The 72,089-nt window shown below is 32.1% G+C and overlaps 1 protein-coding gene across 1 annotated transcript; it reads right to left on the bottom strand.

Moving 5' to 3' along the window:
* Nucleotides 1–42,956: 42,956 nt before the first annotated feature.
* LOC125066961 (toll-like receptor 6) lies at nucleotides 42,957–47,517 on the bottom strand. The gene has a single exon (XM_047675298.1). The coding sequence runs from the start codon at nucleotides 47,112–47,114 to the stop codon at nucleotides 43,260–43,262; it is 3,855 nt and encodes a 1,284-aa protein (XP_047531254.1). The 5' UTR covers nucleotides 47,115–47,517; the 3' UTR covers nucleotides 42,957–43,259.
* Between the last annotated feature and the right edge of the window lie 24,572 nt (nucleotides 47,518–72,089).

Genomic DNA, 72,089 nt, shown 5'->3' with positions numbered 1-72,089 from the left:
ATTTTTATTACACGGAAGCATAAACATCGTGCATAATCTAATGCGTCATAAAAATCTGTAAATAACGTCTATATTTCATCTCTCTAGGGCGAGTCTATAAATTACTGAAGTTGACAAAATGATTTTTAATGTCTCTCCATCCTTTCACGCGTGAGACTGACGCTATTTCCAAAGCTCATTTGGGAGCAAATGCTTTAAAGAATTCATTTAATTTAAGGACTCGTTTTTTCATCGCAGGTCCATCATCAATCTGTTCTTCTTGGCCACTACTTATTTCCTTGTCATTTCTTTCGTCCTGCTCATAAAGGATCTCGGAGAGGGTAACAAATAGAAAATGTATTATCTATTTTGTCTTTACCGTGACAATAATTAATGACTGGATTTAAACGCTTCCTCACGCCCGTGACATTAACATAAATAGAATGATCTTCGTTCACTCGTTTCAGCCCCTTTGATTCCGTTATTTTTAGCTTAGCGGGCTTAACTTTTGTATATTAATTTGTTAGCCGTACACGCTGTGTATCCATTACTTTGATGTTTTGTGTTAAGAGGTGTCTGGTGATTTTCAGCTTAGCAGTTGCTATTAAGTTTATTGGACAGTGTTTGAAGGGGATTTAAATTGGTAACCCCTAATATGTAACAATTACTACCTTTTAGAATTTAATTCGTGATTAGACAAATTACTATAATAATATCTAATATACATCGATTGCAACTTTAGAAAAAAAGTCGTTTCTTAGTTTTTGAAGCAGATATCTAAGGACATGAAATTAGTAATTAATATACAATTGACAGGACCGCTTGCAACCAGCAAACAAAGACAATGTCGGAACAAATTCATTGGTGTCAACGAGGATAATAAAGCAAGCGATTAATGCAAATAGCTCCCGACTGTGCCGTAACAAAGAAACAATGGTTACCCGAAGTTATGAACCAGACACGTGCTAACCATTGCGCATAAAATATTGTCCGTATCAGACGTAATATACTATCTGTTTTTATTTCTCCGTAATTAAATATGAACTGTTTTAAATTATAATATTAGCACCATAATATTCAGTTTCTGAAAGTTTTTCTATCATACTTATGTTTATATTTAGATTTGGTTTGTTAACAATTAACATTCAAGTGAAGTAATTTTCTTATTTATATTTAAGTAAAGATAATAAATTTAAAAATTATTTCAAACTAACTTAGTAATATTAAAGATGCGAATATTTGGATACATGGATGTTTGTTAGAAAATAATGTCAGAACGGCTGAACGGATCTGAATGAAATTTGACACAGGGGTGTCTAAATATCACATTGGTTAATTTTTATTCCAGAAAAATATCCCAATAACTGCAGAATCTCCCCCGCATCCTCAAACGCGAACGAAGCCACGGTCGGTCACCAATATTTTATATTCATAATTATAATTTTAGATAATGTCAAAAATATAGTGCATATACATAAATAATGTGTCGTCTGTACGTCTTCTGTGCACGAGTGCTGTTGATAGTTATCACATTTAATTTGGTAGGTTTATATTTGGTCTACATTGTACGTACTATACATGGAACAGATTCCGCAACAAATTTGATTGGATATTTAATGGAATTAATAAAATTAATTTAGATTATCAAGCTATTGCAGTAATAAGCTATGTGACTATTATATTATACAGCTAAATTGCAATGGTAAACTAATCTTAATTATGATATCATGCAGCGATGTCGTTTATCTCTTAGCGAGCAGATCACATGACGAAAGTTTATTAGCGAATCCTGACTCCACGTTAGACGACTGAGATTTTTATCAGACATTTAAATAGACTAACAAGATTCTCATACTACACAAGAGAGACGTGAATCGAGTTCAAGGTTAAAATTGTGCCGCCATATCTTTTACAAAATCGTCTACAGAGAGCATGTAATAACTTGTATCGTAGTTCCAATTAAATTAACTAAGGATCCATTAAATTGCCTAACATCCATCGAGTTCCGATTAAATTACTTAACATACGTTTAAACATCAAGTAATTGATATATATTTCGTGTGACGCATAAATTTGATTTTCCTCTAATGCTTAAGCTCGGTATGAGAGTAAGAACTGTTTACGATTCTAAGGTCATTGAAAGAATTGGATTAAAATTGTTTGATATTTTACCGTCTGATCGATTAACCGAAAAATCACAAAGTTAGCATATTGAAGAGAAGACTGATAACCGATGGGGAAGAAAGATCCTACAAAGAAGACTGGACTAAAACAGATGGCATAAAGAAGACAATGGAAAACCGTTGGATACCGTTGGTACGGGTCGATGGAAGTGTTGCCAATTGAGGAAAAAATACGTCCTTAAATGCTGATGTATAAAATAATGGAATATTAAATTGGTTATTCTCATTTTCTGATTCTTAATTCAAATTTTAATACACAAATTGTTCGAAATTTAAAATTTGTATCATTTTCGTATACAAAGGCTTATAGTAAGTAATCGGTATTCGATTGTATTGCTATCAATATTATCATATTATGATATCAAGCCTCGAGGTACGCAATCAAATATTAATTTCCAAAAGCGAAAAGGTTTAATATGAAACTCCTTAATGTTATTTATATTGTCTATAAAAACACGATAAAATAATATTAAAAGGTATTAGAGAACATTATAAAAAAATCATTAAATAAAACAGGATTAGTTAACAAGAATATCATTTCGAAGATATTGTTTATTCGTTAATGATTATTGATTTATCTATTTTATGATAGCTATTTCCTAACTACTGATTATCTTGTCGGTTTTCTCGATAAAATAGGTATATTTTTTTTATCTCGCTAGAAAAACGCATTACGCGTTTCTCTTAGGTAAATTAGGTGGTGGGGGGTGGTTTGTGAGACTCATCGGTGCCCAGGACGCCTAGTGCGCCGGAATACATACAATAATCCTGTAAAATCTTATTATATATGTATAATAAATAAATAAATGTAATAAAGACGGGCAAATAAACAAATAAGTTCGATAGTTTGTATAAATAAACTTGTTAATCTCAATGACTACCCACCAGTATGGATTGAATAATTATTTTTACAATATATTGTCAATTTATTTAAGAGATTATAAGCGATATAACTTTACGCTTCCACCCTTAAAAATGGTGCAGTAACAATAAACGTCAGGCCACATTGCATACTAAGAACCCGGCATGGTATTAAAGTGTTACCTGGTCGTTGACCTTATAATTTATTTTGTAAGTTGTTTTTTTGTATTATCATTTTGCTATATATGTACATTGTACGTTTAATCTATAAATATTCTTAAAGAGCAAACTTGCAAGCCACTGCTGTACACTTTTTTTTATAAATATATACGCTAGCGCTTGACTGCTATCACACCTCATGGAAGGTGATGATGCAGCCTAAGGTGGAGCGCGCTATTCACCTATATTGTAGGTGGTGGGAAATACGAGGTCCTGGAAGTAATTCAGCCCTTAGCGGTGTATATCAGAAACGATAAAGCAAATCGATTCGTACCTGTTTTAAGTACCTCAACTATGTACGTACGTGTGCAGATCTTTTCGATGCCTCGTAGTGCTTTGGTAAGAAGGTGAAGGAGGGACTGAATTAAATAGTTCTTGAGCACACTCTCCAAAATATCCTATAAATACAGATAACTTTACGACGATGTTCCAAGCTCAGGAGTTTTGTATTGAGATATTTTGTACACGTTCGTGTAATGTAGAATAAGTAGACACGCGTCAAAGTAGCTTATCAATATAAGAAGAACTATAAGATTAGAATGAATATTAACATAATAGCATTAAAATGCATAATGTAAATTTAAAATAAAGCCTTCTTTATATCTTATATGTTAGTTACTATGTTAATTAGGAAAATGTAAGTATTTCCAAATAAAGGGATTCCATTTCGAAATAATAGGTTTGAACTAAAATATGCAAATTATAAATAATGACATGACGACTGAATTTGATTCATTGATGAATGGAAATCAACTCAAACGAGGAATCATTCGATTGAATTTACATAATGTGAGTCAAATATTCGGGTTGTTGCAGATATTTCATGAGAATCAAAATCAAAATATTCGTTATTCAAGGTTCATAAAAGCATTTTTGAATTGTTTTATTTTAAACAAAACTAGTTTTTAACGGATTTAATCGCGTATATTAATTATTTGTTCGTGGTCACGGGCAGACTGCCCGTGACCACGAACACTGCAAAGTGCTCGAAACGTCGGGATGTTAAAATAAAATAATTAATATACGCGATTAAATCCGTTAAAAACTAGTTTTATTTCAATGTGTACTAATCGCGAAAATCTAAGACAACATTATGTTTTATTTTAATTCACACTGTAAAATTACAATGTTGAATTAAATGTAAAGATAACCCTGAGTACGGAAAGCAGAGCAGACAGAACCGGCAAGATATTCGGTAGTTACTCTTTTCCACAATTCTAATTACACAGTATGGAAATAAACTAAAATTAAACTTACATATACATCCTGTCTAGAAAACAAAGAAATAATAAGTCAATTTTTTTTAGATTATTAATTATATGAATTATTTTAGTGCTGATAACTTTATCAATTTAGCTGTATTTTAAAAACAACGCAAGAAACGTATCAGTATTTTTATCAAAACAACTAACGAATTAAAACTTTGTCATCTTTACTTTCTTCTTTGTTATTATATAGGTAAATAAAAATGGAAAACAACAAATAGATTTATGTTGCATAAAAGAAGCCTAAACTGACCATTGATCGATTTTAAACACTTTCAACCTAAATGTGTGACGCTGTGAAAGTGACAGCACAATTTAAGTACTCTGTCAATTTGTTCCAAAAGAACGTCATTTAATAATTTATTTAGGTACTTATTTTATTACTTCATGCTTATTTTGCAAGCTCTGAGTGGGAATCACATATTATTCATAAATATTCTACCCTTAAGATGCAAATGTTAGATTTGTTGTAATCCAGTTTGAGGAGTCATTGAGGCCAGTGTAAGTAGAGGTACAAGGGACATAACATTACACTTTCCATTGCATGCAATGCGATAGATATTTAAGTATTATATTAAAATATATATTTAGATCATATTTTAACTAACAGTTAACAATATGAACTTCAATTAAATATAAATAATAAAGTTACAATAATCAGGCTCTGTGTGACAATTAAAACGTAAAACACTAATGAAAATAATACATTGTACGATTTATTTATTCATAACAACCTGTTTATAATATAAGAAATGTTAACATCGCTTAGTAAACGACTGACAAGGGGTTGGCTACTTGGAATGAAAAACAAGAGATGAACATTCCATGTACACCAGACACTGTTTATTTTCACTTGATAGCGAAGTTCTGAGGGTGGACTCTTGTGTGGAGTACAATCAAGTATCAAGGAACCGAAAATATTTTAAGGGAGTTTTATTTTCTCATCTATAAGTTAAATATTGTCCAATAAAGAGTTTCTGATTTAATAGGCTTACAGTTTATTTCTAAATAAGAAGCTTAATAAAGATTTTCAGTTTGATTCTCCCAGCGCTAATTGGGTAGCTCCTATTTAAATTTAATTAAATTATTGTTTCGTAAAGTAAAATTCTAATACGATTTTATTTATAATTAATTTTAATTGCGAAGGATTTATATAGAAATTTAATACTGTTAGACTAACTAGAACGTATTCATAATAATTTACACGAACCTCTCTATATTACGGGTACACAGTCTTAGATAAATGTGTAGGTATTTTTTTCCTGCTACGCGAAGTATGATAAATTACTCTATTACTCGGCTGAATGCAAATCTCGGGAATGGGGTCAGACTGGCGAGTATTATTTTTCAGATTCCACTACTACGTACACTATGTGATTGATCTCTTATTGTACCGTGACACTTTTACTATTCGAGGGTATTACAGAAAAAAAAAGATATTTTGAGTGTTACATTGTGCGGTTAGTGTCATTCAGTTTTTGTAGTTCCGGTCGGAGATAAATCGATTATAAGACTTGTTTGGGTCGACGATAAATCATTGCATTCAACTCTTAACAATGGCAAATAGCTCGACATGTCAAGGAACAGTTCAAGAACCACTTAGTTTCGAAGGAACTCGACGAATTGGTATACTATATAATATTCAATGTTCCAATTTCAATTCGAATTTATATATGAAATATTATTTAATTATTTTAAAACAGACATTTTTTTTCTTACAAACCTATCTGAGTACTCATCAGATAATCTACCGCCAAACATCAACTTCGTATTGTTGTGTTCCGATTTGAAGGGTGAGTGAGCCAGTGTAACAACAGGCACAAGGGACATAACATCTTAGTTATCGAGGTTTGTGGCGCAGGGGCGAAGTATGACATGGTTAACATTCCTCACAGCGTCAATGTCTATCGGCTGACCACTTACCTTGTTGGTTTTTTGTTTAAAATTGTAATCTATATTCAATGGAAGACAAAATAGGCCGCAATGTTTATTGCGTAATAATTATTAATAGATATAGCCAATAATTATTAACAAAGATGCTAGTTTTATGGCAATAGGAAATGTATAAAATTTGAAATAACAAAATTCTATCAAGTAAAAAGTAATCGAAAAAAATTGTAAAACTAGGTCGACGGCCGAACTATCAATCATAGTGGCGATCTGTTAGCGAATGATAAACTTTACGAGACCTTGACAGATTTTTGGTTCTGTATATTTATTTTCCCATTCAATTTGTAAATCTGAATGTTTGATCCAGATTTACTGAAGTTAATAAATAAATATCTATATTAAAATGATTTTAAATAATTAAATTAATTCGTAGATAATCGTTAAATATTTACGTCTAAATTAATTAAGTAAATAAATATTGGACAACATCACATACTTTACTCTGATCCCAATGTAAGTAGCTAAGGCACTTGTGTTATGTAAAATCAGACGTAACGACGGTATCACAAACACCCACCCAAGACAACATAGAAAACTAGAATCGAACCCGGGACCTCGGAGTGGCGTACCCATGAAAACCGGTGTACACACTACTCGGCCACGGAGGTCGTCTAAATTATATTATGGAATTGTAATATTGTAAAATGATCCATCATATTTTAATTACGTAATGTAATAACTAAAATCTTTTAATGCTTCGATTAATATTTATATAACACATGTGCTCAGTATTAGGTTAAAAAATTGTATTATTAAGATCATTAATAGTAGCATATGAATAATAAAAATATAATAACGAACACATATTTTTGACGTGCAATAAAAACGAAATTAAAAATCTATAAATATAATAAATTAATTTAAAAATTTAATAAAGAATTTTAATATCAAAACCTTAATTTTAATACGACACAAGTCCATATGTATATACATATATTCTTAATCCTATCTGTATATAAACGATGCATCGGGTAATCTGAACACGTCTATTAAACATTATGGAATACTCCAAGCGTTCTGATAGCATACACGGACGATTCCCCCAGGTTTATTATGGTTTAACTAAATTACAGTTGTATCTAACCAGAAGCGGCCGGACCGTAAGCAATAATCATTACTCGAATCTCATCAGCCTTGAAATATGCTTTATTGTCTCGACTCAGCTCGTTGTCGACTTGTTACGAGTGTTACTATGGAATAAGAATAAAAAAAACCATCAAACTTGTATTATAAAACCTTACGATCGTTTGGTTGGTAAAAAGTTTATATAATTTCTCCGTCCAACTTAAATGGGCATCGTTGCCGCAGGTATAGTTTTTAGTTGTAGCTTTTAAAATGATTTTATTGAGTATGATAGTATAAAATTTTTAATACACAACAAATAATGGACTTCAATTTTTTTTTAATTCAAATGGGATCAATAAAGGCGTGTATTAATGTTTTTCGTTTTTTTAAATAGTATATAATGAGGTAAGAATTTTGTGATTGATGTAGTATTTATTGATTGATTATATTTTACTGCAAGCATTAGACTTGTGCGTTTAATTTAGGTTTATAAATCCATCTCAGTATTGTGGCAATGTGAAATATTGCGAGGCAACTGTTGGATAATATCTAAATCTTCTGCTCAAAAGATGGTCTTAGTTCAGCAGAAGAATATTTATAGAGTACTTCCATAGAACAACTTTTACAGTGACATTAATGGCTAATAAAATTGAGGGATTTTTGCCAGGCCGTCCAGCAGGTATTACTCATTGAATAGTTACTCTACCGTCAAACAACTGTACTGGGTTAAATGTCTCGAATAATACCGTTTATTTTTAATGTATTAAAGGGGAAATATATGGTAGTTTTCACGATTTTTGCCTTTTTATGGTACGAAATTGTATTTCTCACAGAGCCAATTTCAAAATACAGATTGAGCCTAGTTGATGCAACATAAAAGTAAAAAATAAAAAAACCAACTTATATTCCCATATGCTTAATTTATTTTGTGTTATTAATTCACTTCGTGCTCGGCGGTGAAGAGTTCTGCCGCATGTGTATCCGTCAATCCAGATTCTAACATTGTGGAATAAGCTCCAAAACCTTTTCAAAGGGTGATACATAACCCAGCAGAACATTTACGGGCTATTTGAGATAAAACTTGAAAATATGTCTTCTACAAAGATGTTTATTTTAGTATTTACTTGTTTTCTAAGTGCAATAAAATATGAACGAATGTTATCCCTTTATCGTTACGACGATTCAGATTTCTATAGACAAAGTGGATATCAGATAAAGTCCATTGAAAGAATATTTCAATGTGAAAGGAGCCATAACTTTTTAGGGCACCATGAAAATAAGTTTTACGATTGTTACGAATTAATATCTCAAAAATGGCTTTGGACCCTCGTACTTTAACGATAAAGGCGAACAATTACTTTGAATTGCTCGTGATAAATATTACCATGTAGATAGTTTTAAAGTATTTAATAATGAAATGTCTTTATCAAAACAAAAATTAAAATAGTTATATTTTATATTCGATATTAGTGGTTAAAATGCGGAGCTTTAACTGAAAATAGATTTTTTAATCATAACCGTAATAATATTCTTATAGGCCCCAATTAAGCTTTAAAGCTTGTGCTTAAGAGTGGGGAAGACAATAGCCGTAGGGGTCAGGATTGAACCTGCGACTTTTTACATCCCTAATCGGCCTATACACCATTGCGCTATAAACGCTTAAACACTGCGGGCTCCAACCCGACAAGGAAAATTTTATTTTTGTATAAATTGTTTAATATTTTCTATAGTAAGATATATTTAAGTAATCTGCAATTTTGTTTAGTTTATAATTTGAATTTTAACAAGTAAATTATTAATATTTACGAATAAAAAGTTACTTTTTATATTCATTATAGCTCATAAATAACTCCCCTAAATAAACCGCTTAAGCGACGCGGAAAAGCCACGAAAACCATTTTGTTTTTAAATACTCGCAGGCAAAAGGTCTTCTAATTTGTCGACCGGAATTTGACATTATTTTCGTGTTCCATTGTTTGTGTTACAGCGAAGCTAAATAGCGTTTAGATGTCGACTTTTTCGCTTTATTCGAGTCTCTTTAAGTGAATGAATTTAAAAGGGTTAAAACCACAAGCCTTAAGGAATACCTTTTAAGAAAATAGAAGCGGCGGTGGGGTCGAAAAATCGTTACGATAAACATCTTATAACAACTGGAAAAACAGTTTATTTTTACCGCCAGAGAGAGGTTCTTTTAGAAATGTTTAAAGCTTTTATAAAAACGTTTCATTTAAATTAAACGGTATATATGTATATTATTTTGCTTATACGCATAAGTAGAGAGCGACGACAGAGAAGGGGCATTACTTGACGTCATAAAAGGGCATCGTGTCGTTTTCCGTCACGAATTACGAATCGGTCTAATCCCAAGCCATGACAAAATATATGCCACGAAAAACATGGTTCGTTATGTAATTTTATAAGGTTGGAAAAATAACACTTAGCGCTATATTAATCAAAGGCATGAAATACATTCCATTACATAACATTCCATTGTCTTAAATTCTTCGGAGTTGAAATACAATACACTTATAATAAATTGCAGCGACTAAAGAGATCATTAACACGACACACAATAGAATGACTGACGTTTGCATTTGGGTTACGTTTAAAAAATACTCGAATACGACTTTCGTTATTTAACTTGAGGAATATATATGATATAAGGATCATTTTTGTCTGATAAAGGCGACCATACCATAATTTTTTTGAGGTCAGCGCAATGTGTTCTTCTAAACTAAAAGTAAGTAAAGTCTATTCATATCCCACTACTGGATTAAAGCCTTCACAACTTTTGAGAAGAACGCCAGGCTACTGCAATGCAGTTTGCTGGATATACATGCGACAGAACTCTTCTTGGTGGTTTGTACACAAATAATCTACATCAACATACTGTTGTATTGTAACACAGCATTTTACTTGGTGGTACTTGGTACTGTTTGTATCAAGCCCGTCTGGGTAGGCACCACCCTATCATCAAACATCATACCACCAATCAGGAATAGTTAGTATTGTTGTGTTCCGGCTTGTAGTGTGAATTAGTCAGTATAACTAAATAGCATCTAGGTTGCCAAGGTTGGCGGTGCATTGGCGCAATGGTTAATATTTCTTATCAACCGATCTATATTCTCCTACCATACATACGGGTTGCAGAGCAATGTGCTTACGACATAGTTAGATGCATCGTATAAAAACATTCTGTTGTTGGCTCTTCCCACGATGGAGTGTTTCTTATTCACTTTTTATTCGACAGTGCCATATTGAAGTTGAGTGTTAATATATATTTTTACGATTAATAAATACTAAAAATATATTAAAACGCGTTCGAGAATTTAAGCCGATAGGAATGAGGGTCGAATTCCGCAAGCATTTTTTTATATTGAGGGAACATTGAAGCAATCACTTTCATCGATACTATATGTAAAATATTTACAAGAATATGGATTACATTATGAAATTCATCGACTTTATTACATCATTTATATTTGTAACGCCTTTCCTCTGTTACTGTTTTATAATAAATGATAACTAACCTGTTCTATCTTGTGGATTCATAGGCCCTTCGTTTTATTTTTTAATAAAGTTTGTCAGATAACTTTATTAAAAATGATACAGTTGTTAGGGGTAGCGATTAATTTTCGATTAAATTCCATAACCTTTCTCAATAAATAAATGATTTAATACAAATATATCAGATAATCAAATCTGATTAATAGTTCTTAAGTTTAGCGGGATCAACTGTACATTAGCTGCTCTCAAAGAATTCTCACCATATATAACGATTTAAAGTATATCTAAAACAAAGTTATTATTTTGATAAATTAGTGTCAAATTTTGTGTAAACTCCGCAAAGTAATTATAATATCATGCTTCCTGCGTTAAGATATTCGATAGTCGCTTACTTATTATAATCTTGTAAAATGACTTGAATGATTCGAAATTACTTGTAGAGCCTGCTTAAATAAACTCTATTTCAATATTATACATAAATAATGATAAAGAAAATATTTTACGTCTTCGTAAATCCTTATTTATTTCTATAAGATCCTACGCTAATAAAGTAATTTTTGATTTCGGTATACATCAAACACCGTATCTCCTTCACAATTCTTATGCTATGAGTCACGATCATACCGTACGATGTTTTTCTAAGCGCGTCATCTTTTTTATTGTTTAGACATTTATTAAAAAGTGGATTGTGTTTTTTGATGCTGTCTAATAATCGTCAATTTCACCTTTTTTTATTGCCTAAGCATACCTGAGTACCGAGATAATCCACTGGCTTGAGAACGTCAATCTTAATTGAAGATCTCAGGTTCTAAGTTAGGCAAGCACTAAAGAAGCTGCACGTCTTGCTTCACATTACTTGTAACATTAAACTAAGCTACCGAGGCTATAATAATTAAATTAGGATATTAATATAGTGTTATTTAATTGGAAGACTAAATACGAACATTAGTAATTCCATGAAACAGATATTTGCTACATTAAAAAAAAAGACCTTGTTAAGTATCGGCCAATGATCGATCTTCATTTTTTTAATTCGGTTGAAAAATGCAAGCGAAGATAAAATAAAAGTTTTCATATAAGCTTATAATAAACATTAAATAAGACACATGACAAGATGGCGGCTATCTATTATACGTCATAAGCCATTTTTTATTCTATGAATTAGATCGTACTTTGAAAACCTTATAGTATAGTAATGAATTGTATTATTTGATCGCATCGTGATTGGATAACAATTAAAAAATTAAATGTCCCAGTGCGGCTTAGTTTGCATCGTCAGCTCAAGTTGCGTCTATACATGTAGTCTGACGTCACTAATGCCTGGCCTATCTCTGCTAAAATGTGAAGTAGAAAACCACAATGCGTGAGAATTTGGGCAAAATTTTTAAATTACGAATTAATTATAACGATTACATTTATACTAATGTTATAAAGAGGTTATGTTTGTTTGTTTGTATGTGCCTACATACAAACATTACCGCCTGGTAATCTCCGGACGAGCCGTGATGACCCAGTGGTTAGAAATCATGCATCTTAACCGATGATTGCGGGTTTATACCCAGGCAAGCACAACTGAATTTTCATGTGCTTAATTTATATTTATAATTCATCTCGTGCCTGGCGGTGAAGGAAAACATCGTGAGGAAACCTGCATGTGTCTAATTTCAGGTAAATTCTGCCACACGTGTATTCCACCAACCCGCCTGATGGAATATTCTCCTAACCTTCTCCTCAAAGGGAGGGGATACCTTAGCCTAGCAGTGGAAAATTTACAGGCTGCTAATATTGTTGTTGTTGGTAACTAATGATTCAATTCTAAAATTTTTCACTTGTTTGAAAACGACATTATTCTTGAGCTATAAATTATATTAATATCATATTTTTTTCTTCTTCTATTTTTTTTTTCACTTGTGCGTAGCCACGGTGGTTCGCTAGTGATATATAATTTTGATATTAAAAGGAGTTCTGTATTTAATTTCACGAGTTTAAAATAGATATGAAATATTAATGCTTCTTCACTACTAATTCTGACAAAATTATTTTTTACTATAAAATCATATAAAGGTAATTTCCATACCTCACGTTCAAAACAAAAAAGGAACTACTATATTACAACTAATCGTTATTGCTTAGTTGTATTTCTTATATAAATTCCGCAATGTATCTTTAAAATTATAGTCTTCGTTTCATTATAGACGTTGTCTGCAAATTTTACTATATTATTCATGTGTCTGTGTTCACAGTAGGCAGACGAGTTGCGGTACATCAACGGCAGCGCTTAGAGAGTGCTCTTATTACCCGCTCTACGATTTAATTGAGTGCCTCGTTCGTGTTTGTGCGATGTAATGAATGAGATTTTCTTGTATGAATATACAACTCACAATCTCAGCTCAGTAAAGATACTTTGAATATGTAATATGGAATCAAGCGCATCAAGCGCTGATCCTTTTGCTCTGAGAGAATGTAATATAAAGGATTATGAGTTATCTGTGGCTTAACGTGTTACATATCTAGCTGGCTAATTAAAGAAATAAGCTTGATAGATATTACGTTAAGATCAAATGTGTATTTCGTTTGAATTCGAAATATTTAAATTTAAATTTCGAACCATTTCGAAGTTCATATTCTGACTCGACTTGCCATAAATTACGTTTGTTGATGACTAAACAGTGTTCCATAAATCGAACATAACGTGTAATAGTACACAGTCAGCTGTTACTTAGGGATTAGGATATACGGTAGCTATAATTTACCAATTGATCAAAATTGGTTTGACATTGGCTGTAGTACAGCTTATGATGATAGAGAATACAGCATGCTATCTCCGTCGCACTCTATCCGATGAAGTCTTACTACATTTATCTAGGTTAGCACTGTACTATGAGACTTGATGGAAATTGAAAACGATGTTTCCTCGAGCACCGAGTTTGCATTATCTATCGATTCTGAACTTTCGACGAAATATAGTCAAAGTGAATTTTAAGGGACGCCGTGTAGTGTCTGATTAAAATACTTAACAACTTTAGCGAGCGCAGATTTTACGTGCGATGTGTTAGCGAAAGTTGCCTTAATAAGGTGTGAAGTTTGGCTTAACTTGATTGCATCTCCGTTGAAGAGTTGATAGCTCGTTTGGTGCTTATCAAGAATCGGTCCTCTTAATTGTTGCCCGGTGCATGTCGGGCTTTAATTAGTTAAAATGGCCGCTCTCTATCTCAGCGCACATCTTTGATTTTGAATGCAATTACTGTTCTCTTGATAAAATGAATGCATTCAAGACAAGACTCCTGGTAAATTATCGGTTTGCGTGGATATAATTGGGATATTTTTCACAGTTTTATGTTGTTATTTTCGTACTTTATATTTAGTTAAGGATCTTGTATTTATTTATAAAAGTTTTTTTTTTTCATTTAATAGGTAGTATGGTATGGTTCCCAACGCCCATAGATCATACATCTCATCAATGCGCCAACAACCTTGGGGGATAAGATGTTATGTTATTAAGCCTATAGTGGTACTTTACACTGGCGCACTCACTCTTCAAGGCGAAACGCAACAATACTAAGTATTGCTATTGTAAAATAAAAAGCAAATTCCCAATAGGAGGGGCTTAGCATAATTAATTGTCTTTTAAAAAAAATGTAATCAATTTTTTTCTGGTACGTATTAAAAAAATAATAAATTATATATAATTCTCAATTGTTATTGTTATTAGTTATATAGAGTATTAAAATGCAAATTATATATTTTATAATTAAATAAAATGATGTTATATGAACATATTACGTAGGTATGAACCCATTGAAAACATCTAATGTGAGTAATCTTTAGATGTTCAGTGAAACGTACATATGCCTTTATTCTTCGACTCGTGCAGAGAACTGTGAAAAGCTTAAAATTTAATTAATTTTTCACTCTCCGGACTCCTTCAATGAAATCCGAAGCTTAATTGCTAAAATATTTTACAATCTCTTTACAAACGCAACTTAAGGCGCGTTTAATTAGTATCGCGATCAATTTTAATGATGTTAGTTGTAGACTCTTGTAATTGGGTAACGTATGTATGTTTGTTTACATTGTGTAACGTTGCTTAGTAATTCCTTTGTCGTGTCTCCGGGATGTTGGTATAGTACGACACAACTTAGATGTCGACAAAATTTATCACATCCGAATTAAGTGCGTCTTAAAAATCATCAATCTTTCTATTGTTATGCGAAAATGATCTTTATGCAAACGTAATAATTTGTAATGTCAAATTGACGATTAATTGTTTTTTTTTTTAATTGCTTGCTACATTTAAATTGTGTCGTACTATACAATCTGCTTGCCTACCTTCTATTTATGATTCATAATTTATAGTTAGACCCGCCTTTAAACTGATCAAGCTTTTTATGTAGGTGACGATCGAGGAACGTTTTTAACACATAAAAAATGTTATCTATAGCAATGTTATAAAGGGGAAAGGTTTGTTTGTTTGTAACGATTTTAATAATTCTTTCACCATTAGAAAGGTACTTTATTATGATAGACATAAACTGAATACCACGAGTACAAAGCCGCGATCATTTTTTTTTATAAGATATATATTTTCAAAATACCTAAGCACTATAAGGTCGGTCATATAATGTGGACTCAATATATGAAAGTATTTTATATAGAAGGATGTTTGAAGGATCTAACGATCACGCGGTCTTCCAATTCGTTTGGTTATCTGTTTAAAAAGAACGCTTTGGTGCCGTTGTATGACGCATTGAGACCCAATGGAGCTTAATGTCACAAAATGTCGATGAAGGCTCATTTATCTGCTGAACCTGTCACGCAGCGATGAATTGAAAAAACGTAAATAGGGCACATTATACGCATAGCGTTTTTTATATTCCAAAATAATATTAAATTTTAGTACTTTTTGTTTGGTTTGTATAAACTTTGTAGGTATTATAACAAAAGTAATGTATTAGTCAATATGGGCAAATGCTCATTCCACCACGCTGCTTCAATGTAGGTTGGTGAATGAATATGTGTAATAATTTCATTGGACTGCTGGTTTTTTCTACCACTTAGTTGAGATTAATTCATCAAATCAAAAATGTATGAGGAGTTTGAGGTTTTACTGGGATATTATTGGAGTTCAAAAAGGATTGAAAACAACACCTCTGATTAAGATTCATTCAAGGGAAGATACATCTCTGGTTTCTCCAATTAAACTCGGTCACAAAATTTTTTTTTAAATTCTGCTTCGTCAAGAGTTCAGAAAATCAAGAATTGACTACCAATTCATTAAATACAACACCAATTTTATAGAATAAAATTATTTCAAATTTATATTCATAAGCCTTTATAAGCCTGGCCGAACAATTGCACGATAAAAATAAGTTCGATTAATTGCAAAGTAAAGTAAAAAAATCCACCTCTATAGTTAAACTAGTCAATTCGAATCAGAGATCCACTCTGTGCGCATTTATATAAAATTTTATTTTTATTCCCATCTCAGTTCAGCGCCATACTTTACTGGCGCTGTTGAAAATGAACTCATATTTAGTTAGTCGTATCTTCAGGGCGCCTACGATTCTTGCCAAATGGTGTGCTTTAATAAGACCGGCGTTGAACCATTGGCAACGATAATGGCGGCTGCGCCTATAAAGGACGTAATTCTGCATACGTACTTGAATATAGAAACTTTTCGAACTGAGGAAATGAGAGAATATTTCCACATTTATACGATAGCGGAATCGATGGTGTCAAATGGCTTCTTCTTGTTATCTAAATTATCTATTATCTTTTTGTACAGTGAGCCCCTGCACAGAATCACCTATATGATACCAAATGTATGTTTTACGAATTCGCTTTGTGTAGTGTATACTCAGAAAATTATATTACGAAAAATCAACTAGGATTCAACTAGAAAAATCGTTGTATAGGAAATAGGATTTCTAAGATCTTACTTTCGATCTGTCAACTTCCAATACATTTTCTTAGATTTTGCGAAGTAATAAATTGAAAAATGAATCTGTTTCATGTGATTGTTTGATAGTATAATGAAAAAAATATCAGTGTTTTTTTATGACGCACTCGCCTAGGGTGATGTGAAAAGTAAAATGATGAAATTGCTCGCTAAGCCACCAATTAAGCGTTAAGTCGCTCGAAATAGACAACTTCATGCTTTATTATATTTGCAATGTTTATTTTACCAAAAATTTGAATTTTGAATTTTATATTAGTATTTTGAAGCAAAGAAATTATTTCATTGTAATAAATATAATCTAATAAGGTCGAAGAAGTACATAAAAAAAGTTTAAAAAATCAGCAAAAATGTAATTAGAAACTTATATTATACTTTTATAAGAAATCGAGCCACTCCGAATTTGACGTTGAATATATCAATATTATATAATACATGTGTGATAAAAAAGCATCGATGAGGAATTCATGATTTTCATATAGGGTAAATAATAAATCAATTGTATTTAATTTATATGTCAATGAAAGAGAACCTACTTAATTTTATCCTCTTCTAAGTAGAATCTACATTCCGAACTGACTGATATTTTTATTTCAATCTTGTTATATGAATTCAAAATTCACTATAAGAGACTACTTGAATAAACTTGATTTTGATTTAATTGTATTTATAAGTGGTTTGGTTTACAAATCTTAGTTGATTGATGGTTTTTAAAATCTCATGAGGTTGTGACTGTCCCTAAGATTGCCTTGCTCGTCCTTTAGTTGACATACATTGTTGCGGTGGGGTAGTGAAGCAAGTTATGTCTCGTTTCCATGACGGTAAATACTTATATATATCAATGTTATGACAAAAATCATATTTCAAAGCGAGCAGCGAGTAATTGATAGAAGCTATGATTTATCAAGAGTAGATTACAAATGTTAAAACGATAAAGTTTTTATTAAAAATGTAAGATTGAATATTTGTGAAAAAAAAAATGTTGACAGTCAAAATCGATGGCCACCAATGAATTAAGCCAACCAATTAAAACGAACGAATTGGTCCATTTGAAAAAAAATAGAACATCATCTTCTAACGTGAGAAAAGGTTGGATGAAATTTTATTAAGTTTTTTTCGTATCATAATTTAGTTTTTTTTTAAAATTCATCACCTACACATGTATTTTTTGTATCTATAAACATTTAAAAAAAAAAAATAATAATAATTAAACATACAATAGGCAACATATATATGGAACTTCTGTCTGTAAGCTGTCTTCAACGATTATAAGTGATATAGTTTAGATGTTTTCTTGTTAAATAATATTCACTCGTGCGATAATGCTTAAATGTAATATTTCAGTACATTAAAGTAAACAGATCAGTTAACTAGTGCCATATTACGACTTCTTGAATTAGTATTTATTTGTATAATGATTTATACTGTAGCGCTTTTATTGCTTTGCTCACCAGAGCAGAAAGCAATAACCATATTGGTATCTATATAATCTCTCTATTATAATAAATATTTAATAGTATAAATGAATTTCAGTTGATCTGCATTATATTTATCAAATCATGTTATATTAAGACTTATTCTATCGTTATAAGTGGAGGTATATTTGATTGCCTTCACTGGTTAGAACGTGTAATTTGTCGCCAAGAGCTATTGCTATTTAACGGGGAAATGCTGTTAGAATTCTTACAAGGATCCACGTGATCATGAATAGTATAATTATGTTATCATAAAATTACGTCTTTAAATTAATGACAGAAATCCTTAGTTAAATCTAAATAATAATGTTGTCAAAAAACATATCGTATATTAAAACTCCAACTAAATAAATAGCACTTTAAATTCATCGTGTATCAATAACGAATTGTTCGTTTTGAATCTCTAGTTAGATTTATATAAATAGTCATTATTAAAGGTATTCGTTGAAAACATCTCAATTTTCTGAAATCATAAAGGCATTACGCACTAACTTTTAAAATTCGACCTTAATACCATAATATTAGTGCTTAACTAGACGAACGCTACGTAATCAAAACATCACATTTAGCAGCATTACTCAAAGTTATGTAAACAATATAACACGCAAAACTGTACCATACGATTTAAACCCTAGTTTCTCGTGACAATCGAAAAGTTCTGAACCGTTGCCCGCAACTTGGAAACTTTAAGATGAAAACGCAAATCTCAGAGTAAATTTGAGCGTATGTGAACTAGTTCCGAAGTACTTGCGGTTTTCATGTCGATATTAACCATTAAGGTAAGTTTAGTTTTAATATCTACTCGAGAAAATTGCGGTAAGCGTAGTTTGTTTTGAAAATTCAAATGAAACTTGTCCATTGTGATAAATTTACAATTTTATTTTCCATGAAAAACATACGATACAATTATATTTACCTTGTAACTAATACGTATTTTCTCGTCGTTAAATCTATGACCTAAAAATTACAAACAAAACTTCTCAAGTGGATGGATAAAATAGTCCTTAAAGTAACTCTGTATGTTTGCTCTTTCACAGCGGAACCACTGAACTGAATCAGTTAAAATTTGGTATGGTAAGGACAAAGGATATTTTTTATGCGTAAAAATATACGACGAATCCCTAAAATGCTTGCGAACCCGTTATATATATTAATAGATCGGTGTTCCGGCTATGTGCAAGCCCTTTTGGTTAGGTACCAACCATTCCTTACTTATTCTACCGCCAAACAGACTCAATACTGATTTAGTATTATGAGAAGGGTGACCTTTGTAGGTAATTACACATTAGAAAGGTTGGAGTCAAATTGAAATAATAGTTAATAATTCTAACAGTGCCGTTGTCTATTTGCCAGTCCATTTTTGATTTGTATGTAGTTGTCTTTGAAGGTATAAAAAATAGTAAAAGTATAATGCCCTGGTATACGAATCCGTAGTCAATATCAGATATTTGCCCAATTATAGTTCACAGAGTGCGCAAATATGCAATATCAATCACTTCACTCATATTGTCCGAAACCGAGGCGAGCGGAGAGCTATTAGGTGCAGAACCTTCGGATTTACGTGATACCGGACGCACGGGAGTTAAGCACTAGCAACTTCCTAACTCGAGAGTGCTAGTAGAATATTTTATGGGAAAATATCAATCACTTTTATGGACATGGAATTGGAAACAATCAACTCTGGATAGCCTTACGCAGTCACGAGATCGACGAGACAGTTCATATGTATAATATATGGAAGATAAAAATATGTATCTAAACAACGTAAGTTTGAACATTACGTGGGAGGTAAGTTAGAAAAGAAATCAAGATATCCATTGTAACGGAAGCTGGGTGATACATTGGCCCCGTACGCTTGGTCAATTGTACGAGATTGGATCGGGTAAGCCGTCTAACGCAAACAGCTTTCAGCTTGTGGACCGATAAGGCCAATCCACACTGGGGGATTTGATCGATTCAGTAGTTTGTTCATATTATCGACCTAAATAAAATACGATAAATACGTCACAATGTGACGTCACAATCTTAATCGTATCTTTGATATTTTGGTAACAATGAACACTCGAGTTATTTGTATATTTACATATTACGTATGCGTTACGTTTTATCGATGCAGTACGACGACACGACTGCAACAGCTTCAAAGAGTGCTTGATCGATTTTTTTTTCCTCATTTTGGCTACTATTTTAATAATAAATTCGGTACTTCACGCAATTAAGATAACTTGTATACCGTTGTAAAGATAATTTAATGGAAATCAAGATTGTACTTTTCAAAAAATGATCTCATGGTATGGAAACGTAGAAAAACATCAAAATAGTTCAAAAATCTTTTACCGTCACTGAAATGTGAAACCTATAAAACTGTAACATGAAAAAAAACACTAATTAAGTATTTTTTTTTAATACATTTGTATCAGTGATTGTATATCTCTGAGTGACGTAGGTTGCGAATGGCTCACTCAATGTCGTCTAATTATAATTAATAAAAAACAAAAGGCTGTGATTAATTTAAATTTTTATATATCTTTACACGATTTTCCGATTCAATGAGCGTTATGGATGCACTTATGAATTATACTTTTTTTTTTAATTGAGTTTGATTCCAAAAATAAGTTAATGAAAAAGACATTTTGTAAAAGGTTCTAATTTGTTTATTGTTGCCTATTCTAAAAATACCATCCATACCACTATCTACAGAATCTTACAATAAATTTGAATGTTTGAAGGAGACTGTGAAAATCAGAGTCCCTAACTACGGTATTCTAATTAGGGTGCCGCTTCGAAAGCCACAAATTGGGATCTTTCCCCCGTCTCGTATTATGCTACACTGAAAAAGTGGTAGGGATGTTGATCATTACGTGAGATAATAATTTATACTTGTTATATCGTTTATACAGTCAAGATGACCCAGTTGGTAGAATGAGCGAACTCTAATCAAAGGTCATGTGATCAAATTCGGGCCAGCCAAACTTGATTGATTTGTGCGTCTGGTTAGGTACCACCAAACAGCAATACTTAGTGATTTTGTATTCCAGCTTGAAAGGTTAGCGGGACAAATTATGTTATTAACATCTTGGTCCAAAAGGTTGATGGCACGTTTGGGATATGAGAAATGAACTTTAACTCATTTCGGATGGTCTATTTGCCAGTTTGTTTACATATATGATATAAAAAAGTACTATTTGATTATTCATGTGCTTAAGCTGGAGTTCGATGGAAGCAGGATACCTGCATTAATGGTCTATTATTCTAGATAATAAATTATGGGACCTGTGATATTAATTAAAAGTGCTTTATATTCTATTTAAATTAGATTCAATAAAACCTTTTTCCTTTTCCGTACCACGGCAACAAACTAGTTTAGTAATAGGTAATATGGAATTAAAAATAAAATACTTAATAAAATGGAACAAAACACAGTGAGTACAAGACATAGTTAAGGCATATTGTTAGTACGAGTTCTTGAAATGTTTGTTCATCGTTTGCCCGCCCGGCTCTCAACGGTAGCTTGATACAATCTTGATATGACCTATTGTGTTAACGATAGATCGATGGTAAGTGGCAAGTGGAAATCTCGCTCGGGAGTCTAACCAACGTAATGACTGTCGATATCGCTAAATAACTCGCTAATTGGACCGTCTTGTTACTACACATCGATACAAAATTCGATGTGTTTGTTTGGATTTCAAGCGAATGTGAATTGAAAATATTTGTAGTAGTGTGATTTTTGCTGGAATAGAAAAATGACATCCAATAGCGAGCCGTGTGTCGTAAAAACTGCAGAAAATATTCGATTCAACTGATATGATTAAATCGAATGAACATCGATGTTTGAATATTATTGATATATTTGTCTTTTATCGCGTTACTTATTAGAAGTTTTGTTTAAAACATCTCCGTCATCAATTGTTTTCTGAATATCTAAATGTCCATTGAAAATTTCCTTAACAGTAAAAATAATAATGTATATCAAACAAGCGATGTATAGAATATTTTAATGAGACAGCAACGAATAATAATTATAACAATATCTAAGACTTGTTTTCTAAAACAAACATAGTGTGGGACGGTGTAGTGAGGTTCATCTTTCATTACAGAAACAAGACAGTTCATCACGATCGAAGGCACAAATGCGTGGAGTTTGTAATTGAAAACGTTTCATGACACACCGTTGACGTTGATGGATTATTTTAAAAATCTATTTGTTCTCGGGTATGTTGTGATCATTTAAAAAAAGAGGTACTTCCATATTTGAATTTTTAGAAACAGTTTTACGATATACAAGAAGATTTCGTACGTGAGTGCGAACCTCACATTGTTAAAGTTATTTGTCACGGCAGTTTCTTAGTTATCTGTGACAATTTGAACTTTTTGTAAAATATTTTATAACACGTCAGCTGCTAGTATGATTAGGTCAAATCTTGCACTATATTTTAAACTAGTTCCTGCTGACCAACTGAACTGTAATTTTACACGTACGATATTGGTAACATAAATTGTAATAGTTCGTCGTGTATTGAATAAAATCTAGTTCATAAATATAAAAGCGATCCATAAATATATACTTCTATACTAATCCCTGAATTATTCAACTTAACGATTGCTTTAAATTTAAATCTATAACTTTATCAGTTAAATAATACTGAGTTTGAAGATCGCTAACGTCGAAAAGTATAAAGAGATCGTGTTTTGTTAATGCCGAGACCGCCCAATGGTTAGAATGCGATGCGATGATTGCCGGTTCAAACCCAGACACCAAAAAATATTTATGTGATTAATTTATGTTTATAGTAAATCTCGTGCTTGGCGGTGAAGCAAAACATCATGACAAAATCTTTATGTCTTATTTCAATAAAAAAATCTGTCGCACGTGTAAGTGTATTCACCAACCCGCATTGGAGCAGCATAGGATGACCTTAGCCCAGCAGTGGGAAATTTACAGGCTTTTACTTGAACTTTATGTTCTGTTTAGGCGCAAACGTTCGGAACTCAATCAAAAAGTACTTTGTAATCAGCTTAACTTCGCTTTTGACCTTTAGAAACTTAGCCTCAGTATCTTTCTGAATAACAGGATATAAATCTTCAGTTTAAACTTCGTCCCTCGCGTACATAAATTGCAAATTCTAAAATGCTATTCCAAGGTGCGTTAACATTCCTGTTCTAACTCTATACGAGTAAGTCGCGATAGCAAAATAATGTATCCATATACAGAATACGTATTTATTTTTTGACCATACAAGTTACTAGAAAATTATTTAGTATAAACGCACCCAATTATTCAATGGAGATTTATTTTTAGATGTATAATATTTTATTCGCTGTGTGTTGCTATCTGATATTATAGATGCGAAAGTTAGTTGTTTATTACGCCTTGGCGTCTTAACTACTAAGCCAATTATTATGTCATTTGGCATACACTTTGCCAGGAAAGGCTACCTAATACCTAACTTTCAAACGCGGGTAAAGCCGCTGGCAGATTTAGTGATAATATTTTTTACATTACATTAACAGCCTGTAAATTTCCCATGCTGGGCTAAGGCCTCCTCTCCCTTTGAGGAGAAGGTTTCGACCATATTCCACCACGCTGTTCCAATGCGAGTTGGTGGATACACATGTGGCAGAATTTCGTTGAAATTAGACACATGCAGGTTTCCTCACGATGTTTTCCTTCACCGTCGAGCACGAGATGAATTATAAACACAAATTAAGCACATGAAAATTCATTGGTGCTTGCCTGAGTTTGACCCGCAATCATCGGCGTTTTAACCACTGGGCCATCTCGGCTCTTAATAACATAATTGTGTATATTTTTAAACATTTGTGATTGTTATAAAAACATACAAGTTATAATTATCTCGTGATATATTGACAGAAAATGTTTGTAAATTGTATTGCATATTGATCACAAAACCCTTTGACAATCTTAGTTTGTCTCGATATTAATATCGATATTGTTATGTCAAAGAGGATTCGACAAATCGAACAATATTCGAATGCAATATAATAATAAACGCCGTTTTCAAGCTCGAACAAGGCCTGAAGGCTTTGTAAACAAACAATGGTATAAATAATTTTGTTATTACTAAAATAATAGTTATAACATTTCTTCGAAAATTCCATGCAACAAGTAAGTTAAACTATAAAAAAATAAAACTATACTATCTATATATACTGCTTATTAATTTTAAATATGTTTTTTTCAAGAGAAATACAATTAATTGATTATTTTGTCAAATACGCTTGGAAGTAACGACACGTCAGGAACGCTATATTCAAATATGTCAACTTGAAACTTCGATAATGGAATCTTATCTAACGTCTCATTTTGTGTTTAAAACTATGCTATATCCCTCTAATTAAAACCTATATCTAGACACGCGGTAGCGTGTCAGCCAAGTTCAAGTAAAAGAATAATAATTACATTAAAATAAAAAATTAAAATTATAGACTTGATTACATTATTGTAACGTTTTTTTAGTATACGATAATATTGAATTGAGAAAGTCAAATATTGTTGAATTCTATTTTTTTAATTGTTAATTATTTTCGAACGTCTTATTTCGAAACGAATTATCATATTTTTAAAAGAAGAGTAGAAATGGCCTATTTTAAGGAATTAGTAATATTCTTATTTAGCCCTCCAATTAAGCATAAAGCTTTTGCTAGGAGTGGGGACGACATTAGCCCAAGTGGTCAGGATAGAACCTACGATCGACTTTTTCACCGCTAGGCTGCCCATAAACCATTGCGCTCTCGGCGGTTATTAATATCTGTTACAAAGTCATTTCCATTGAGTTTTGTACAAAAAATCGCGTCATATTTTAAATTATCAACATTCAAGCGCATAGAAAGGATGTATATTAATTTCAAAGACGCAAACAAATCACTATCTTTTAACGCAAGCTCATGCTTCTCCTACATTATACGCTATCGGGCGCTTAAGCAGCGCTTTCCCAGTTTTGCGTCTCGACCGCAGCGCTGATCAGATAGCACCTTCGCACGAACACCATACACTTATTTATTTACCTTGCTAAGACGATTATTTACGACGCACACCGTGTAATAGCTTGCCGTATCGTGTTTTTCTGCGAAAATTTAACTTGAAGTTGGAATTCGTATGTTTATATTTCGCACAGACTTTTAGCTCTTCGACCGTTTGAGCGCCTTTGTTTATTCTCATCACAAGTAATAAGTTCTATAATATCCGGTTAAGTCTTTATTAATTATTTTTTCAAAGTTCAGGCGTCTTTCTTAATGAGATTATATTTTTCTGGTTGGTTCGACTTTCGAAAGGCTTCTTGTAATGCTTTTTACTATTTAACTATAATACTAAGTGATTATAATTCTTTTATTTCAATATAAAATCACGTTACGTTATGCTGATAATAATCATAAAATGTATGTATCCGTGTACATGTATTGACGAATTCAAACGTTGTAAATAAAACTGACAAAATACGGTGCGAATTTATAACGCTGAAATAAAAAGCGCTGTATGTTTCCACATTGGGGCCCTAGCCTAAAATCCTTATTGTTATTTCATTGAAGGCATGCATCATGTTAACGTTTAGCTATCTCGAAATGCCAACAGCATTTTTTCGTAAGAATATATTCGCTACACGAACCGGATTAGCATAAGAAAGTAATTTAAACAAATTGTCTAAACGATTCTTGCGAGGATCGTAATTTATTTAAATGAAGTGTATCGACACACTTCAGGTTCTGTGCGTAGGTAATAACGATGTTTTACTTTTTAAATATGAAAAATAATTTACAACATTATAAATAAATTTATATGTGGCTCAGTGGTTAGAACGCGTGCATCTTAACCGATGATTTCGGTTTCAAGCCCAGGCAAGCACCACTGTATTTTCATGTGCTTAAATTGTGTTTATAATTCATCTCTTGCTCGGCGGTGAAGGAAAACACCGTGAGGAAACCTGCATGTGTGTTCCAGCAACGCGCAGTAGAACAGCGTGGTGAAATATGCTCCAAACCTTCTCCTCAAAGGGAGAAGAGGCCTTAGCCCAGCAGTGGGAAATTTACAGGCTGCTAATGTAAACCATTATTTATAGTATAAATTAAAAGGTAAGAAATACATTGGTTTCGTAACAAATACATAATTTATTCCATTATTTTTTTATTTACATGATTAATAATTCGTGAGCTTATTAATATTGTAATTATTCATTGTCAATTTAATTTTACGAATCTTATCTTGTTTTGTAATTATTAACATAATGTTTCGAGATAAAATATATTAAAAATAATTAATAAATAACAGACCATAAATAACTTACGGCTTCATTTGTTATTAATTATAAGTAGGTAGGCAGATTGGCAACAACTGCCACACACAGACATAGACACAGATACTGTAAGAAATACTGACCAACCCCATATGGCCAACGTGCAACCAACATTGGGAACTAAGATGCCATGTGCCAGTGATAGTACTTATACTGGGTCCATAACCAATGCATCACTTAGATGTAATTGCTATTTGTCCAAGTACAAAGACCTACCAACAAGCGAAGCTTACACCAATACTTCACTTATTCAAATGATATATACACGACAGAATTTCAGCCAACATGCTCCTTTCACCTCTGATTATGAGATGAAAAAACAAAATTAACAAGTGAAAACTCAGTGATGCTTGCTGAGTTTTAACCCGAGATCTTCGGTTAAGAGTTCACTCGGTCGTCTCGTTGACCTAAGGTCAAGTTACATGGAGTTAATTATTTTTAGCTAAATTGAATCTTATTAAATCGTATTGACTCCGATATACACGTTATATAAAATACATTTTCATTTTATCAAAACAATTAATTTTCTATACAAAAAAATCTTTCTGAACTGTTTTGTCATGTATATTTGATTGTTTATATTTCTTTGGTGCGGGTCACAACGCTGATTCATAATTCAACCAAATTACTTTATGTTGGGACGATAAAGGCATTAAAGACCATTTCGGTGGTCGCAGATAAGGTTTCGCTGTAAAACGCATAAAACTGTCCGTAAAGATAAGTCTTTCAATGCCGACGAAATTTTGCAAGTCAATTTCTATTGAGTTTGCCTCAATATAAATTGACGGTTTTTAGATAATGCCCTATTTATTAGATTCGTAACTTTTATCTTTATGAAATGCTTCTAAAAGATAGGCTGGACTGTTAATTTTTAATGTAGCATTTTATGCAACATATAAAATCTGTGTTTATACTCACACACATAGTCCAGAATCAATCAACAGAATCAGAATCAACCGGTGGGCGATATGCAAGCCCGTCTGGGCAGGTACCACAAGCTGTACAAATATTCTACCGTCTGAATACTTAGCATTGTTGTGCTTCGGTTCTAAGGGTGCGTGAATTAATTTAATTACAGGTACAAGGGACATAGCATTTTAATTTCCAAGGTTTGCGATGCATTGATGAAATAGAATTAATATTAATTAATATTTCTAACAGCACCAATGTCCATAGGCAATGTTGGCTATCAGACCATTCGATGAGCCGTTAGCCCAACCGCCCACCTATTTTATATAAAAGAAACAGTTATTTCAACGTCAAATATCAAGGTTTTTATGGCTGTTGTCTGGTTTATTAATGTGTGTGTATATATAGTAGTGAGTGTAGCCTAGTGATTGGCAGTGCATTGATTTATTTATACTTATATTATAAATACGAAAGTAACCCTATCTGTATGTCTGCCTGTTTGTTTTTTTACACTTTACAACTAAGCCACTAAACTGAATTTGATGAAAAGTGATATGAAGCAAGCTTGAACCCAAAGGAAGGCCATAGGCTACTTTTTATACTAAATATAATATACTACAGAATGTCTTACAACGTTCACTGCTTTTTTGTCATTAGACAGTACAAACCGCTATGTCCCTGCATTTTAAATCTGTAATATTTTCGACAATATTCATTTAAATTACATGCTGTAAAGAGCCATATTTATTTTTATTAAATGCACAATGTATTTAAGGTAATTAATTGGATAAGGGTTAATGCTGTACTGCTAAAAATCGCTTCTCAAATAAGCCATTATTTCTTGTAAAAAGTAAAGGATAAAAAATGATTGTCGTGGGCTATCCCAAAGAGATAGACATACACCATCGCGGACGTTTTTGAAAACCTTTTTAAGGTGTACAATTTATACTGTTCTAAATTATTTTGATCTATCTCGTAGGGTTCAGCCAGCGTTTGCAATGTAAGCGCAAAAATATGTTTATTTACGACATCACTTTATAAACCCTTAAAATTATCAGCGTTTCTCAACTATATTGTGCATGTATTATGTATATAATTTTTTCAAAAAAACCGCACCATAATCCAATGTATCATTTTAGAGAGTATACATAGGGACAGTCAGCGGTAAGCGACTTTGTTTTATAGGTACTATGTAATGATAATGATGCTTGATGACAAACCGCTAAAACGCCAGCGAAGCCGCGAGCGACAACAGGTATTTCTTATTTTTTCAGTTTGTAAAGAACAATGATACCTACAATTTTCTATTTTATTTGTCAAAATAATATGTTGAAACACTATCACTTTCTTAGAAATGTTTAACACAGTAAAGCTCTGATACAAAGAAAAACTAATCTATGTAAGAGGTTGTTTCCAGACGCCCTAGTAAGTAATATGAGTTCGTAATTAAGTTTACGTAGGTACAGACAAAGTATTATATTATTAATGTACATATATTTCATAAATATAGAATATATTGAACGAAATATTTAAAGAAAGTAACTTTGTCTGTCTGTTGCTCTACCACGGTCAAAATACTGAGCCGAATTTGATGAAATTTGGTATGAAGCAAGTTTGAACTCCACGGAAGAACTTAGGCTACTTCTTCATACCCGACGAACCCCTATAATGCGAGCGAAACGAGGACAACAACTAGTAAAGTATAAATTATGAATACCTTTATTAATACGCCTCGTATATTAAGTACAAATAAAATCTTTCAATATTTACCCTCAGCAGATACGATACGAAACTGTAAATATGTACATATATAAATTATTAATAATATTTAACATTAAAACAGCCTCCAACAAAATTAATACATATTAAATTAAAGTAAACATCAAATATTGTATATAATTAAAAATTTTCATTGTTATTTATTAATTATAAATTATTCATCAACCCGCGATAGTAAACTTTGTGTGTACTAATAACAAAACATTAAATCGGTTACCGACTAAATAGCTCATAAAAATCTCTTGTTGTGCCATTGAACGGGATAACATAAAACTATTTATATGTTCGTAAAAAAAGTGTTTTGTATACATCGTAAGCAATAAATATTAATATCGGACCAAACTTTCGTTTATGATCGCCGATCCTCGTATCGGTGAAAGTGTACAACAATAGGCATTGGGTTCCAGCGGAAGCTGTGTTTCGTTCAAGGACAAAGTCCAAAGAGTACTTACTTGATCCTTTCTTATCTTGTTTGAAAATAGAATAACGACGTGAATTTACGTAATTATGTTTATATTATTATTAAAACAATATTTGTAATATTTATTGCCGAGTTGTTTTAGTACTTAGCTAATACTGCAGACACCGAGTTCGTTCAAATCGATTTTTGGAATCGATATCCAACCCGTTGGTTGGATCAGTAAAAACTTATTGAATTTTAATGTTGGAAAATCATAGTGGCTTTAATTTTCAATACGTTAAGTACGCCAGACAGTGCTTTTACTTTCGGGTGGTTTACTTAATACTTAGTTGCATACTACGTTTTTTTATTTAGTCTTCGAAGGTTAACTTGTATGATAAACCTACAATACCATAATAATTTTAGTCGTAATTTACACAACTGCCTTTGAAATAGACAAAAAGTTGAATGTTCCATTGTAATAATTAAAAATATGATAAGTAATATGTCAGTCATAAATTATTTATATTGTATAGCCCACTTTTACTTTTTGTTGTTTCGGTTCAACATCCCTTGTATGCAAATTGGCCCAATCTCACCGTTCACTTACTGTCGAAAACGTCATAAATAAATGGAAAAAATTACACTCCCTTCTTAGAAGCTCTTTCACGTTCTCAGAACAAAGAATACGTACTTTCGCTTTTAAAATAACATCGTTATCTTCAAAATATTCTTTTCATCCGTGTCAATGAACTCAATAGCGTTATTCCCTTTACACGATTTTCCTCATTTTATCATACACATGCTTGTGTTAATTGAAGCGATAAGCGCATAATTATATAATTAAAAAAAATAAAGAACTGGGAAGTTAACTGTGCATTGAGTCGATCTACAAAGCGAACCGACGTGAAAATGTAACGCGCACCGTTTGAACTTGTGGGAACATTTTAAATCGCAACATATAAATACATTCTGTAACGTTATTTTGTAACATATATAATGACAATAAACATTAGCTAAGGCGTAACGTTCCGTGTAATAAAATCACCTATATTCTAACACCGATAAATTAAGGAATGTTGCCGATGTATAAATTCTATTATTCCAACTAATAGCTGATATTCTTAGCAAGATACAATAAAACAAAGTTGATTAGGAGCAGCGTGATGTTTCGACTACAATACGAAAGTTTTGTATAGACATACCGTTGCTATTAAAGGTTTATTATCGCTGACTGTTGCTCAAATCTACTGTGAAGAAATAATATATACGTTACAGAGACGTATCAAAAAATTATGACTACGCTGTGTTTTGTCTCAATTCACTTGTTTAATTTGCTAAAGTTTCAGAGATATTGTTTGACACAGAAATATGAGTGTAAAGGTATAATATACCAACAGAATTTAATTAGGAGTTTTGAGAGTAAACATTTTGTTTCATACGAGAGGGTTTTGTTGAATGTGTGGTAGAGGGAACAATCCTCAATTTCCCCAATCTTCCCCTTTAAGCAAATCCACACGAATTCTTAATCCCTACATTCCCCTTTACCAGAGTATCAAAGATATAAAATAGCTGGATATAACAGTGCACAGAACGAATTGCTTGTTACAAAGAATTAGTGCTTTGTTCCTGTCATAACATTCGGTCATTAATTAACGTTATTACAATGGACCAACAAAAAATAATAGCATATTAATTTAAAGAAGAATGTATAATAAGAACACGAACGTTAACGAGCATCGGAGTCATCAAGCGAGTTGAAATTCTCGAGAATGATCGTGACGAATACGTGACAGACTCGAATAATTTACAAAAACATTGAAGGTCATTGACCTTTGTAGCTTTTTAGCGTTTTTCGATATATATATATTTTTTTAATGAAACAAATTTTTTATTCATTGTATTCTTTGGAGTGTTTAACTGTTATCGTGTTTGGAATAATAGCGTATTTTCTTTAATTACCTTGTTAAAATAAAAAAAAAAGTTCGGCTCCCTTTGTGGTTGTTTCAAAACAAAGTTATCTATTACTTTTTATTATACACCAGAAACTCGTTGAATTAAAACATTGAACGATTCTCTGTTTTTCTTTGTACTTCCTTTATTAAGTTAGATACCTATTTATATTTTATGTCCATGGCGAAACTTCTAAGTTTCCTTATTATTTCATTTGTAATAACAAGACGGAGAAGTTTATAGGCCGACCCGATGCTTTGCGGTCAATAACGTCCTTAGAAATCGCCTCAATTAGAAATGTTGTACACCTCAGTGCACAATAATCTGGTTCAATTATTCAATCAACATACAAACAAGGCTTACAAAGTAATATTTTTTGTTAGTGGAGTAGCTAAATACATGCTCAGACGAATTCTCATAAAGTCCTACTAACGAGTTAACTGATAATAATTTTATTGGAAGCGGTCTGCCAATTTTGACAAGGTTCCTTTTGTTGACAATGTACGCCAAATTAAAAGACCATCTTTATCATCAGTTCGACTTCATAAAATTGTGCTTCCCGAAAGTAAATGCAATAATCACTATAAAAAATACATGATCGCTTCAAATGTGCCTATAAAATTTAAAGAGTTCTTTTGCTTTTTCCAGTATTCTATCATCAGATCCTGACCGGATGACGATGGGACAACCTGAACAACCTTTCAAACGTAAGAAAAAAAATCCAAAACAGGAACATATATATGAAAAATATGAACAAAACGATAAAATAAAAAAAAATCCGACGAATTGATAAGATCCTCATTTTTTTGAAGTCGGTTAAAAAAATCCAATATAAGACATAGTCAGGTTTTTTTTTTAAAATGTCACAATGATAATTTCCACTGTTCAGAATAACTTGATTCTGTGAGCTCAACTCTAGAAATAGAGAAGAAATAAATAAAAAAAAAAAAATACAATTAAAAATGATATAAATGTTATTCGACCACCTGAGACATTTTCGAACTACAAATAAACCGATAAATGTTGTTTTTACATCTTTAGGCATAAACTATGAATTTTAATTAAAACGCATTTCATATTCAAACCAATTTATGTTCTTATTTGTACGTAACAAACGAGCTATCAACTAAATCACTCGTAATAGCAGGCTCTAATTTTGTGCAATGATTTATTCGAAACGATTTCAAATAATTATTTTTGAATATCGACACCATTATAACTATTGTTTAAGCTGGCTGAAATATGACCGGACAGTCGAAGAGTTCACTGATTTATGTATGATGTAGGCGTTCGAATATATACTATAAAGAGGTAGGCTTCATTTGTTTCTTTGGTTCCGTTTTACGTAAAACTAATCGATTTATATAGAACTTTCATAATATTATAGTTTCAAGTCGGATATAGGCTATTTATAGTATGATAATATGTTACATTGCAGTTTTTGAGATAGAGCATGATATGCTGACGTAATTCGAACGTAAATTTTCATTATATTATTGTCTGTTATACTTTGAAATTCGAACTTAAAAATGTATAGCAAAAATAATTTAAATTCGCTTTAGGAACTTGTTGGTAAATGTTTACACCTCATTGGTTAAAAACAGCAGCAGATAAAATCTATATTTTATTCGTACGAAGACGGGAAGGGCAGCTAGCACTCATCGTCTACATGATAATTAAATTTGACCTCAGGCACTACAGGAAACAACTATCGTATTTATTATCACAACGAAATTTACTTGACACGTTAAAATACCAGGTGCTCGGCTTGTATCTGTGGCTGTAAATATAGTTAACGCTGCATAAAAATGTCGAAGGAAAAAGATTATTCAATTATTATTACCGTGTTTAAGATTTAAGCATAGAATGTACCGTACACTGCTAAACGTTTTACTATTTGGTATTACTGAGCACGTGAAAGTATACCCTATGTGAATTGTATTTAAGGTCAAAATCATGTCACGTATATTGTACCTTCGCACGTGTATACTTTAAAATCAGAGGCATTGATCGTATAAGAGTGTGTTAGGGTTTTTCGCATAAAATATATTTCGTTGTTGTTCCCTCAGGCATTACCTTTATGAAGGGGTGACAATTTGATTACTTCGGTGCGGGTTTATTTTTATATAATGGGCGTTTTGTTGTAAATTCATATAAAGGAAGTCTCTGAGGTTAAAAAGTCTTAAAATTTTATGTTCAGGGAACATGCTTGCTTTGCGAAATATAAAAAAAGACACTTCTAATGCCGTCAACATCTACCAGCAAAAGTCAGTCTCGTGAACAAGACATTCGTAGATAATGTCGAAATATCGAGTTCCACCAAATAAAAATAAAAAAACATGGTAAATATCCCGTTTTAAATACTGTTAGTAATAAAAATAACCATGTTAATTTAAAATCTTATATAAAAAAAAATAAAACATCCGGAACCTTTTTAATATTTATCGAACATCACTTACATCCGGCTAAAGAATAAAAATAGATTTTAATTCACTCGTATTGTTGAGTATCTTTTATTAATAATAAAACATCAAATAATATATTTTATAACAATAATAATTAGAAAATATTTTTAATAAAATTTTTAAATGTTAAGAATAACACATTCGAAAATCTGAATAATCTTGCTTTATTTCGATCTCTAAGTTGTGGCATTTTGTGGAATCCTTTTTTTTGCGGTCAATATTTTATTACATATATTATTGTAAAGAAAAATGTCACCATTAAACTGTGATAGGATGGAGTTTTCGTAATTAAAATTTGCTTTAACATACATTTGTTGTTTAAATATATATATATTTCAAGATGGTGGATTAAACTCCAAGACTGTAAGACAAAGCAAAATCATTTATAGTCTGTTACTGATTAAAAAGCAAATACACATATGTTAGCTATGATATGCATTCAGAACGACCACACTCGCGGAAGTATTTTAAACTTCGTCCTATAAAAAAATAAACGATGATATTAACGCCATTTTAATGACTGGGCCGAACGATCATTGCTTTAAGCTGTCATAAATACGTTCGCGACCTTAATAAGTATATAAAAAAAAAACTCAAAAGGATTTAATGCTTCTATGATATGTTACCGGAAGCCAGATCATTAGTGAGACGTTGTAAATTTTTCAAATTAGTAGCGTATGACAAACTAAAATTAATGAACATTTGCCGACTTTAATTTTTTCGTTTATATTTCGTTGACTTTCTTGTAGTAAATGACAGGATCTCGATGGGGCATGTGGTTTCCAATTTCGTATTATTAATGGATTGCAGATTTAAAGTTTAATTTTAGAACTATGACTGAACTTTTTTGCTATCATTGTATTGTAATTGAGACTACTCTTCTTCGTTCATAGTTCAAATTACAAGTCAAGATAACTTTTAGCTAATATTCTATATCGGCGAAAAATTTATTAAACTATTTATTCACGTGTAAAATTTTCAATCAACATACTAATATATTTAAAATTAAAAGTTAAAAAATCATATACGTAATATGTATATAATTTTGAATATACTAAATTCTATTGTGAAATAAGTTTAAAAAGTGATATTAAGTCATTGATTCTATTAAAAAATATTTTTCTTATTTTTTGGAATTCGTTTTTTTTTTTTAAATGAATGTTGAAGTGAATAGTGTATTTAAAAATTTCATTTATACCCGCCCCATAATATCTATCCGAGGAATGAAATTGCATTTTGAAAATGGAATGATAATTTATCGAATTTCCATCAAAATGTCAAATATCGAAATACTTCAGTTAATCAAATATTTATAAACCCTTCTTTAAAACAAATATTTTATTCCTTTCTACATAATAACTAAATTTCATAGATCAGAGGCGTAATATATAGATTTAATTAGAAGATTATTATTAAGCCTTCGTCGTTTTGAGTCAGTTAAAAAAAAAAACATTAAAAATCACTTCAGATGTAAGCAAAAAATATTTATTCAAAACAGAAATCCGGACCATGTTATAATATAACACCTATATGTATGTTTAAAATAAGCTTGATTCCATTACAATACCCGAGGGGTTTAGTATTTTGATTAAATTTTCACAACCCCAAGCTTAACCAGCGCAAAGTCATTGTAAATTATGGGCGTATCTTAAATATTTGATGAGCAACCTTTGCCCGACAAGGAAAAAAAAGGTATAAAAAAAGCTGTGATCGTTAAGTAGGGGAATTAATTAATTTGTGAAAAATTAATACATTTGGCTTATAAAATTATAAATTGTCTTATAACAGGGCTTACGGCGTTCGTAGTAATTTTATTTTTTTAGTGATGAATTTTATTTATTCTAAACAGACTAAGGATGAAAAAAAAATCCATCTCATAGTAATTGGTTTCCTTTGCCATAGCAACCGGTATATGAACACGAATAAACCACTCCTTACGTCAATGCAACTAACCATGGAATCTAGAGAAAGACGATATATTCCTTGTGCCTGTAATTAAACTGGTTCACTCAACCTTCAAATCGAAACACGGTATTGCAAAGTGCAAATATTTGCTAGAATTATTATTTATATGTGTGTGTACTACCCGCACAGATAGACATGTATATTTAAAAATAGAACTTATAAGTTTGAGAGAATATTATATAGTTGGCATTATCTTATGAATATTTTAAGTTTGTTTGGGATAAATATTGCGTCAAATAAAATGTATTTAACTTATAACATACATAGTTTTGTTATTGTCATTATATATGTATCTACGTGACAATGCCACTATGTATAAAGTAAATTCCAAAGCTGATATGTTTCAGCTTTTCTTTTATCCGTAATACATAAACTGGTCATAATGTATTCTATCTTATATTTTTATGTATGTTTTCAAATAGGTTTTCACACGCACTCTTGAATGGTAATGCGAGTTCTACGTGAAGCTACTATCGGAATGTGAATTCCTTTGAGAAGAGCCGACTGAGTTTCTACATAGTACCAGAAGTTGCTCTTTGATATTAATTTCAGTACTATATTGTTGAAATTCCAGTATTTCAAAACCAAAATGAAAATGAAAATAGACTCATTCAAGTAGCCGCTCTTGAGCACTTTTGAAACGTCATTTAAGAATGTTAAATTTATTTTTAATATAGGTTATGTTAAGCAAATGATTTTTTTTTGATTATTCGAATCAAAAATCCTTCATTATTATTTTGCGTATATTCTTGGTTATTGCTAACAAAATAAACTTTAAATTAATGTCAAATGAGGTCATTATTTTCAAAATCATAACATACCTTATTCGAGTAGGTTATTACAACCACTTTTGAATTGTCATTATAAGGCTACGGTTTCCAATATAGATTCTATCATGTAGAACCGGCAAGAAACAAGCTATCACTTCAAGTCTTCTACTTCAACTTCTATTCCTTATTATAAATCTGTTTGTTACATCTAATTCTATAAATCTAACTTAGTAAGGATTTATAATTTTAATTTATTACTAAATAAAAAACAGATTTGCACTCTAAGTTATAAATATAAAAAAGTAACAGCCTGCAAATGACCCACGTATGAACTAAGGATTATTTTCTTGTGTGGAGACGTGTGAAGACCAAGCACCACTGAATTTTCATGTGCTTAATTTTTGCTTATAATACATCTAGTGCTCGGCGGTGAAGGAAAACATCGCGAGGAAACCTGCTTGTAACTAATTACAACGTAATTCTGCCACATGTGTATCCACCAACCCACATTGGAGCAGCATGGTGGAATATGCTCCAAACTATCTCCTCAAAGGGAGAGGAGGCCTTAGCCCTGCAGTGAAAAATTTACAGATTGTTGTATGTATGTATGTATGTGGAGACGATTTCCACCATTCTACTCAATATGGTATGGCTGATGTTTCCTTGCACTGTCGAGCACGAAATTAATGATACACACAACTTAAACAAATGAAGATTTGGAAAAGCAATCTTTGATAGTTATCCACCTCTTTCTCAAATATTATTACAAAACATCGTTTATAATTCAAGCAACTATCTCTGAGAGACCTTCCAGAAAGCAATGTATCAAGTTTGATAGTCAATTATTGGCAATCGATCCGTGAAACTGTTGTCTTAACTCTTAAGGTTATTTAAATCATATAACCTCTGGGATAACTTCTAACACCCTGTTCATAAGGGTAAGTTCGAAGCGTACAAACAGCTGTTGTAGTCAAGGAGCTAATGCTTATAGTTAACTGAATTTGTTATAAGATTTAATACATCTAAAATAAAAATAAAATGACTTTGTATTTTTATTTAGTTTTCGAATTCTAATATCCTAATAATTTTATTCTACTGGGATATTTATCAATCATATTGTATTATTATGAAAATGTTTTTTTTTTTAATAATTTTAGAAGTTAAAAATAATCTTATTATAATAAGTTTACTTTATTATCGATTTGATATATTCTTTAATGAAATATATTTTTTTTAATAATTTTAGAAGTTAAAAATAATCTTATTATATATAAAAAGTATACTTTATTATCGATTTGATATATTCTTTAATGAAATATTTTTAGTTAATTCACCCAGTCATCACCCAAGAACTAAAAACTAATTTGGCCAGAAAATTAGTCCGTGAAACGAAGTAGCTGCTTGTAGCATTTGGGAATTATTTATTTTAAATGTATTGCAAATAAATACTGATAAAAAAATATTATATTTATTCAGTATTTTATTTAATAATATAACATTTTCGTACAATCAAATCAATATATATTTCTAATTAGATTAGTCAAAATTGCAGTCGTTATAAACAAACGCATCCAGTCCAGTAGGTATTCCAAATTTGAAATTCGAAAACACGAATCGTATACTAGTTTATTTTTAACGATTAAATAAATAACAATCAAAGTAATACTGTAAAAATGTGAAGTACTGTTTTGGTTTCCGTATAACGTTTGATAAGTAATTACACCGCTTACATTTTACATCAGCTTTAAGCTACGTTTTTATGAACATTTTTATTTTATTAACATCGTATAATGATGAAAAGTTGAGGGATTTATTGTTAGAGAGATACTAAAAACGACATTTGAGTGTAATGATGTTAGGTTAGAAGTTATCCAACCATAATGACGGTGTCTCCAATGAGCTATTTACTGCCGGAATTTCTCATATTCGAGATGGTTCGGATACCTCGAGGTTAAAGCTGAAAATGTCACTAAAAAGTGCAAAAGTGGAAGCCATTGACGTTAATCGTTCTATAATCCTGAGTTACTTTGTGCTCGAAGAATTTTGGTCAAATTTAGAAGATGGCTAAGAATTTAGTACGTCCGACGATCTTAAATTCATACCAGAAATGTTTATTCAAATGAGTTCTAAAGTTAGTTTTTGATCCATTTAAAAAAAAAAACGATCAAAGTATATCCTTATGATTATTGAATAATCTGAATATAGGTTGCATTCTTAATAAAATTGAAGCTACGGGCGGATAAAGGAGATATGTGACGTTTTGTGAAAATTTAATTTTGTGTCATAACACCTTCATTTATGAGCTAAAATATTTTTTTTATAAAATGTTACATATTATCTTTTTCCACTCGTATCTCATACGTAAAGATTGATAGAAACATTATTCAGTAGTACGTGAAGGGACAACTGGGATTATTCGTATTCAAAGAGATAAAGTAGACAAATAGATGCGTTTCAATGATTCTCTATTACGACTAAATATTTTTCGAGAGCAACGTTGCATGTGATTAAGGGATGGGACATTATCTGCGTCGCTTTTGTCCTCAATTGTCCTTGTTATGCGGTCTGTGGTTGGAATTCCTTTATTCGTACATTACATATTGATCCTTATCACACAAACATACGGTCGAATTTTGTTCAACGCATTACAATTGTTGTATTGAATTACGCAAACCCAATACCGTTGCCTAGAAAGCTGATCTCTTTCGGTGACATATCCAGAGGAGTAAAGGATTATCGAATGACAATGTGATTTTTTTATAGATCATGTTATTCACTGAGATCGACGACTTTAAGATAGGATGCTATTAAATTGCTCATGAGTCCTTTGTCGTGCCATATGGTATTTTCCAGCAGATGGCTCTTTTGTAAAAATCGCCGACTTAAGTAAACTAATGAAATCTTATTTACATTTAAGTTAAAGAGATTAACATTTCCACTGTTTGATCCCGTTTGTATTTTTATGAATTTGGGCGTACGTTTCGTGTATGTGTGGGTAGGATCGTTATCGTTATAATTGTGGAACGTTATTGATATTGGTTCTCGTTAGATTTTAGAATTGAATAGATCAGTTGCGTTATAAGATGTTATTATGTTAAAAAGGAGATGTCCCAATGGTTAGAGCCTATGCATCGTAATCAATGATTGCGCGTTCGAATCCAAGACAAGACCACTGAATCATTATGTGCTTATTTTTTATTTTTCTACATGTGTCCAATTTCACTGAAATTATGGCATATTTGTATCTACCAACCCGCATTGAAAAAGTTTGGTTGAATTAACTCCATACATTGCCTCACAGGCAGAGGAGGCTTTAGCCCAGCAGTGGGGCATTTACAAGCTGTGAATTAGTAGTACATATTATCTATAAATTAAAAGACCTAAGAAATTATTTTTATGTTTGGAGATTTGACTTTCCAAACGATTAATAAAACGTAATTTTTAATATGTACACATTTAAAAATCTGTGTCAAATAATTATAATTCGAAACTAAATGTATCTATTTGTATTGCTAATTAATAACATACGAGCAACTCGTGTTTAATTACCATAATTTATGTGATTGAGTCGTTGTCACGAATTAATGTTAAATTTATTTAATGTACTAAAATAAATGTATTATACATTAAGGTTTGTCTTATAAGAGTAATTATCATATTATTTAAACGAAGAAAGGATAGCAGAAATTATATCACTAAACTTGGAATGTTTCGTGTTTATGGCAAAAGACCTGATAAACTGATTCTGGTTCTCTGGGAACGGGGACGAGTATGGGACGCCACTTGCGTTGACACATTACTTCATGAGCTCCGTCTCATATCGCACTACCGCAGTCAAAGCTGAAGCGAACAAACGATGTAAATATTCGTCTCTTATTCCAAATTAAGTCCATGTTCCGGCTGCACTTTTGAGTGCAAAAACCAAACAAATATTAAACATAAAACCTTCTTTTATTGCTTGCACTGCTTATAGCAGAATGGTAAAATTTTCGCCCCGAGTTTGTCCGAATTAGAGAATATTTCTTACGTAACAATAAAGATCGATCGTCGATAATGAAACTTGGTGCAATTATGATTTAATATTATAGATACCTGCTCTGTTTATCTTAAAATAAAAATATTATTTATTCAAGTAGGTTTTCGTAAGCACTATTGAATTCTCACGTTACAATATTTATTTTAATTTAAACCTTATGGTATCTTTTGAAATAATTTTAATAATGACTGCTTATTTTAATGGTTAGCGTAGATCTCGGGGTTCTGGTTTCCAACCTAGATAAGGCCAATGAAAACACATTACTTAGCATTTTCTGTCAATTAAACAAATTGAGTAAATATCTTTATTTAGTATAAAATGTTCAACTTGCTTGTTGATTGAAATAGTACCTAGATGAGTTTCGGAGCATTGCTTTGTTTTTTATGTTTAGACATATGGAACCGTAGAGTTCCAGTTATATATTGTTTATCGTTTTTGGACATTATTATACGCTTAATGTTCAATATGTAAAGAAGAGCAGTATCGGTGTCATATATTAAGTGCCGTAGATATTATATTAACACGAACGAATGGTCAGGTCTGCTTAAAATTGTTCTGAAATTAGCAATTTAATTTAATATTTTGGAAGGTATCAGTAATGCTTAATAAAATAATAGAATCTATAAAAAGAAAAAAAACATTATGGCAGAATGGCTCCTATTAAAACGGACGATTTTAAACATTTTTAATCGACCACAAACATGTCTAATCTCTACGGTATATCTCGTTTTATTCATGTGAGAGGCACAGATATATAGCTATCTGATAAAATCACACGACAGATCGTCCCATTCTCGATTTGGGCTCATAAAAACAAGTTTGCCCATTATTTCTACACTGAACCGTCGACTGTCGTTTTGATAAGGGTGTGGACGTCAAAAGATGTTGATTTCGTTTTGATTCGTTCAAACTGAGATAATGCCCCATTCATTGCTTGAAGTAGGTTGCTGTGGTTAGATATTAAGAACTATACGACGTAGGCTTAAGAGTTGTACGAGTCACCTTTGAAGAGTATTAACAAGTACATAATTAGAAATGGCTTTGATGATTTTTGATATTTCTTTGTTTTTATGAATTGACATTTTCGGAAATTAAATATTTATATTCACACGCTTTAGAGTAACGCAAATAGTTAAATATTTAGTGCATTTAAAAAAAGTATTTATTTAAGACTTAACCAAACAATTGTTAAAAAAATATAATAATTGTTTGCTTATTAAGAAGAAATAGTTATATGTATATCGAGTAGGTAGAATTACAAAAGTAATATTATTTAACAAAAGGATTGATTTATTTTTATTAAGAGCAGAGATTAAGTCGAAATTAGTTTTAAGAAATAGTATTCCAACTATCGTGAAGGCGATCCTACGTAAGTTGTTTAGAGTAACTAAATTTGTCACCGTAATAGCCACTTTGCTGTATCGACTTAACTTGCAGTCTTTAGTTTGCTCAGCAAAGTTTTGTGGTGAATGTTAGTCAAAAGTGAACTAGTTGTTTCGCTATTAATCGTACAAATAACTATTTAATTTAAAACATTATTCTTAATGCTTTTTAGGGTTATGCTTGATTGCATTTTTCTTGTTTTAAATTGAAGACGTTTGTTTGAATAAACGCTAATTATTCTTATGTAGTGAATAATTATAGTGTATGTGTGTATAAATGTGTGTGTAAATTAAAAAAAAAAAGTAAAACGATGAAGAAATAAATAAAACAAAAGCAAATAAAAATTTGAAATGTGTATATTTCACTTGTTGTTCGATAATTTCTTTTGTATTTACAAATATATACAAAAACAAAAATTATATCTATTTACATAATCTTATAATTATAGTTTTTTTTTTTATTTAACGGACTATAACGTAAATGCAATATATTTTGTACATTATGCTTATAAGTTTATAACTTTGGCATTATATAATTTAAGCAATCTATATAATATTTATGTTCTAGTATGTAATTAGGTTGTCAACAACCAACCAATTCCAATAGTCCTATCCTATATATAAATTACTATCGCAGAAATTAGGAATTGAATCCATAAATTAATTTAAAACTAGTTTCAAAATGTACAGATAAATGCAAATTTATTGCCAGAACCTATATATTACACAATAAATACAAATATGGAACAACTTAATACAATTATCACTTTATTGGACTAAATACGTTTAAGCGTCGCAGATTGTAATTTACCTGCGTTGAAGCATACGCTACGCCCAAAGTTGAGCGTGCGGTGGCATGCGGTGGGGATGTGGGTCGCGAGCGTGCACGCCAGCCGGCACAGCTAGCCTGTCGGCGAGACCGTCGGCCAGCAAGGGCGGCAGCTTGCCGGGTGGTGGTGGAGGGGGCGGCGCCGGCGCCCGACCGGCCCCCACCGGTGACACTGACGCGTAAATATTCACCGTCGATCGGTGATATTGACACTTCCTCAAGTCCGGCATTGCGAACCTTAATTTTTGCCAAAACTGTCTATCACCCCACTCAATACACGTATTCGCTTTTAAACACAACCTTAACTCGGGATCGATGTCTCTGTTTGGAAGTTCACCTAACAATATTATTATCAGTCTTCTTCGTCTCTCTTTTAATACTTCGTGTAGTGCAGTTTTAAATTCAAATCGACACCATTCGTTATTTATAAAATTCTTAGAAAGAACTATAATAGTTCTCTTCGACGATTCAACGGCCTCTATAATAGTGTCCGCTACGTAGGCAGAGGCGTTAAAATCTCGGTAATGTAGGCAAAGCCGGAAACTCGGGTCTTGTGATTCCAGACCGGGCGCTAACATCTGAGCGACGAATGCTTCGTCTTTCACACTGTAACTAATGTAGGCGTCAAATAGTCTATCTTTGTCGGCTTCATCGTCGAAAGCTGTATTTTTATAGCACATTCTGAATCCGCAGTGATAGTATACCCATACTCTTAACTCTCGTCTCCAACAAAATATTCCACAAATCAGGGCAGAACTTATTATAAATACAAAAAGTGATATCAGTAATAATGGGAGATAATCATTTATAACTTGATTCTCAATAATTGACGAACTTCCACCAACATGGGTCGTGCAAATTGTGGAATTAAAGTCGGCCATATGAGGACCAATTGCGTTCGTAACGTTGTCAAAAATACACGTTATTTTATCTGAGTCTTCCACCTTGCCTAGATTATTTTTAAACCAGCTTCGGAATTTTTGCATGTATTGACAATCACAAGTCCACGGATTGCGAGAGAGACTTATCTCTACTAAATATGGATTCATCGTGAATTGCCACACGGCAAAAGTATAAATGTTATTCCCTTCCAAGCGCAATACCTCTAAATGCCTCAACTCCATAAATGTTCGATTGTCGATATAATGTATTTTATTGTCTTGTAGATGTAACTCACGCAAATTTTCCAGAGGGGATAATTCGAAACCTAATAACTCTTTTATATTGTTCTTTTCCAAATGTAACACAGTTAAACGTTTTAGTCCACTAAATGTATTGTTGTACAGAGCATCGATATTCGAATTGTTCGCGTATAAAATTTTTAAATTTTTACGTCCTATAAAAGCATGACTCGTCAATCCACCAAAATTATTACCGTCTAAATATAGTTCAGTAGCGTCCATAGGTATAGTGTTAGGTATTTCCGCGTAACCAGCGGCGGAACAGTCCACAATATTCGCCGACCACGGTTGGTCGTGATAACACGTACAGTTCGACGGGCAGGTCATTTCACAATCACACGCGTCAAAATCACAACAATGGCACAATGTAAAACAGTGTGTTTTATACGTACACAAAAACTGGGATGATTCCGCTTCAATGAGCGGAATATAAGTTCTTTCACGATTATATAACAACTTGCAATAAATGCTTTCCAGGTCCATTACACGTGGGTGTTGTCTTAGATGATCGAGTTTATTAATACGTTGTAGCCACTCCATTGTACAGTCGCATTGAAAAGGGTTTCCACCGATATAAAATTCGGGCAGAGGCCTACCCGGATCAACCGGAGTCAAACGAAGAGCGTTGAGATCCATGCTAGTTATCTGATTTGCATACAAATCGACTCGCGTTAAATTGGTTTTTCCCACAAAAGTTTGGGCTTCAACTTGCGTAATTTGATTATCATTTAAAAAGAGAAGCTCGATACTGCTAGGAATAGAAAATGTGGTTATTTTTGTCATTTTATTGAAGCTTGCATCTAACGTCTGCAGACGTAGTTCTTTATCTAAGCGATAGTTATTGCTTAATTCTTTGATGTTGTTGCTATGGACGTCTAACCACTGGAGAGCAGTAGGAATTACGGCGTAATCAAACCATTGTATTTGGTTATCTGACACGTTTAGCCACAACAAAGAGGGTATATTTACAAAGAGGCCTTGAATATCTGTAAGCTGGTTGGCATCCAGTCTAACTGCTTGTAAGTTAGATAAAGTTTCAAAAGCGTTTATATTAATATGTTTAAGTTTATTTCTGGCAAGATTTAAAATCTGTAGAGAAGGTAAGTCGGAAAATACGTCCTTGCTTATATTTTCAATTTTATTACCAATAAGACGTAATCCATATACATTATGTAAGCCTACAAAGCCGGGCTCTTCCAATGAAGTTATATGATTTTCACCGAGATCAAGTGTTCTTAGTAAGCGCATATTTCGTAGCGCTATAGGCACTTTCTTTAAGCGATTTCCATTTAAATTCAAATCCTGTAAGGAGGAAGTATTCCGAAATGCCTCAGGGTGAAGTTCTTCAAGATGATTGTTATCTATAGATAACAGAGATAGCACGTATAGGCCGTTTAAGGCGTAGGCATCGATGTGAGATATTTTATTATATGACAATATAAGTGTATGCAAATTATTCATTGGTGCAAATGTGTCAGCGGCGATTGATTCCAACATATTGTGTTGCACGTTTAATATTTGAAGTGTATAGAGATCTTTAAATATTCTAGGATCGAGTTTCGTCAATCTATTGTTTGATAAATTTAAAAGTACCATTCTTATAAGACCAGTAAATGTATTCTCATTGATCCAAGTACTCGTTAAATGATTGTTAGATAAGTCTAAAGCTAACAATTGGTCTAAGTTAGCGAAAAGACTCGGCGAAAGAACACTGATTGAATTATTCTGTAAATATATTTCTTTAATCACTGGTCGACTATCTCTAAATAAATCTTGCGGAAGTGCAACAATTTTATTATTCGAAAGGTCGATAATTTGCAATTGTTTCAAACCTGATAATGCTTTATCAGCAACCATAGATATCTCATTATCGTGAATATGAAGTTCTTTAAGCCGTCTCAAAGCCATAAAACCGTTTTCGGGCATTAAAACAAAATGATTGCTTGATGCATCTAACACTTCAATGTCCAAGGAACATGACGAATGTGGCAACGAAGATGACGAAGGTGACGGTCCCTCATGTTCACTAATGAGTGCTTGATGCATTGCTCTCTCTCTGAATCCCAAATCACTGACATCCTGAAGTCTATTAGATGATACGTTTAGATACACTAAATTTGTTAAGGGGCAAAACAAGTTTTCAGGAAACGACCAAATGTTGTTGAAACTCAAGTCTAACTTTTCCAACTGACGAACAGCCGTAAAGCTTTCTGATGCGATCTCTAAACTCATAGCGGCCCATTCGGTGTTTTTAGTTCTTATCGTTAAATTTCGGAGGTCTCTCAGTCCGGAGAGTACGCCAGGCGGCCATCTTCCAATTTTACAGTTATCCAAAACAAGTTCACGTAGTTTGACCAAATGCGCGAAACTACGGTCATCTAATGAACTTTTATACATCATTTCTTCATTACACTCTATTCGCAAGGAAGTTGTATGTTCAGATGGTATGACACTAAAGTTTGTTGTATCAAATTCACTGTTTATTGTACGTAGCTTACACGTGAGTGAAACCTCATGAGCATCGTTTGGTCCTCGTAGCCACCACTGACAATCATCGGGAGCTTCATATTTTAATGGTAATGAACTCTGATCGGCCACATTAAGTCCAATTAAAATCCAAAATATTATCTGACCGAAAATTGTATTTCTTGAGGAAGATTGCTGAAGAGCCATTTTTGAGGAAAATAACTATCAAGGAAGAAGAAAAACAAAGCTCGTATGGCTCAGTGTCATGTTTTTTCCGTCGGCATGCGTATGATGCGACCCCTCGCCGGATGTAAAGAATCCATCAATTTATTAATCAATTTCGATGTTAATTCAGCAAACAGTCCTTCTTAATAATATAATGCACATGGTTATAGTTTTTCATTCACAAATAATAGTTTTGATAACATAAACAAAAAATCACACTGTCCACTATATAACAAAGTTCGTTGATAAATTCATACTTAAATTTAATTAGTACGAAGAAATTGTATTATATAAACGTAAGGAGTAAATTTAGTCCTTTTAATCCGATAACTTATAATCGAAACGCGTATTTATAATCGTATTTCACTGAAACGTTCGTGCGAGTGAAGCATCGAGCGACGCGACCGTGCCTCGACGCTGCGTAGAGTCAACTAAATGTGAGTAGAGGCATTGCAGTCGCGTAGAATATACGTTCAGCGGAAGGGTGCGGGGTGCGGGCTGTGATGAGCCGAGCAGTGGCGAATGCTCACGACGACTTATTACAATAAATTATTTTTTACAGAGCTTTAAGAGATCGGCTGTGCGTATCTCGACCGCGGTCTTTGAATGAACGTAGGTATCAGCTGCTTAGGGAAATAAGTCATATTTTTGTTTATTTCAGAATAAGTCTGTCTTAGTGGTGATAATTATTTTGATATTTATAGTTTTTGTGTTATATTAAAATAATTATATTTTACAGCCCACATTGGATTTACTTGGACGTAAGGCTTTATGCAAGCCTTCTGGAGAGTTATACTGATAACATATTCTACCGCCAAACAGTAATAACAGGGTATTGATTTGAATGGTGAGTAAGGAAGTATAGATACAGCACAAGAGACATAACATCATAGTTTACAAGGTGGGTGCCGCATTAGTGAAATTGATGGTTAATATATTTTACAGTGCCAATGTCTATGGGCGGTGGCGACCACTTACCATCATACTTACCATAAATTAAAATTTTCATAAATATACAAACACAGTGCACGATTTAATAATTATTTTTAATTTATATTTTTATTAAAGTAAAAACCAAAAAATGAAACTAGCTTAACTGGCGGTCTTTTTACTAAAATGTACCAAAGCTTAAGTAAGAAAAAAATTAAACCGCTTAGATTTGAAAGAAAAATTTTAACGAGATAAAAAAATAATATTGTTAAGACCTTTTTTACTTCCATTAACTTTCATAAATAAAAACGAATTTAACACCAGGTGAATAAATCCGTGAAAGTAACAAAAGGTATCCTTTAAGAAGAATCAGATTCAAAACCAACCCTTCTATACTTCGAATGGCAAAAATTAAAAAGCAACTATGGTATAAAAGTATTAAGAGCTTAAGGTAACAAAAGAGTTCTGTTCACGCTCCGTGGACCACACTGGCTGTTAGACGACGGAAGATATCATTTTAATCCTTTTAGTTAAGTTGACTATAAAAAGATAGACGTCTCAACGGCATCGCTGTTTTTCTTTTACTCAACTGACGTTTATGCTTCAGGAGTTTAAGATTATTAACTTTTAAATTAAATTACATTACAAAGAGAGTCGAAACTTCAAAAATTCTTAGTTTTCGGAATCTAAAACAAATACAAAAATGCAATTAGGCATATCAGCTTAAGAATAAGTTACGTCTTAGATGATCGTCGCGGGAGAATATTCAACTGAGCAAGACTATAAGTGACAAAAGTGCACTCTATTTTTCTTCATTCTTATGATTTCATGAAATGAGACATGATTGTGGAGAGTTCCAAAGCGGGACCTGCAAATATACGTCGTTTGTGAAGCATATAAATGTATATTAAGTCGAAACATTGTCTAACATTGTCTTCGAACACGCTGGGGCTCAAACTTCGTGTTTTATGCTTATAAGCTAGCGTTTAGATCAATGAGGTAGTTAAATAGACGGTGAGCTAGACAAAACGTCGAGTCATACCTTGTGACAAAAGACCAATTGATTCTGACCAACGCAATAAACTTATAGCCAAGACTTTTTGACAAAAACTGTAAGTCTCTATGATAAGATAAATGAAAACAAAAAATGGAATTAATTGATATATTATTATTTTTGTTTAATTTCCATTGATATATGTATAGCTTTCCAAATTATATTTAATATATTATAAATATTCTGTGAAGTATAGTTCCTTTAACGTGATTTATATAATATTAAAAAAAATAACATCGCCGGTATATAAATAGCAAACATTTCTTTGTCGATATCTTATTGGAATATGATAAATAGTTCCAACTAGCATAAATATAATAACTTACGAATTGCCATACTTTGTTAATATATATATGTTTTAATTAACTATATGTTAAAAAAGAGATATTGATAATGAATAATAAATATCAAAATCTATTTATATTTACGACTGGACAAAGCTATTTCTTACAGAACAGTCTTACAGAACTATTGATTTATGTAAAAAAAACACATTATGTAAGGGAAAATATGATGATAATAACACATGTACATGTCACATAAAATACATTATTCATAATAATTAAAGAAATAAAACATTCGATGACGTCATAACATATATAATTTATGTTTTTGATAACACATGGTGTACTTTGTTGTTTGAAAAAACACAGCCGCGTTGAAGTTTACGCTGGAGTATTCACATTCCGTCACTTTCCGAAATGATCAATCATGTTTTAAGATTTGGGTCCATTTGCAGCTATGGGAGATAATTGATTTTTTATCACTATGAGTAATTTATTTTATTAATATTATTCTGGGTAGCCGAAAGTATTTCGATTGAAATAAGTTTAGTATTTTAGGTTGTAATTGATAAATAATAAAGATTATTTATTATGTTATTTCGATAAATTCGGTTTGGTTTTGGTCATTTTATTTGCAATATTTGTACTATGACAAGTATATTTGTATATTTTGTATATTTTTTCATAATGTTATACATATTCGTATTGTGTGTTCTTATTGTTGCTATGCTGTCTGGATGAAAAATTGTGTGTGCGAATAGCGATTATACATTTTTAATAATTGTAAGTATGGGTCTGAAACTGAACGATTTGAACGAATGAAATTTAAGTAGTAAGGCAGAGTAAAAATATAAGTAGATTTTTAATATTTTCATTGCTAAAAAATATTATAACTTAAAAATAGAATATTACATTATAGGGCTTTTGAATATCATGTAATAAGAAACATAACTCAGTGATCATTTTCTTAGTAAATAGAGAAATATATATTAAGTGATAGCAAACTAATAAAATCTACGCTTTAGATCGCATCGCTCGATCCGTGTATTGTCACCCTTATGTAATATATTAGAGTTTTGTTAGTCAATATGTATCGGAGACTGCGTAGGACGAAAACAACATTAAGGCAATTTGTGACTATCAACTTTTAATCACTGTAAACAATTGATCATTGGCCCGTCGTGATTATGACGGACCGTTCAAATTATTTCGGCATATTTGTACACTGATTTATAATATTTTGTCCAATCAGAATTTGCTTGAATTAATTATAATTATAGATAATTTCAAAACCACACAGTGATAGATATAAATTGATTAACAAACCAAATTAATAACACGAAACACAAGATAATTTGACGCTAATTACGTTGATGGAAATTCTGTGGTGTCTGGCCTGGTTTGAAGTTTTCGGTTAAGATACACGTGTCCTAAAGATTGGGCTATCTCATAATATATTCATATATTTTTTTAAAATTAAAATCAAAATTTACTTTATTCAAGTAGGGTTTTACTAGCACTTTTGAATCGTCATTTTACAAAATCATAAGTGAAGCTATCACCGGTTCCGAAAGTAGATTCTGCCGAGGCGAACCGGCAAAGAACAGCAGTTACTCTTTTCCAAAATTTAAAAGACATAGTTCTGTTAGTCTTATAAGGAATGTGGTTTCAATTTTAATTTGTCAAGCTTATCTTATTCTATATCACTTTAAATAAAATATCTTTATATAGAATAACTGCTTGTAAATATCCTACTGCTGGGCTAATGTAACTTTTCCTTTTGAGAAGGAGGTTTAATATATTACTAAGCTAATAATTATAGGTACTATACGTGTTTCTTATTTGTGCTATTATTTTTTACTAGTTCCCAAAACCTTTATCAAAAGTAATGACTGGTATCAATCTACACTAATATTATAATTACGAAAGTAACTCGGTCTGTCAGTCTTTTGTCCTTTCACAACAAAACCGCTGAATCGAATTTATATATTATGAATTTATACACAGGACTAATTTTTATACATGAATCCTGACAATCAATCCAAAAAAAGGCGATTAAAGCCGCTTACAACAATTAGTACTTTACTTGGTCATAGGGCATTGTGTGAGTCCAGTAGGTACCATCCACTCATCAGATATTCTACCGCCAAACAGCAGTACTCTGTATTGTTGTGTTCCGGTTTGAAGGGTGAGTGAGGCAGTGTAACTACAGGCACAAGGGACATAACATCTTAGTTCCCGAGGTTGGTGGCGCATTAATGGTATAGTGCCATTATCTATGGGCGCTGGTGATCACTTACAATCAGTTGGCCCATTTGCTCGTACGCCTACCGATATCATATAAAAAAACTAGTAAAATATATAAAACCGGCGATTTTAAGAGGACATTATACCTCTATAAAAAGTATAATGCGAACTTTAAAAACGGTTTTTTAAATTAGCATTACCATAAATATCATCACCATTTTCGTGATCGACTCAAAACAAATCAAATCAAATCTTTGCAAATCAACAACGCCATATACATTTACATGTGATGGACGAGGCGAGGATTTGTATAGTTTTATCTAAATGTTTTATCAAGAAATGTCAAGAACGTTAGATTCTCGAATTAGATCAGAGTGGATGACAAAAAATTTTGTATTTTAAGTGCCGACGGACCTCTTGTCACTTTAATTTAGACGAATAAATATAGAGTCTCATAAAATGGAATGCGTTAAATAATAATAAAGTATTATACATTTTATATAAGAATTTTTATTTAATTTTACACTATAATATTATCTCTAGCACACTATATATATGTACCTAGAGATCGTATTTACTTCAGCTCAAAACAATGCTTTTGACGCTATATGTCACTGATATACCACATAGCCGGGTTACATAGGCAAGGCGTTATGAGAACGCAATTAAACTATTAATAATAATTAATTTAATATCTCGTCTAAAATATCTATTTTTGTTATGATATTTTTATATTTTATGTCAGTCTATTTTCAAATGTATTTGTATTTTTTATTCTTCAATATGAAAAAAATACATAGCTCATTTTATTTGTTTGACATTTTTTTCAGCTTTATCAAAGACACGGCAGTTCTTTAGTTATACCAAAAAAATATTATGAAAGTAATAAATTTTCCTTAAAAATCAAACTTCCCCAGGAAATACGGTCGGAACCGACGAATACTTCCTTCTTAAATAAATGTGTTGACAGTCACAGCCACCATTTCTATCCGTAGCATACAATGACTCAAACCAGAGTTATGTAAACAATCCATTCAATATAAAACCATATATCTTATACGACACCGTACGAAATCAGAAAATATGAACCTTGACAGATTCACTAAATTAATATCCTTGAAATGCAATCAAAAGCAATTAATGATTGTTCATTCTTTCGCAGACAGTTTACCTCTCGTTTACTCATATGTTCTCTTTTATATCCTATCTCTTTCATAAAGTGACTGTGTGACAAGGGTTGGCCCGCAATATTTCACTAGCGGTGTTTAGAGGCACCCACGCTCAGGTAGCAAACATTATCACTATTGGCGCTGTTCATAATTTAAAAAAGGTCCGATAAAAAATGTATCGGATAGTGTGTAGAGTCGTTTTAATAAAAGTTTTATATTATTTTATTTAGTACGAAGAAAACAAAATTAATTTGTTTATTATTATAAATAAAAATATATATTCAGAACAGTACGAGTACAATGAGTTCTTTAGTTAGATACTGTCGTAATAAAAAAAACGCATAGTAGGGTGTATTAATATATCTAGTATCGTACACAAATATTACTTTTAAATTTAAATTGTCTCGGCACATAAATATCTCCATAGAGCATCTCCATTCGTTTCTCGTTCGAGTTTTCGAAACGAAACTATGAAACAGATAAAAAATAAGCCGCTCACAGCGAGGTTGCAAAGAAAAAATGAAGAACAAAAATAATAATCTCGAAAAAGATAAAGCGGTTTGGCCGAAGTTTTTTTTTTTGCGATATGCCATCTTTTGTGCCAATTATGAGGCTGTTTTCATATATATTTTTTTATAACGTTTTGTGATGAAACGAATGTCAACGATAGGTGGGAATTTGTGATGGAAACAGGAGCGACGATATTTTATTTTTTATTACTTTAAAAATGTTTGTATTTTTTTATTGAATTTGTTAGATAATTTCATGTACGTTTGTGTTTTTTATTTAAAAATACTTTTGTTTATTTTATTTTAGTAAAATACGGTGAATTTAAATCTTGGCGATAAGGGAAAAGATCTTGAGGATGTCTGTATGTATCTTGTGACATTCTAAGATATGTCTGTGTCTCCACCACACGAGTTTCATTGAAGCAGTGTAGTAAATAAGTTTGAAAGCCTCCTTAAGAGAAGATAAAGCCTTTGACCAGCAATGGAACAACTTTACTTAAACTTTTTTGTTACTTAAACAGCCTTTGTTATAATCTCAATAGTAGAAAATTTAAAAATCTATACTAATATTATACATGCCAAAATAACTCTGACTGTTGGTCTGTCACTCTTTCACAGACAAATCACTGTCACACAATCGAATTTGATGAAATTTGGTTTGAAGTAAGATTTTATTCAAAAGAATGATATCGAAGGCTTGAAAACTAAAACCGAAGCCGCGTGCGACAACTAATACCTATTGTCCGTATATGCACAGATATATATACAGATAACTAAAACATGATATCTATGTTAATGCATATTTAGTTACTAAATTAAAAATACATCATATAAAATACCTTTAGTAAATAAGTAATACGTATTTTATATTTTTAAATGGCGACGATCGTCGACATATATTTACGAAACCGACTTATTTCTTTAACAAAGTTATGTTGATTCTAAATCACTACAATTCGACTGCCTGATTGGTCTAGTGGCAAGATATTATGAGGCTCCAGATCCTGGGGATCAAACCCCAGGTCAGGCCGATAAAAGGTTATTGGGTTTCTCAGTCGAAACCTTCTTAGTAGCAGCCTGGAGTCGGGATATTAGTATTCGTGTATACACCCATGCCTCATAATGCATGTAAATCAGTTGTTCCTGCGCCTAAAATATTTGCGGTCGTATTAGATTTACCATCCCATAGTATTATGGGGGCGACAGAATATCGAGTAAACTTACGTGTGCGCACACGCCTGTGAACTACAAGATATCCTGCATAGTCAGCTGATCGCCAATGAAATTGACCACGGTGTCTGATATCTGTCTAGACGACCTTATTATTATTACATTGACGGGATATAAATGACATGTTTCATCTTGGGGTAGAATATTTCACCAGGAATTGTCCAAACCATAATATATCATTCCATACTTACCCTTCCAAACTAAGAAAGCCATGGTCATAATAGTAATTAATTACGTTACTTGAAAACCTGTTAAGCATGGTTACCCACTTACTAATTATTATACCGTTAATCAGTAATACTTTGTATTGCTGCGTTCCGGTTTGAAGGGTGAGTTGACTGTTGTAATTAAAGTCACAAGGGATAGAACATCTGTGATCCAAAGCTTGTTTTTGCATTGACAATTTATTCCTTAAGCGTATTTAAGCGAATACATTACATTAGGAATAAATCAAAATCTTTCTAAGTTTTTTCTTTCTGAAACATTGATAGATTTTTGAAATTCAATAAGCATGTAACGCTTCTATTATGAAAGTATTTGTAAGATGTCATGTAGAAGTTATTAGTTGTTCGTCCATATTAAAAATGAAAGAAGTATATTTATTATTGTACATTTTTCACTTAAAGAAAAACACTATTAGCGTTAAAACTTACTATCGTATGTTAGCTCTGAAATCGCTGCATGGTTTCCCGCGCCACGCTGGTGCTAGCAAATTATACTGGTCACAGCGGGTATCGCTGCCTTAACGCCATATATTGAATTTCTCTCAGTCACTTAACGATTTATCGATATTCAGTTAAAGAAATCTCATCTATATTTTACTCCTCAAACGATACTTCTCCGTGATAAAGGCTACGTTAAGCAAGATTTATGTTTTCAACGAATCGGAAATATTCATAAATATGATATTTAAATATCGAATAAATATTTTCATAACTTAAAAAAAAAACGTCTTTATAACTAATCAATTGAATTGAAATATTCGTATTCTTAATGAAGCTAAATAAATTACGTTGCTTGTGTTCAAAATTGTATTCCATTTTTAAATCTCAAAGGTTGAGATAAATTTAAGCTAAATTACGTTTGAAATTGGAGGCATAATATTTATTATAATGACGTCATAATGTCATTTGATGGCCTCATATTTGTTTAAATTAAACAAGGTACGCATTCCGGAAATTTCGACTTTAAGGGGAACGGTTAACTTATTTTATATTAAGTACATTTGTTTGAACAAACTCGTTAAAATTACAAAAGGCAGGTAAGTGGATAGAATCAATCTTGTGTAAGAGATGGTCCAACTCAAGATAAAAGACAAAGCCCTTACAGCAAAAGGCCGGCGAAGATTAAATTAGCATTAGAAGGCTGCAAAAGCCTTTAAAGTAGGTACTTGATTAAAATATTCATTGTATATTTTTAGTATTTTTTCTTTTCGTTAATTAGTAATGTATTCAATAATTGCAGTTAAATGATTTCAGACAAGACACAAAGTTCAATTATAAATTTACTGTTTAATTAAATTTTCCAGACAAATTTAAAATTTTCGTTTGATTGACTCATTTAATTAACGCATTAAATCAAAAGGCTCGTTTGAGGGTATATGACCTTTTGTCATAAACCATGTGTCGTTGAAAAGGAGCCGTACATACGAGCCATATGTCTCCAGCGCGGCTTTGCATAGGACAAATCTGTTATGTCTCATACGCCTGTGATTAATTACACTGGCTCACTCACACTCCCAACTGGAACAGAGCGATATAAAGTGTCGGTGTTTTGCGGTAGAATAACTGGTGTGTGCGGTCTATCCTGCGGTACACGTTCAGACGGACTCGTAGTTTTCCTTGTTACTAGTTTCGTGTTTACAAAACAAACTCTAAAATTGGTCTAACTTAGAAGACCGGGAAAACGGTTATATTAAAAATTTAAATATTTAACATATTATGTATATAACAGTAACAGAGTAGCGTTGTTTAAATTGTTTTTATGGTGCTTATTTGGAATATTTTGTGGAAAATGTATAAATACATAGGTATACAACTTACTGTCGCCTGACGAGGTATTAAGCACAAAAAGTAGCATATGTCCTATATCAAGCTTAGCACATAACATATTATTTTCCAGTAAGTAGTGTAATGCTTGCTAAATACTTGAATTAGAATGCAAAAACGGAGGACCTTGAATTGTTTAGCAACACCGCCACTGGCGAATCCATCACTGCTTACCAGCGATAGACAACACTAAGCAAATTATAAATTACTAACAAAAATCGTCGCTTGAGATTCATGTGTTCTCCATGGCGCCATCTTATTGTACTTTAGCGCTTATAATATACGTATTAAGTTGTGGTCATGTTACTGTGATTATATACTTCGACCACAAGTGCCTCTAGCGGAAAGCGTACTTTGTAATCAGACGAATAATTTACGCAAGTCGTTTCAATATTACGCGTAAAATAACATACGTTTCATTCAAACTTATTATTAATACGAGAATAAGGTTTATGTTATTGTTTAACGGCTTAACCTCTCAATCGATCATAATAAAATATTGCATTTACGTTGAAAGGGTTAAAGAAAAGGTCATAGTAACTAATAGCACCCCTCCCCCCTCCATAAGCCGCGGGCGAAAACTAGTTATTAATAATAAATTAAATATGTATCAATCAGATATGAGGTAAGAATCATACTTAAGACTGACATGGAGCTATTAAAATTTACATTAAGGCCTGTATATTTCCCACTGCTGGGCTAAGGCCTACTCTTCTTTTGAAGAGATAGTTTGGAGCATATTCCACCACGCTGCTCCAATGCGGGTTGGTGGAATACACATGTGGAAGAATTTCATTGAAATTAGACATAAGCAGGTTTCCTCACGATGTTTTCCTTCACCGCCGAACGCGAGATGAATTATAAACACAAATGAAATTTATTCACGTTATAAAACATTAATTACCAGTAATGCACAAAATACAACAATAACATAAGAGCTTTAAAAGCTACAAAATACGAATGGTTTTTAAATTCTTATTAAAAAGCTTCACGAAAAAAATCAAAGGAAGCAAGGTATAAAATGAAGATAACAAAACACTAACTTAAGCTTAAATAGAACGAGTTTTAAGCCAGTGAAAGCATAAGATGAAACTCAATTCACACGGTTTTGCGACTTTTTTTGAATAACAAAAGCGTCCATTATCACCTGGAGCGTATAACTGTAGTTTAGGTTATATTTTAACATGCATTTTAACGTTATTGTTAGTTACATATGACAAATACTATTATCATGTCATAAAAATAAACTTTATGCTTTCTAAATAAGTAAAATGAATAAATTATAATAATGGAATGGATGCCTTACACGCAAATCATTACACTTTATTTGATAAAGATAAGGCTAATAAAGGCTTTGTGCAAGCCCGTCTGGGTAGGTACCACCCACTCATCAGATATATCTACCGCCAAATAACAGTACACTGCATTGTTGTGTTCCGGTTAAAAGGATGAGTGAGCTAATGTAATCACAGGCACAAGGGACATAACATCTTAGTTCCCAAGGTTGGTGGTGCATAGGTGATGTAAGGAATGGTTAATATTTCTTACAGCGCCTTTGTCTATGGGCGGTGGTGACCACTCACCAACAGGTGGCCCCTAAGCACGTCCGCCAACCAATGCCATAAAAAAAACTTGTTTTCTTTAGTTATCTATACATATAAAACAATTGGAGAGTCAGTTTGTAATATTAAAATAACCGTTTTTTACTAAATGCATATGTATACACGGTACATATACCATAATAACATTTATTTTTTAATTTTCTCTGTCTAATCACTGGACGGCTGGACCGATTTTGATGAGACTTTCACTGACAGAAATCTGGTGTAATAAGGAGTAACTTAGGCTACAACAATAACTTTTTGTTAAATTCAAACATGCACGAAGTCGCGGACACAGGAAGTTTACACTATAAATAATATTTATTCAATGAGGTTCTTACAACCTCTTTTGTATAGCTAGCATTTATAACCACGAAATCTTCATTATAACCCTTATGCTTAGAATGACATTGGCCTAGTCTTCCTCAACCGGAACAAAGAAAAACGAAATATTTGTGACTGGCGGTAGAACTGATTAATTGAAGATACCTCTTCTTACTAAATTTGAAATTCGTATCTGTCCTTAATCTTGAGATTTAATCATCTTCTGAGTTGATGCTTATGAATATAATATTATAGACAAACATAAATAAATGTATACATAGTACTATACTTATATACCATTTGTTCTATGCCAAGTTTTTAATGATTAAAGTTAACAATAAATATATTAAGTATCGTAAAAATAAATAAAGACCAGTAAAGATCTCAAGCGGATAATAATTTACGCTATAATTTATTTGATTCGCAAACTACGATAACATCGGATGCCTTTTGTTATAGCCAAATAAAGTTAACTGATCAGATATTCTTATTTTATTAGATCTTAAAACCTGACTTTGTAGATAGAGATGATAAAATCTCAAATACGACGCTTAGACTTCGACATGCGTAAGTTTAAAAAAAAAAACATTAATACGCTACAAAAATTTACAGCGGTTTTTATAAATACACTAATTAATTGTTTGATTGATTACATCAGATTTTTTTTTATCGCTTAAATAAAATACTTTAATAGCTTTTGTTTTAGAAAAACATCTACGGAATATATTATGTATAAATAAAAAAAAAATGTGAAATATTTGTATGGGTAGGACACAAATGTCTTCGTTTGTTGCTATTCGAAATGTACAGTTATTATCATATATTAATATATGATAATCATCGATGAAAACAGCATCGATGTTCTACGTAAAATCTTCAAGTACCGCTTATACAACATTCAACTTTTTGGTTTTAAAATACTAAAAACGTGGTATTTAATCAGAAAAACAACTAAAACCTATACGATTCTTTCTACAGCTAGTGTAACTACATGCACGAGGGTATCATCTTAGTTTCCATGGTTGAGCATTGGCAATGTCAGATATGGTTAATATTTCTGACAGTGCCAGTGGTTTGGGTAGTGGTGGCTTACCACCAAGCCCCATATACCCATCCAACAATACATGATAAAAAAAATTAAAAGCTGTTACTCCATTTTACACGGGATTTATAATTAGACGATTTTAGCTGGTGACATTATTTCTTCAAAACTGTTTGTTTTTTTAAATTTAAAATTTAAAATATGTACGTGAAAAATTGTATATTTCATAACGCTGTGAATAACTACCATGTAGACAAATTTTCATTTTACACTTACGGGATATAAAATCATAAATATTAAGAATTCTTATTTGTTTTCTCCGGCTTTAATCCGAATTTTACGTCCATTCGCATTATGCTAGCTTACAGCTTAAATATGGATGTAAACCTACTGGCTGTAGGACTTTGTACAAGCTCGCTTGGCTAGGCACTATCTTCTGATAAGTTTTTATATTGCATAAATATCGTCCGGATTACGGAAAAGTTTGGTCCATTTCCTTGTCTGTTTTATCCCTTAAAAGAAAACATGACGACAAAATAAATTATGTAACAACGCGTAAATGTGTTATTTCTGAGCTAAAGCCTTCTCACCTTTTGAATACCACACCATACTAATCAAATTCAGGTTGGCTAAAATACATGTGTACAGGGTGCCTCACAATATTTTTTTTCACCGTAACCAAAATATGAAACATAAAAACAAGTTAGGCATACGAAATATCAGTGATGCTTGCCTGGGTTTGAGCCCAAAACCATCGGCAATAGATACGAGTACAAGCACAATACAGGTCGGACTATCATCCCATTAGGCTATAAGAGTCATCCCTCACTCTTCATTTTATGCACATACTTGTGCACAATAATATCTTGAATGAAGTTAATGCTTGGTAGCTGTGGTTAACAGTACTATTCTGTGAGAATCTCTTACTGATTTCGTATCTCATTCGAGAAACCGACTAACGCTATTTCGATGCGTTTCATTTATGTTATAATTATGTCGCATTTTGACATTTCAAGGTTTGACAGTTCTGCTATGATCTTATCAGCTCTTACAGAATAACGACAGGTAAACTCCATGCTAAAAATAGTATAAAGCAGTCGCGATTTATTAGCGTATATAATGTTTTTGAATTGTATTCGACCGTAATATCATTTAAATATATGATGTACATCAACTGGACACCGGGGACGTCTTAATTAACTCGGAGCGGACAAGATACCTCGCTACCGAAGGAAAATATTCCATCAATCATAGCTATTTGATTGATAATGTTACGTGAATTACTGATAGATCGAGCCGCGGGAATGCTCATCTCAATTTATTTACACATGTTGTGCTACTTGTTGATGTAAGCAACGGTAAAACATTATGTGAATTTTAGATGTAACAGACCGGACGTTTAAATTTTATCGCATAAAGATTAAATTACTTGAATTTAGCTCAAACTTATTGGAGATTTTTTGTATGAAACTTAAAGTTATTGTCTTGAACACGTCCCTCTATTTTAAAACTAAAATTCATAGCAAGCATTGATTTAGATAATTTCTTATTAATAAAAATCTACTTATCATAGACCTAAAATAGAATCATCACGATAGCACGTGTCTCTTATACGTCTGTGACAAACGTCAAAGAGAATTCTGTTGTACTAGTGCGAGCTAAGCCAGGTCCTGGGCACCGACTAGTCCCATAAACAAAAGAGAGGACATAAAATACTATGTATGTAACTGTACACTTGAATGCAATAAAAGAGGACCAACCCTTTAACTACAACAAACAGAATATTTTATAGATAAATATACTTTTATAAGATTAATTTATTAGGTGTCTATTCTAAAACATTTCAAGTCCACAAATTCGATCTCAGATACAAGCTAACGAACCGTCGGATGTGATTGAAAATCATCGCAGAGAAATGATGTCCTCGACGGAAGCTATTATAAATCATACGCAGACAGTAGTCTATAGATCAATAATGTCGATTACATGATAACTGCACACAACACGGTTATCGAACGATTTGGATCGACTCAAGCGTAATATGAACGGTGATTAAAATAAAAAATAAAAAAAACTATTAAACGTTAAGTTTAAGAAACAAATCTTATTGAAATATTCAGATTGGATCTATGACTGTGAGAAAAAGCTTTTATTAACAAGAAGACGATTTTAATCAAAATACCGTAAGTGCGTTCCATTCCAAATCCAACATTCTCTCAAGGACGTCGGTGTTAATTTCTTTTCGAATATAATGATGATGATGACATTCCTCTGACCGTTTTTAACCAAAGCAACCATTTTCAAGTTAACCAACCTATCTAGAGATATGATATTGCACGTGTGTGTGCAGACAAGTGCATTCTTGGATGGTAAATCTAACATACTTTAGCTCGGTCACGAGAGTGTAGACAATGCTAATTTCCAATAACGTTTTAATCCTCGGGATCCGCAGTTTTATAAACTAACCTTTAGACTAATTAAGCAGACTGAGTATCAGGAAACTAACTAAAAGTGCAATAAAAATAAAATTGACTTAATTGAAATTTAGGTTGATAAGTTAAGCAGGTGTAACCATTAAAGATCACGCTTAGGCCGGACATCAATTCGTTACAAATTCGGTCATTTTGTTACACCTCGTTGAGTCAAGGACTCACCGACTCATTTTATGTACAATAAAAGGATAAAAAAACGAAACAAATTAACCGATTGAACCTGTTCAATGCAAGGACCCCTAAAGAGCGAATTTCTGTTAACTGGACTAATTTATAACCACCTGTACCATAAACAATATAAAGGTGCCGGTACGGCCTGCTTTAGATGGTATAAAATATTTTTATTCGATGAGATCCGAAGTACACTTCTCGTGCTTTGTAAAATTTTGACATTAAGTGTTACATTGTAGCGTTTATAAAATTATACGTTGTAACTTTTGATTAAATAAATGAAACAATAGCAACCTACGAATTTCCTATAACTAGGAAAATGCCTCCTCTTCAATTAAGAAGATATGGATATTACTTCACCACACTGATCCATTGTAAATTAACATATATGTATTTTTGCAGCATTGCGAAAAGTATTATATCGATGAGTTCAGGATGAACTGTACGCATAAATTAAGTAAGAGAAAACTCATTAATGTCCAGAATTAAACCCACGATTCTATTCCCAAGGTCATAAATATAAGCCAGTAATATTTTTAACATCAAAATTGGCTCTAGCTTTGGATTTGTTATTTCCTATAAGGTTTACTAGTATTTAATTAACAATGTATAAATAAATCAGAGATAATTTTCAAACTGTATCATAGCAATCTCTATGGGATTCTTGTTTGTTTAATTTTTTGTATCTTTTTTTAATTTTTTTAACCGACGTCAAAACAGGAGGACGTTCTCAATTTGGTTGTATGTATAGAATATATTTTTGAGGCTTTGCAAAATACTTTTTTGTTCGAAAGAGGCTTATTCCGAAATTGCTCTATTTAAATTTCACCAAATCTTCAATAAATGCCAGCGAATCAACTACGATTGCTACTATATAACTTCTGTAATATGCTTTTGACTTACGTTATTGTTGATGTGGCTGCTTGTGTTTATTTTCAGGCTGTGTCAGTTTCTTTAGTAATCTTTCAGTAATAACTATGATTATACAAATCATAACTCTAATTTTGTAATTAATTGTTAGCATGCATTCTTATTTTAACTCTGTAATAAATACGTAATTCGATTTTCAATAATTTTTAGCTGTTTAAATTTTGTTAAAGTGAATTTCGTGTGTTAAAAAAGCCACAGATAGTAAATATTGTTTCTAAAATATATGCTTATGTCTTAGTATTAATTTTTTCTACGTCGATAAATTCATTCACAATAGATATTTTGTTTATATTAAACAAAGCATCATTTACTCTATGACATTAATATTATATTTCAACAGAATTTATTGCTAAGGAAGTTTATAGCATAAAATTGAATTATACTGTAATTAAAAAATGTAATCCGCATTGCAGTACTACCGATCGTGTGGCCATATTGAACTCCCAGACCTCTGTTTTTATTACTCAAGTTAAAATTTTATGTTACTTGCCACACAATACAGTATTGTAGACATACTGTAATATATTTCATGTATTAACCGCATCAGCTGAGAGAGTGTAGTGGATGAACACTTGAATATTAATCGTACGCAGAGAGTTCAAACGGACATTTTATATCATTGAGTTTTTCATATGCATTTATGGAATTTATAACTTGCATGAAATCATTATTATGTTATATTTAAGTAAAGATACTAAGAAATCAAGTACGTCTAAGTGAGTGCCATTCACTCATAATATAAACTACCGCGGAGCAACGATACTTAGTACTCTTGTGTTCCGGTATGCAGGGCAAGAGAGCCAGTGAAACTACAGGCACAAGGGATATAGCATCTTAGTTCCCACGATTGGTGGTGCATTGGCGATTTAAGATTTTATGGGCAGTGGTGACCACTCATCATCAAGTGGCCCATTTATCCGACCACCTGCCTGAACATCTATGTTATAAAAAACAATTCGCCACGAAGCAGCGTGGTCAGGCTTTGTCCAATTGTGGGAAATTTAGGAGGCCTGCTTTATATATTTTTTTCTAACGGTACGTTAGATAAATTAGTTGGCGCTCGTTATTAAAAGGTCTTATTCGGCACAGTGGCTTAGATATTCCATTTGTGTTGCCAGTGGGGGTTCGATCCAATCGTAGCAACGATTAATCAAAGTACAGCAATGTCATCCAGCTATGTCCGAAGACAGAATTGTATCGACTTTTTTAATACGAATGTACTTTTCGTTTGAATTGGATGTTTTAACAATACCCCGTTTTTTTATATTCTAATTTATTAGTGAATCAAGTTCTAATAGATAAAAGATACTTTACAATCTACATGAATTTAAATTAGTTTATAGTTTAGCCTACTACTTTTCTTATATTTAAAAGCTTAATATAAGCTATAAAATTATTTAATTCAAATTAATACAATGTAATATGTATATCTTTAATGGTGAAATGTTGAATATAGACTTAACGTGATACGCTGTTTTGATATTTATAGCCTTTGAAATTTATAATGACTATAGTTAAAATAGCATAATATCATTTTTTAACATAAGACTATCGTATTCTGTGTTGCGTTTTGAATTTTTATTTTATACAGAATAACTCAATATAATTAAAATAGTTTTTATATAAATACTACGTAACGATAATAGCACCAGATGATTTTCGAAACGTATTATGGAACAATATTCGAATTCCTTTACGAAAATAACATTTATTTTAATTATAGAAATGTCATGAAAATTTTAAAATCGAATTAGAATAATAACCGTTCCGAAGCTTGCCAAATCGATAATAGGTTTATAATAAGATACGTTGAAATTATCACATCGTATTTTTAGATCATTTATTACAGCCGGACGTCTCGCAGTGAAGCGAATCCGCGTCATTATTTAACTTTTTCGTCAGTCTATTCAGAGAACTGAATTATAGGTCGTAAATCCAATTAAATTTTCGACTTCTATACCTACTAATATTTTTATTGGCATTCTATCTCGTGCAATATGATCTGATAGGTGCTCTTCAGTTGTCATTTACTGTAATAATATACTGAGTCGGTACAGCTTTTAAGGTTTAAATATCGGTTTGGACCAATAATAGTAATTGGGGATGCGTGTCAAATTAAAAAATAAATAAATTGGTAGACACATGATATATCGGTCACCTGATGCATAAGCTTGAACACAAAGTATTGCGGCTTAGCGGTAGAATAAATGATGACCGGGTGGTACCTATTAAGAATGGCTTGCACAAAGCCCTACACCAAATTACTATTTGGTGTAGGGCTAGCAATACTTTGCTGGCTTTCGGATGTATCGCTGGTATAGTATTTAATATAAAAAGACTCGCTGAGTTTCTTTCGCCGGTTCTTCTGAGGTCTGGATATTTCCTTTTCCGAAACGGTGATAGTGTTTTATTTGACAGTCAATAAGTAAGTGTAATGCTTTTATATTGAACAAAGTAATTCGAGTTGATTTACATTTTTTGCTTTTAGTAAAATCATATCATATATAACGATTGTCCGTTTTTAAATATAATTTTTTTATAAAAAATATCGGTAAAATAATTAAATTAAATGATTAGTATACAACTAGTATTCTAAATTCACAAAGGTCATTTACTGATCTATCGAGGTATACAGTTCTAGCGCTTTTGTTCTGGTAATTACAGGAGTTACTGTTATTGAGATGGTATACCTTCCTAGTAGGAATGCCACTAAAATGCAATACTTGACCGCGAAACAGCAACACCTATTTTTTTATTGGAATCATTAGACTGACGGGAATATGGGCCATCTGTGACATTGCGATGATTATATTATTGGTACTTAACACTCGATCAACACCGCCCATAGACATTAGCGCTGTAAGAAATATTAAACATTCAGTACCCTCACACGTGAGAACAAAGATTATATGTCCCTTGTACCTGTAGTTACACTGGCTCAATAAATTTACAAGCGGGAACATAACGATACTAAGAATTTCTGCTTGGCGGAAGAATATCTAAGTAATGCTTATATTTCCGTTCAATAATCGTATCTAGGTTCGTATAATCGTAATTAGGTTTGAAAGGTCAGTGAACCCGCTTAATTATACACAAAGAGGATAATTAATCATTGTTGGAAGCGTAATAATAATGTTAGTATAAGTAACACTAGATGATGATAACGACGAGCGAGTTGATCCCTTGCTTAAAAAAAGTACAATCTGATTTTGTAACGATTAGTAGTCGTAACACATATGTCTATATGTGTATGTTTCATATATATCAAGCAGACGTTGATGTGTTTATGATTTCGTTATTATATCATAATACTAGTGAGCCGCCTCGGGTTCGCACGGGTGCAATGTTAATACTAAATATACTACAAAGTGTCTCACAACGTTCACAGATTTTCAGACATTAGACAACACTAGCCGCTATATGTCTGCGTTTTAAATCTGTAATATCTTCGAAAATATTAATATAATTACATGCTATAAATGGCCATATTGATTAATCTAGACACGCGGTAGCGTGTCAGCCAAGTTCTAGTAACAGAACTGGCAAGCAGCACCGTGTGTAATATTACACGAACCATTTGGAGCCACTTTTGACCTCCTCATAACTCAAAAACTATTTGATATAAATGTGTCAAATTTGGCTCATATATTGAGACTCGCGAGATACATATGTGTTCCAAATTTCATAAACGCATCTCAAATGGTTATTTAGATATTAACGTCTAAAAATCGTCATTTTTATCACTGACTGACCTATAGATCAAAACTATATCCTACTTCCAGGTGACCTAGAAAGTTCAAATTTGGCATGCAGGTAGATAATTAGGCCAATATAAAGGAAAAAATCTGAAACTGGCAATTTTTTATCATTTTATTATAATTTTTCATTTTATTAGGTCTATTAGGAACACTTATATACTTAGTTCCTGTAATAACTGCAATAAAAAATGTAAGAACCAGCAATCAAAACTTATGACAGCCGGTCTTAATGTGGATTTTAAGGTCTTCACGTGAATATATAACAAGTTGAATACCACCCTTAAGTTTTTTATATCCAAATATTTCCGTTTTATTACTTATGAGTATAGCCGACTTTCGTATTTATTACGTTATTAACTAGCATTTAGCGCATATCAATGGTGCAAAATAATTATACTTTACTTAAAAAAATAATAATAATAGGCATTTCGGTACACGGCGCACGACGCGACGCCGGAGCAGCGGGATAGGAGCGTTGCGATTAAACCTTAACGCGGACGTGTCTGAGCGAGTGGCAACCGCGCTCATAAGAATTATTTCAATGCCTTCCGAAGCTGCCTAGTCTATTCGACTGCATATTTTTTGTTTGAGTATACTAGTATACAACAATAAAATAGGTTTCGTGAGACTGTAGTAGAGTATGTATATCGTAACTGGAATGATTTAAGTTTGTACTCTAGCGCTACAAACGGGGATCCTTATTGCTTGGAAGAACAGTATCGAGCAAGCTTGCTGATGTCAGCAAGCTTAACAAAAACCATTTGGTATTAATTTTGTTATTAATAAGTACCTACTAATAATTTATATACAAAAAGTAGTGATATCCCATCAAAAACATAAATGTAAAAATGAGAGCCAAGTTAAATATTATGATATATACCTTGGTTGTTGTCTTCAACGACAAAAGAAGTGAGATCTAAATTTGTGCCAAGTTAATAGTCCTTTCTGAAATTTATTTATAACTACATAAAATATAATTTCTTCTTATAACTTGGGGTAATATATTGTTGCCTAAGGTCTGACTTGGCTAGTTCTTATATGTTTATAAACACAACTTGTAGTTTGTATTTAGAATAACAAATTATAACTCAGAACATCTATATATGTTTTTGATGGGATAATAATTTTACAATGTATTTAAGGATAAGTATACCTAATTGGATAAGGATTAATGCTGTATTGCTTAAAATAGCTTCGAAGATAAGCCATTATTTTTCGTAAAAAGTAAAGGATAAAAATGGTTGCTGCGGGCTGTCCCTAAGTGATAGACATATACCATCTCAGACTTTTTTGAAGACCTTTTTAAGGTGTATAATACTGTACTACATTATTTTGATCTATCTCGTAGGGTTCAGCCAGCGTTTGCAATGTAAGCGCAAAAAATATTTTTATTTACGACATCACTTCAGAAACTTAATCTATCTATTAAAAAAACCGCATCATAATTCGTTGTGTTATTTTAAAGATCTAAGCATACACAGGGATAGACAGCGGTAAGCGACTTTGTTTTATACTATGTAATGACGGTCAATAATATACGTGTCATTTTCCATCGTAATCGACCAAACAGTTCGAGCCTATTGACAAAAGAATGAAATAAATTAACATAGATTGATTGTTAAAGTTATTTTTAAAATCCGTAAACAACAAAAATAGAAAGAGGGAACGGCCCCCTGGAGGGGGCGTAATGCTTTTTCCTTTCGTGATGAAGTTTCCTTCTGTCAGTTCTCTGTAATGTAAGCCGCGTAAAAAACTACATTTCATAACGAAGTGTTTATTTGCGTTTTTTTTTTTTCAGAAAACACACTTACGTAGATAAACTTAAAAAGCAAAACTTTATCTAAATACTTACATCATTTTGTGCTACATCGTTGGAGTCGTTTCCAAATATAATATACTAGAATTGCTCATTTAATATCATAAGATATATCACCGTGAATATGTAAGACTTGTAAAAATATAGTTCATAACAAATCAAGTCAGATTTAAAAATGTCGTAAAATTACAATCGTCGTCACAATTATCCGGTAACAACAAGATAAAACACGCAATGTAAAAGCAAGAGGGTGGTCCGGACGTTTTGTAAAACGCACGAATAACCGCTGCGTATTAATACAGCTCGCAATGAAACACGAGAAGCAGCTAATCAAAGACGTAAAACGGAATTTACTGTGTGCACTGTTCCTTGGCAAGTTTATTGTACAGTCATATGACGGTAGCAATTACTCAGCTTTCATATAAAGTTGGTCTTAACCTTTATAGTCGTTTTGTTGCGATTCAGAAGCCGCTTTTGAAATTACTAATGGTATTTTGTACCTCTTGTTTACACGTGGTATGTTTCTCGTTTCGAAATAAAAGGAGGTGGATCGATTTATGATTGGATATTGCATTGTAAGGTTTTTTTTTGTATCAAATAGTAAGGTGGACGAGGAAATCGGCCACCTGGTGGTATGTGGTCAACAGCGTTCACAAACATTGGTGCCTTAAGAAATTTTAACTATTTTGTAGATTTCCAATGTGCCACCAACCTTGGGAACTAAGATGTACATAACATCTTAGTTTCCAAGGATCGCTCACCCTTCAAACTGGAACAACAATACTGGAACACAACCGTATAATATACCTGCATGGCGGTAGAATACATGACGAGTGGGTGGTACCTACCCATACGGGCTTGCACAAAGCCCTGCCACCAAGTTGATCAAAACTTAAAGCAATATATTTGGATTTTCATTTTAAATGGGTAAACCAACTAGCAAATGATGGCAAGTGGTCAAAGCTTGCATAGACACATGCAAGAAATTGAAATCCTCTGCATCATCAATGCACCACCTCGGGATAACCTCTGTAACTGAGTTAAATATGTTTCACAATTTAACTAGTCTCATATAATTTTAATAAACTTTGGAAGCGCTTAGACATAATTTCTATCCATTGTAATTTCGATAATAAATCTATCCAACGAGTAAAATATCGAAAAAATATCATGAATACGTAAACAATATACCATGAAAATCTTGTTTTCATTAAAATATCTTCAAGACTTTATCGTTGAAAATGTAAATTGTTTTAAACGCTCCTCTATATAAAATTACGCTGTAATAATAAAAATGAATACTAAAAGTAGAAAACGGTAAACAGTCTTAATGCCTTTTCCCCGGCAGCAAGTTATATTAACTTTCATTATGAAATGATAAGAACTCCTTTCTCGGTATAAAAACGAGTTAAAAATAAATCAATTTAGATCGAATTAAAAAAGAAACACACTTTGAACTGGGAATTCAAATTCGATATTTAAACTTGAATTTTTATATCATGTTGGTAATAAGTTTATAATAATCACGTTACATAATCAGTAATCACGATATAAGCTCCTAATTCTCTGTGGTGTAATTACGCGGGCTCAGATTTGATAGCACTCATTATTCGTAGTAGCCTAGAGGCACATCAGTTTAGTTGAACCCCTGTCATTCTTCGCCTACTACATGTTTATTTTTAAGTGTAATTAATGTGAACAATGATCATTTGAAGTTTTTACATGTAACGCCCTTCGGCTGTTTTGTTTACGTTCATCCCACAGCTAGGACAGTGTGCTTTGAATTTAAATGGGCATATTTTATCTAATGTACGTATAGACTGATGTATTTAATATTTTCAATACCGAATTCCTTGTAAGAAAAGTTTGTATTAGAAAATATATCTAGATTCACACAATTAGTAAAGTTATCAAATATTCTATAGCCAAATAGCAATGCCTGGTATTGTTGCGTGAGAGCCGAGATGGCCCAGTGGTTAGAGCGCGTGCATTTTAAACGATGATTGCGGGTTCAATCATACTCGGCTGTGAAGGAAAACATTGCGAAAAAACCTGCATGTGTCTAATTTCAACGAAATTCTGCCACATGGTCTAACCCGCTGTAACCCGCATTGGTCGAATATGCTCCAAACCTTCTCAAAGGGAGAGAAGGCCTTAGTCCAACAGTGGGAAATTTGTAGGCTATTAATGTTGTTATGTTCGGGTTGGAACAATTTTACGGGACATCTTAGTTCTCAAATATGGTGATCGCAAATGCGCTATGGAAGGGGCGAATTTGAACACTTACCATCAATTGGCCTATTTACCCGTCCGTCTATTTATTTTATATAAAAAAGTAATGCTTATTTCACAGTAAATCAATTTATAGAGTTTTTAAAATTAATATTTGGGGTATACCAATTTTCACGATATTTAAAAAAAAATCGGATTAAACAAACAGTATGTATAGACGTTACATCCCTTTGACCTTGAAGGAAGCCACCGTATTACATTATACCTCAGCACCGCACGTGTACTTTGATACCGTACATTGGAGTATGCTTGTCAACCCGACAATATAATGTAAAAGGTCGTGACTAATAGAAAAATATTACAAAGCTAACGATTGGAATGTATAACAAACGGTACTATATTAATATATATTTATGTTTTTTGTATATTTAATATATTTTCTCTTTCTGTGAAATATCCGTTTCGGACAGAACGTATTTTTTTAGCATAACGTTTATAAGATAAACGACACTTGCGAGTTTTGCACCGCCGAGGCACGTCAAACTTTATAAGTGACACATATTTTGTGTGTGTGTTTAAACTAGGTACTATCCGACTGTTAGCACAGAATAGTGCAAAACGTTTAAAATAAAATCTAAAAATTTATATTTCTCTATATTTATTATATAAATATTTGATTCGACAGAACGAGAGAAGAGTTTAAATTTATCATGCATATATTATCCAATCAGTTCTCTAGTGTACACAAGAAATATAGCGTACAATCACAAATGTGAAATATTAAAAAAAAAGTTTCAACTCAGACAATTCATTTATCAGTGACGTCCATTTCGGACATTCTTGTTTGCAGATTGATTCATGCATAAAACATTCTCATTACTTTTAAACCATTTTTCAAAATGGCGGACACTTTAAAACGTAATCAATAACATATCCTAATATAATTATGGGTAGAATTTTAAAGCTTAACTTGTATATTTAATTTAATTTTTGTATTAATTGATTTTTTAATTAAAATATGATAAGTCATAAACTTTATAATGTCATATTAAATACATCAAGCAATAAAATGTTTATTACAGCATGATATTTTTAAATAATTGAATAAATTTATGTTTTC

The sequence above is a fragment of the Vanessa atalanta genome, chromosome 10 (assembly GCF_905147765.1).
Source record: "Vanessa atalanta chromosome 10, ilVanAtal1.2, whole genome shotgun sequence".
Taxonomy (NCBI): domain Eukaryota; kingdom Metazoa; phylum Arthropoda; class Insecta; order Lepidoptera; family Nymphalidae; genus Vanessa; species Vanessa atalanta.
This window is presented reverse-complemented; position numbering and strand designations above follow the sequence as displayed.

Coding starts and splice junctions, on each gene's coding strand:
- LOC125066961 (XM_047675298.1), bottom strand. CDS start 47,114: ATGGCTCTTCAGCAATCTTCCTCAAGAAATACAATTTTCGGTCAGATA.